Genomic DNA, 60,948 nt, shown 5'->3' with positions numbered 1-60,948 from the left:
TTTTTTTGTAGGACATAGTCTTGCGGGTCTCCTGGACACAAGGTTTCAGAGCTAGGTGCTTTCGGAGCCTGTTCCTCTGGTGGAATTTTTAAAAGTTGGGGCCTAAGTTTTTTGTGAGGTCTAAATCCTTAATTTCTTTAGGAGAATCTGGGAGTTGGGGGCTTCTTGTCTGTATCTGTGGGTCTTCTCCTGTTTGTCTGTATTTCAAATCTTCATGTCCTTTTTCTTGTAAGAACTCCAGATTTAAGACCAAGCCTATATCTAAGATGATCTCATCTCAAGATCATTTACTTAATCGCATCCACAAAAAAATACTTCTGTTTCTTAATTAGGTTATATTCACAGCTACCAGGGGCTAGGCTTTGGATGCTCCTGTTTGAGCACATAATTTCACACACTGCAGCTATGTTCTGGTTGATTTCCTCACACACATTTTGCTTATTAGTCTGTCTTCGGTTGTGCCGCATCTCCCGCTCAGCATATCCACTTAAGTTTGTAAAATTTCAATTGTTACATTTTCAGTTTTCAAAATAGTCAGTCTGTAGTTTCTTCTGTACTCTTATTTAAAAACTGTTCTTTATTTTTGTATTTAGAAAAATTTGGCTATTTATATGTTGTGGGTCCTTTTCTTTCATTTGCTTTTTCTCTTGGTTCATAGTGCTTTGTCCCCCCTCCCATTTTTAATTTACATTTATTGGGGCATCATTGTTTGATAATATTATGTAAACTTCAGTTAAACAACTTTATGACACATCATCTCTATATTCCATTGTGTGCTCATCACCCAAACTTTAGTCTACTTTTCTCATCGTATATTTGACCCCCTTCACTCTCTTCGTCATCCCCCAACCCTAGCCCTGCTGGCAACTACCATACGGTTGTCTGTGTCTGTGAGTTTTTTTGTTTTGTTTGTTCATTTGTTTCTTTTTACTTTATATGTCACGTATAGGTAAAATTATATGCTCTCATAGTGTAAGAGTGAGAATGGCAAGAAGTGAGATTAGAGAGCTAAGGGCTGGAACTTATCATGTAAGCCTGATGGCATAATACAGAAGCCAAACTTTATCCTAAGAGAAACACAGTTATTGAAGAGCTTCAAGCAGAAACGTATCTTGATTAAATTTGTTTTAGCAATATTGTTTTGTATGAACAATAATTTAGATGGAGCCAAGACTGGATACAGGAGAAAAAATAGTGGACTACTGAAGGAATACAGGTCAAAAATAAAATGACGATAGTGGATGCATTTGGTATTTTGTAGATAAATCTGTAGAACTTCATGACTCTCTGGGTGTTGAAAGTGAAAGGCAGGCTAGAGTTAAGGACAAAGGCCAGGTTTCTGGCCAGGGCAGCTGGAAGGGTGGCATTATTACTCACTTATATGGGGTACAACAAAGAGGAGTAGATTTGGAAGATGCATTTCATTTCATACATGTTGCATGTGAGACACTTTAGACACTTGTGATACTCATGAGAATGTCTCCTATGCAAACTTTTTGGCCTCAGGAAAGTGCAAAACATGAGTCAGGTTTCCCTATAAACTACTACTAAAATGACCAATTTCCCTTAAAGAGAAGTGGGGAGATCCTACACAACACTTGAGAATGGAAACCAATTCTTGCATCTCTCTTTTACATCCTTGCCTTTGGTTCTGGATGAGATACCTTCTCAGCGTTTGCTTTACAAAATGTGATTATCACATAGATAATTTAATACAGCTTATAGAGAGTTCAATTCAGCTTCTCCTGATCCAACAAACATGGTATGGTTGGCCAACTCTAGGATAGCCCCCAGTGGTTTCCACCCCAGAGTATCCACACCTTCACGTTATCTCCTCCCTGAGCATGGGTTGAGCTTTTCAACTTATTTGCAAGGAGTAGAATATGGCAGACGTGTTGTCGTGGCACTTCTGTTTTTTAATATTTTTATTGTTGTTCAAGTACTCACCAGTTAATGAGTGGATAAAAAAACACTATGGAACATTCACACAATGGAGTACTATGCAGCAGAAAGAAAGAAGGAGCTCCTACCCTTCACAACAGCATGGATGGAACTGGAGAACATTATGCTAAGTGATGGCACTTCTGAATTAGGTTATGAAAGGACTATGGCTTGTTTTGGGTGCTGCATTTCACACTCTCTCTGGAATGTCTTTCTATGTGAAAAGCCTGTTGTCATGTCATACGGTAGCCCTGTGGAAACACACATGCAGCAAAGAACTACTGCCTCCCAAGAACCATGTAGCAGAGCTTGAAAGTGAATCCCCTTCTTGGTGAGCCTTGAAGCAGCCATGGCTGACATGTTGACTGTCGTCCAAAGAGAGATCACAGACCAGGACCTGCCAGCTAAGCTTCTCCCAGATTCACAGCCCACAAAGACTGTGAGATAATGTCTGCTATTCTCAGCCACTAACTTTTGGGGAAATTTGTTATGCAGCCATAGCTGACTAATATTCCTGACTTGCTGGCAAGGCAATTAGTCTGAGTAATGAAATGAGTGTTTGAGATATTGCAATGGGAACATAGTGATAGAGATCGTATGCTATTTTATTTACTAAAGAGCTAAAATAGTACATTTACAAAAACCTTCTGTGATAAAGAAATAACATCATGACTCTTTTGAATGTGATCATCAACTGAACCATGAGAGATACTGCTCCTGCTGAGCTCCTCCGCAGTTAGGAAAATCAGAGGCTAAGAGATTGCCGAAGCCAGGATATGAATAATTGGGTAGTTGCCTCTGGAGTGACAGAATAAATGAATAAGGGATTGAAATGAAACTTAACTGTACTCCATCATTTCTGTAGCCAGGACCCTCAGTCTAAAGGAAATAGGGTTATGACCATGATCTAGTAGGTCAGGCTCCAAAGGTCCCTTTAGCTTGTCTCTTGCTTTGATTCGGAGACAAGAAACTTGTTTGCCAACGGGAAGATGCAAAAATTAAGCCCCAGACCCATCCTTTGATCATGAGCTATTAGCGCCACAGGCTCTCTTGGTTTCTTGTGTCTGAAAAATGTTCAGGAATTAGTGTCACCGCTTTGAGTGACATGACTGCCACCATGAGTATGGGTGAATGATATATTGCTTCCTGAGATGGGAAGTGCCTAGCCAACACCCTCCTCTCTGGTTGTGTGAGACAGGGACCAAAACAGGGGAGAGATGAGAGGGGGACAAAGATGTCAATCTGGAAGGTGATCATCAGGCCTTCATATTATAGGTGGTTTTGGATATCCAGAGATGAAACACGTGCTTTCAGCAGAGGCAGTAGCAGGTCACAGCCCAAGGGCCTGGCTTGTTTTATCAATCTGGCAGTTCAGAGTCAGCGCAAAGGACATCCCCAACACCTGAGGAAAAAATTGGGAAAATATGAGATCTTTACAGGAGTGGTCATCCATCCCCTTCACAACCTCTGTGATCAGCCCCAAAGTAAAAGTAAGTATTTATCACACTGAGATCACCTGTCCTGCCATCACATTCAATTTCTGCTCAGATGTTTTCTCCTTTAGCTTTAAAATGGCAGTGGGGAGACAAGTGGAGTGATGATGGCAAGACAGCGGAGTACAAAGTATTGATACATCTCTTGTCTCCTTAAGAAGTCCTTGAGAAGGCTTAAGCAGCCCTGCTGCTGAAACAGGCACATTCCGCACAAGTCAACACTTTAGGCAGTGAGTCATCTCTGCCCATGCTCCAGGCCTCCTTGGTTTCCAAGCAGACAAAAAACACTTTTTTTCCTGAGCTCCTTGATTAAGTACTGGCTAATCTGTGCTATACCCCAAACACTTGGGTATGAAAATGGTAGAAATATCACGTTATGAAAAAGAACACAAAACTACCCACAATTGATTCCTGATATGTCAAACTAAGCAGAGAAGCAAGAAACTTGATTATAATTTTCATCACCAACTCCTGCTTAGCATACAAAGCCAGTTTTCCCAGTGCAATTTTTTGTGCATCACAAGCTTTTCTCTTGAGGTTAAAGTGACCAGATAGAACTTACGGCATATTTTCTCTGTGCCTTCAACTGGTAATGACATTGTTTACTACTTGACTGGGGACCTCACATTATTGAGCACATATTATGTAACTGGTACTCCTCTAAAACCTCCTATGACTTAAATAATTTAACTCTTAAACTGGTCCCGTGGTTAAGCTCTTACCTGGATCACACATACGCAGATAGTGACAATGCCAATATACAGGAAGTTGGAGTGGAACCACACTGTTGCTTTCTTATAGCAACCCTAGAACAAATTATACATGTAAATGATACAACTCTATTATCAACTCTATCAAGAGGCTTATTGGGGAAGGTACTTTGTATTAAGCTCCAGGGAAGTTGCTGGTTGGTAGGTGTCCTATTCTTTCTTCAGACACCTACAAACTTCCAGAGATTTCCAAACAACTGCAAGAGTGGGTAACATGGGGTAACAGGACCTTAAGGGATTGGTCCAGTAGGACCTTAAGGACTTGGTCGAGTTCGAAGATGACTTTGACTTCTCTGGGCCTAGTCTGGGAGTCCACATTCTGTGGGCAGGTTGTTTCCCCAGTTCCACCAACTCTCTCTCCCCCAAATCCTCACTCCTTCACTTGGCATTTATTTCATTAAGGGGCTGGATCCTGCCAACTCCAAGGAAGGAGGACGGAGAAACAGGTTGTGGGAGAAGCTTTTCAACCTCAGTCCCATAGATTTCACTTTCAACCACAAAGACCTGCTTCCTGTTCAAGAAAAATCTAGACGTAACCCTTTGCCACTATCACATAAACTTTCCCCCTCACATGTAATAGTTTAGGGCAGCCATGGTCTTAATGATATCTCTAGTCTAAATGACTTTGTTGTTTGTGCTTTTTTTCTCCTGATTTGTCTAGTTACCCAGGTTGTCTCCCTGGTCTCTATTTTGTCCAAGGTCCCCTGTTTCTGGCTGGGAGGACTGGGTCCTATATGACTGGAGCATGTAAGGTCATTAAACATCCAATTACAGAGGCCAATAACAGAAAAGTTGCCAAAAAATTACCTCAACTTGTGGATCCAGAGGGCAAGAAGCTGGTGGGTCTTTGGGCCAATTTTGGGTGCCATTTATACCACAACAGTGCAGCTGAAAGCCAAACCCCCCCCCAAAATGTGGTTATTAGAAAGTCAACAGAATGAAAACTATGCATCTTGGAGGAAAGGGGGGGCCCTCCCACCTACTATATAGCAGAAAGTCCAGAATTGGGCTAACAACTATAGCTCCTGAGAACAAAGTGCTTTCAAATCCGTTATGCTGTTTCACTCACACAGACTCCCTAAAGTAGATGAGGTATGTTTAGTTTATTCCCACTTTTCAGATCAGAAGAATTTGACCTGAATTTCTTCTGATCTGTAAAGAGGACTTTATCATGGAGGGATCAGGCTGACCACACCTAGACCCACTACCCAGTCTTAAGATCACAGCAGGGAGGGCAATCAGACATCTGCCTGCCTGCATGGCTTAGGAGGAAATATCAGCAATTTCCTACTGTATCTCATCACAAATGGAACGTGCATCAAGCGTCCAGATTCACAAGTATGGAGATAAAGACTGGCTGGGAGTAAAATGCCTTGAGGAAGCAATCAGCTAGACCCAGAATGTGGGGAATTCTATAGAACATTCAACCTAATGTCTTTTCACAAGTACATAGCATGAACAAAGATGGATACTATTACAAATTTTAAAACATTTAGAGAGACATACCATCCAAATATAACAAGTGGACCCTGTTTGGACCTTGATTTGTAGAAGCCAATCAAAAGCAATGTTTTAAAGTAATTTTTTTAACTGATTATACTAGTATTCTTTATTGATGTTCAAATACAGTTGTTTTAAAGTAATTTCATTGTAGACCATTTATTTGTGATATTAAGGAATTATTTTAAAATTTTAGGTATATTAAAAAGAAGTTGTTTTACATGAAGTCTAAACAACACTCTTCTAAAGAACACATGGTCAAAAAAGGTCTCAGGAGAAATTTAAAAGTATTTTGAATAAATGAAAATGAAAACACAACTTTAAAAAATTTGTGGGTCTTGAAAAATAATTAAATAAAAAATTTGTAGGATGCAGCAAAAGCAGTGCTTAGAAAGAAATTTATCACACCAAAAGAAAATATTAGAAAAGAAGAAACATCTAAAATCAATAATCTAAGTCCACTTTAGGAAACTGGAAAAAGAAGAGCACATTAAATCTAAAGTAAGTAGGAGAAAAGAAATAACAAAAATAACAGCAGTAATCCATGATATTAAGAACAAGAGATCGATAAAGTAAACAAAACCAAAAGGTGGTTCTCTGAAAAAAAATCAATAAATTGATCAGTTTCTAGCCAGGCTAAGTAAGAAAAAAAAAAGAGAAGACACAAATGACTATATCAGAATGAAAGAGAGGACAACACAGCCAATCAAATGAAAAGGATGATAAAGAAATACTATGAGCAGCCCTATGCTCAAAAATTTGATAACCTACATGAAATGGGCCAATTCCTTGTAAAACACAATCTGCCAAATTCATACAAGAAGAAATAGATTATTTGAATAGGGTTACATCTATTAAAGAAATAGAACCAATAATATATAACTTTCCAAACCAGAAATAACCAGGCCCAGACAGATTCTCTGGCAAATTTTACCAAACATTTTATGAAGAAATTATACCAACTGTCTACAATCTCTTTCGGAGGATAAAAGCAGAGAAAATACATCTTTACTCATTTTATGAGGTCATCATTACCCTAATACCAAAATCAGACAAAGACATTACAAGAAAATAAATCTAAAGACCAATGTCTCTTGTATACGTAGATGTAAAAACTCAACAAAATATTAATAAATTGAATTTTTAAAAAGTATGAAAGCCTGGTTCAGCATTTAAAAATAAATAACCTCTAGAGATCATCTGTACAACATTTTACCTATAGTCAAAAAGAATGAATTGTTAAAAAAAAAGTTAAAGTAGGCCTCATGTTAAGTGTTCTCATTACAATAAAGTTGAACCAAGACTGGTTCAACATTGGAAAATCAATTAATATAATTTGTTTCATCAAAAGACTAAAGTAGAAAAATCACACAATTATATCAATAGATGCAGAAAAAGCATTTGACAAAACCCAACATCCATTCATGATTTGAGAAAAAAAATCTTTACAGTTGGAATAGAAGGGAATTTTCTTTAAAAAAAAAAAACCAATCTACAAAAGCCAATAGTTAGCATCATTTTTAATGGTGAAAACTTGAAGCTTCGCATTAAGATCAGGTACAAGGCACTTCTTTTAAACACCACCCTGAAGTCCCTGTTAATGCAACAAGGCAAGAAAAAGAAAAGTATGCATATTGGAAGGAAAACATAAAACTGGTTTTGTTCACAGGTGATATGATCATCTATGAATAAAATTCAAAAGAATCAACATAAAACTCCTGGAACTAATAAGACATTGTAGCAAGGTCATAGGATACAAGGTTAATATGTAAAATTCTATTGCTTTCCTATATGCTGACAATGAATTAGTAGAATTTGACCTTAAAAACACAATAGATTGGTTCCCCCCCCACTGAAATAAAATGCTTAGGTATGAATCTAACAAAATATGTACAAGATCTATATGAAGAAAACTACAACACTCTGATAAACAAAATAAAAAAAACTAAGTAAATGGAAAGATATCCCATGTTCATGGATAGGAAGATGTCAGTATTGTCAAGATGTCAGTTCTTCACAACTTGATCTATAGATTCAATGCAATCCCAATTTAAAATCCCAGTAAGTTTTTTATGGATGTTGACCAACTGATTCTAAAGTTTATAGAGAGAGACACAAGACCTAGGAGAATCAACACAATATTAAAGGAAAAGAACAAAGCTGGAGAACTAATGTTACCCAACCCTAAGATCTACTCTAAAGCTACAGTAATTATGACAGTATGGTATGGGCAAAGAAATAAACAACTAGATCGATGGAATAGAACAGAGAGCCCAGAAATAGGCCTGCATATGTATAGTCAACCAATCTTTGACAGAGTATCAAGGGCAATACAATGGAGAAAGATAGTATCGTCAACAAATGGTGCCGGCACAACCAATCATAAGTTAAAAAGAAGAAGAATCTAAACAGAGACCTTCCACACCTCTCCGGAATTAACTCAAGATGAATTGTAGACCTAAATGTGAAACACAAACTATAAAACTCCTAGAAGATAATACAGGAGAAAACCTAGATGACCTCGGTTATGGAGATAGATTTTTAGAAGCAACACCAAAGATGCAGTTCATGAAAGAAAGAAATGATAAGCTGAACTTCATTAAAATTAATAACTTCTGTTCTGCAAAAGCCAGTATCAAGAGGATTAGAAAACAAGCCACCAACTGGGAGAAAGTATCATCAAAAGACACATCTGAAAAATGACTGTTACCCAAATACACACACACACACACACACACACACACAAAACAAAACTCTGAGAACTCAACAGTAAGAACACATACTGGTTATATAGTGAGCCAGAGACCTAAACAGACACCCCACCAAGATGACCCACAGATGGCACATAAGTATATGAGAAGATTTTCAATATCATATGTCACCTGGGATTTGCAAATTAAAACCATGCAATATCACTACTCTCCTGTGAGAGTAGTCCAAATCTGGACCCCTGACATAAGTGCTGGCGAGGATATGAAGCAAGAGGAACTTTAATACATTGTTGGTAAGAATGCACAATGGTACAGACACTNAAGACGCAGTTCATGAAAGAAAGAAATGATAAGCTGAACTTCATTAAAATTAATAACTTTTGTTCTGCAAAAGCCAGTATCAAGAGGATTAGAAAACAAGCCACCAACTGGGAGAAAGTATTATCAAAAGACACATCTGAAAAATGACTGTTACCCAAATATACACACACACACACACACACACACACACACAAAACAAAACTCTGAGAACTCAACAGTAAGAACACATACTGGTTATATAGTGAGCCAGAGACCTGAACAGACACCCCACCAAGATGACCCACAGATGGCACATAAGTATATGAGAAGATTTTCAATATCATATGTCACCTGGGATTTGCAAATTAAAACCATGCAATATCACTACTCTCCTGTGAGAGTAGTCCAAATCTGGACCCCTGACATAAGTGCTGGCGAGGATATGAAGCAAGAGGAACTTTAATACATTGTTGGTAAGAATGCACAATGGTACAGACACTTTGGGGGACTTTTATAAACTAAACATACTCTTACCATGTGACCTAGCAATCATGCTCCTTGGTATTTATCCAAAGGAGTTGAACACTTACACCCACACAAAAAATTGCTCATGATTGTGTATAGCAGCTTTATTCATATTTGCCAAAACTTGAAAGCAACAAACAGGTGAATGGATAAATAAACTGTGGTATATCTAGACAATGGAATATTACTCAGAGCTGAAAAGAAAAACTATCAAGCCATGTGCAGACATGGAGGAAACTTAAATGCATATTGTTACCAAGTGAAAGAAGCCAGTTTAAAAAGGCTACATGCTGTATGGTTCCAACTATATGACATTCTGAAAAAGGCAAAACTATGGAGACAGTGAAAAGATCACTGGTTGACAAGGATGGGAATAAACAGGCAGAGCACAGAGGGTTTTTAGGGCAATGAAACTACTTTGTATAATTTATAATGATGGAAACATGTCATTATATATTTGTCCAAACCCATAGAATGTACAACACTGAGAGTAAAGTCTAATGTAAACTACAGACTTCGGGTGATAATTATCTGTAAATGTAGATTGATCCTTGGTAAAAAAAAAAAGGGGGGGAATTATTTTGATGAATGATATTGATAAGGGGGGACACTGCACATGTGTAGGGGCAGGGGGTTTATGGGAAGTCTCTACCTCTCTCTGTTCTGTTATAAACCTAAAACTGCTCCAAAATATTGTCTTCTTAAAAGAGAGGTTATTATATTTAGTGGATGAGATGACATAACATCTAGTATTTACGTAATTTCATTCTAGGAAAAAAAAAACTAACACAGGGGCTTTGCTGACACATTGGCAAAATATTGACTGTTGAAGCCAAGTGATAGGTACCCAGGGATCCATTTCACTGTTACTCTCTTTATGGTTAGGTATGCCAGACAACTCTGTAGCAAAAAGTCTTCGAAACTGAATTGGAAAATAAAGAGAGAATCAGGGGTTCCGAGGGGTTGGGTGACTGTCCCGAGGCCACCCAGTTCCGGTCTGGCTCTACTTCCAGTGCCGTGTTTTCTCCACACCAAGCAGGCATGGCAGAGCCCTGGGTGGCTCCACATGGCACCGTGTGCTACGTGGACTCTATCAGTGCTAGGCTGGTCCCCTGACCCTTCTTTATCCCCAAACACAACAAGACAGGGATGCAGAGTCATGTGTATGTCTGTGGGTGGGAAGGGGACATGAGGAAGGGGGGTCTGGGGAGCTAGGTAGCAAGCAGGATTTGGGCTACTCAGGAATTCGAGAGATTTCTTGTATTCCATAATTTCTGTTTTCAGAACAATTTTGGAAAATACACAACGATTCCAGTATGACCCGTTTAGGTCTTCCTTAGTAGGGCTTCAACAATGAGCCTGTCTAATCTGGTGAAGGATGGCAGAGAACATAGACAACGTGGTACCAATCACCCCAGTTCCTGTCTCTCCCATTTGTGACAGCCGGGCATATTCTGGACCTGGGGCCTGGAGACTTTAGATTCTGAAACTTTCAGGAAAGGAAGTCCCTTGGAGCCGCCAGGGACAGAGGTTGGAAAATTAAGCGAGGGTCGAGCTAGGGAGGATCCCACCTGTACTCACAAATTTCTGGATGGAGTCCCATGCCTCCCTGGTGCTGTTGTCCGAGTGATATCGCTGGATGCTGTCGCTCAGGCCCTCAGTCACAGAGCGGTCCAGCTGCCCAGGGCCCAGGCCAGCAGAGGAGACATTGGAGAAAGCAGGTGAGTTCAAGGAACAAGGAATTTCTAGTATAGGCGAGTGATCCCATTTACTACTCCCTCCCAAATGGTCTCATCAGAGCTAAGGAAGGGAATGTCCATTCTGGACATTTTCCTTTATAGGTAGAAGTGCTAAGGGTGAGATGACATTGGGGGGGGAAGCCCACACTGGTCTCTCGTGCTTCCAGAACTCGGGTTTCACAAAGGAGAAAAAGGGACACTCAAAGCCTGGGCTCCTTCAGGCACCAGGACAGGTATTCTGTATTGCCAGACACATGGAGAAAAGTGAATAGGAAAAAAGCGAAATAAACCTGCTTTTACTGTTCTTCCCACTTATTCTTCAGAGTCACACAAATGCAACATCCTTCATAAAGTTTTGCCTCCCTAATTATGATTGATCTCTTTCCTCTATCCTTCCACTTGGCTTCTACCTCTAATCGTAAGACTTACTTTATGCCCACTTTTCCACAGCCCACTCCCCGTTCTCCGCAGTGTGACAATGACTTGTGTCCTGTAGCACTTACGTTCTGTTCGTACATGAAGAGCAGGATGGCCAAGGTCACCTCAGCAAGGAGGATGATCAGCAGCAGGACAAAGAACTGGGGGCAAAGCAGAGGCATGCTCACAGCAGGGATCCCAGGCCCTCCCCCATTCCCACTGCATCCTGGGAGCATCCAGTTGCATCTCTGCACAAGCGCAGCAGTGCCTGCTGCTGCCTGCGTGGGCCTTCATACGCCTTCTCTTGTTTTATGAGGAATAAGTATTATCTTCCTACAGCTGGACCCCAAGGCTGTAGTGGGTAGATCAGCTGTCTTCTAACTTCGGTTTTCCTCCCCACCTGTCTACTGGGCCCCATGTGCATAATGTATATGTAATTCCATTGCTGGATCAGTGAAGCAATTTGGGCATCAGCCCACCAAAACAATTGAGCACAAGACCAGTGCCTTTCGAGTTTGGGGCCTGGTCCTTTCTGCACGAGCAGGGTAATTTGGGCAGATGGGGAGAATATGCATTAGAACCCCGAATGATGGTTCTAGTTCGAATTTCTCCCCATCAATGCTTCGTCTCTTTATGTTAATCACACCCAACAGAAAACACATTTTCATTCATTCCCTCTCCTTTACCTTTTTGCCCTAATCTGAATTAAAACCTTTTCCCCATGCCTGCTATCTTCCACCTTTTGCCATTAGTCTGGGAGCTAGCTGAGAAGAGGGGCTTTCTCATTCTGTCTCAACTCTCAGTCTAAGAGTTGACCCGTAAGGGGAAGAACATTAACCAAATGACTTAAGGAAGAACTAAGGCCATTGGTAACCCATACCAAGCTCTGTTCTGGGCACACGAGAGACAAGGGGCTCTTCTTTCATAGAGCTTAGAGGCAACACCTGAGCACACAGGTGCTGCTCAGGAGAGGCAGCAGAGCCAGACGGCTGAAATCTCTGACTATAGCCTAGGGCCTCTCCCAAATCAGGTCAGTCCTGCAGTGGTGTATCTCATGCAGATATGAGATAGGGAAGCAATCCCTCCCACTTTAGGAGGGATACAGCGCTCAGAAGAATCTAGAGACTAGATTTTCCATTAGTTAATGACTCTGAGTCAGATTCTGAAAATGTCGATGGATGCGAGGAGGATTTAGGCAGATGCCAATCCTAGGTTCTTCTGATTTCCCTGTGCCCACAGGTGAGCTGCCAAAACACGTCTTGCCTGGGCCTTCAGCCTTTATGCCCCGCCCCGCCCACCCCTGCCCCAGGGAACCACATCTGCGAGAGACTCACCGACATAAGCAGGCACTTGTTCTCCTTGATGGAGCCCATGCAGCCCAGGAAAGCAACCACCATGATAATGGAGCCCACAGTGACAAGCACATTGCCCAGCGTGAGGGAGGGCAGGTTGTGGAAGAGTACCCCAAATTTGTTCTGGACCAGGAAGTATATCCCAAAGCTCAGAATGCAGCAGCCGCAGAACTGAAAGGAAGAATTGCACACCATTGCGAGGTAGAGCATGGTCCTTCCACACCTCCTATCCTTGCTTCCTTGGGATTAGAATCACTTTTCCCCATTGGCTCTCTCAGGACTCCACGGAACACCCTCTCTACCCAGCTTTCCCCATGCACCTAGAAAAGGGGTGACCCCAGCGTCCTCCTGTGACGTCCCTCCTGCCTCATCCTACCCATGTCAGATACGTGGGAAAGCCCCGGCTGTGAGGAACACCATATCTCCATGCTTCAGACCCTACACCTTGACCTCAACTGCCTCCACATGGTCTTCCTTTTGGAAGCCACAACTGCAGTTGAGGGTGGGGGGCACGCCCTGTTTCAGAAGTTCACGTTGCTCGGCAGGAAACTGGAGGAGCCAACTTCTAAGAATGTTTGCATAGAAACACAAGTACCAACTCATCCTATATCTGAAATTCAACTGGTAAATTAGGTACGGTGAAACGTCCTCAGAAAAGGTGGCTTATCTTTCAACCAATCCTATCTTTCAAAAAACAGGACATACTTCAGCAATTTCAAACTACTCATGCTCATACTCTCCCAAGACATCCACGGGGCACATAAAAGCTAGAAAAAAAAGAGCTGCTCAACAGAGTTTCGAGTCTCAGGTTTCTTACCCATAGATGTCAGCAGTGAGCTGTAATTGCCTGGAGTCCCCAGAGAGAGAAAATACCAAGCAGGATCCCCATAAATAACTGCACTGGTACCTTTCAATTTTGCCAGGTTATACTGTGGCAGGATGTGAAGAGGGAAGGCAAGCATTATTCCCTTCTTCTTCGGCTGGGTAGACGGCCCGCGACGCAGGCGTGCACGAATTCACTTCACACAACGCTCTTAGTGAGGGGAGAGAAGTAGAGCTTACCTGGGGAGAGCTGAGCTCAGAAGAGACTCACTTACCCAAAAGATCAAGTTGAAGAAAAACAGGACATACTTCAGCAATTTCAAACTACTCATGCTCATTCTTGGGTATTCTTGCACTAAAAAGTGGAAGGAATGAAGAGGATGTAAGTGACCTGGTTCTGCAAGGTGGCTCAGAGGGCGCACATGTTCAGGGTTCAGGGTTCTCTAGCATTACCTTGGCTTTGAGCTGTAACTCCTCTCCGGGAAGTTTCCCCAAATTCCCTACTCTTTTAGTCTCTGAAGTGAGGTACCAGTGGGCTCATCTTGGATGCCAGCCAAGGATGCTTAACATTGAATTAAGCACTCTAGCAGGAAGGACTAGAGCCCTTCTTAGGGGAGGGTGAGTCACAGTGGCACACACCAAGCCAGTGCTCAGGGACTAGGGCCCGGGCACCTACTCCAGAAGGCAGCCCCGGCGTCAGGGGCCGGCTGGTCAGTCAGCTGTGGACATGGCCAGTGCCTTGACCCTTGACCCTTAAGTGCCCTGAGGTGCACCAACATACTACATGTGGTCTGCAAACCTCTTCCCACGGAATGCGGGGACATACTTATGCCTCAGGTGTTCTTTCACTGAACAGACATGTACAGAGTCTTTTGTGCTCGGGGCGATGGGAGAGGCGGCCATGACTAAGCTGCCTGCAGAAGAAAATACCAGTCTCACAGCAGAGTGACCATAGCTGACAGCTAGCCAAGGGAGAAAGAAAGGAGAGAGCAAGGAGAACTCGAATTTTTTAAAGAATGGATTCTGTTCTTGATGAGGACATCAGGCTCCGAAGTCTGGTCCTCAGTTCTAGAGATCCAGATACCCAATTTTTAATTTCTCCCAGAGGTACTGGGGTTCACAGAGTGACTCCTATTTTAAAACTGCACATGAGACTGTAAAACAGAAATTCCGTTATTTGGGTTTCTTTCCCCATTACAACTATGCCTTTTCTGGTGCACAGCTTGCTTGGACAATCCACGGTGGTCTCTTTGTGGTGTCAAGCGCCCACAACTCAGCCCCGAGGCGTGGCTCGTCCAGGCCGCGGGTGAGTCTGAGGAGCCGCCTCTGTTCCACAGCCGACCCCTCTCCTCCATCGAGCCGGCCAAATACATCTATTTCCTTCTGTTTTCCTTTCCCTTTACTTTGTCCTTATTTTTCTTTCCTCTTTGCCTTGACCCTCAAAATTATTCTTAATCCCTCATCATTACTTTAACCAAGTTAAAATGCAGTTAATTAGATTATGAGTGTATTTGGATATGTAGTTGCCCCCTGACCCTCAGGGGCTGTGTTCTAAGAACCCCAGTGGATGCCTGAAACCCCGGCTAATACCAAGCCCTATATGTGCTGTGTTTTTTCTATATCCATAGATCTATGATGAAGTTTAACTAGTGTGCTGAAATTAGGCACACTAAGAGACTAACAACAATAACATACTGAAACAGAACAATTATAACAATACACTGTAATAAAAGTAGTGTTAAAATGTTGTACTGTATTCACCCTGTATTCACCCTGTATTCTCTCTGTTGTACTGTATTCACCCTTCTCCTCCCCGCGATGCTATGAGATGACACGGTGCACATGCGATGGAACATAGAGAGGCGGCTGACATAGGTCTTGTGATGTAGTGTCACAGTCACTTAGACACAAGCCACATGGTGCTGTGGCAGTTGATCGACTAAGAGACCAACAGGCAGGCAGCATATACGGTGCGAATACCCTGGGCAAAGGGACAAGTCCCATCTCAGGCAAGAGTTCATCACCACCAGAAGGGCATGCATTTTATTTTATTTTTTTGGACTACTTTTTAAAAGGATTTTATTTATTTATTTTTAGAGCGAGGGGAGGGGAGGGAGAAAGAGAAGGAGAGAAACATCAACGTGTATTTGCCTCTCATATGGCCCCCACTGGGGACCTGGCCTGCAACCCAGGCATGTGCCCTGACTGAGAATCCAACCGGCAACCCTTTGGTTCACAGTCTGGCTCTCAATATACTGAGCCACACCAGCCAGGGCAAATGGTGCACCTTTGGGAACTTATGAATTGTTTATTTCTGGAATTTTCCATTTCATATTTCCAGGCCATGGTTGACCATGAGAAACTGAAACCAGGAAAAGTGCAAGTCTCTTAGCTAACACAACCAAAAAGTGTATAAAGTACAAAATGATGGCTTGCAGGTCACAGAACATCAGACAACTCTCAAAACTCAATGACAAAGAAGCAAACAATCCCATTTAAAAATAGGCAAAAGATCTGAGCAAATGCTTCACCGGAGAAGATACACCAGTGGCAAGTAAGCAAGCGGAAAAAAATACTTTACTTCGGTAGTCATTGAGGAAATGTCCATTAAAACCACAACGAGATGCCATTGCCCACCTCTTAGCATGACTAAAGTAAAAGACTAACCACGCCAAATGTTGACGAGGGTGTGCAAGTCTCGTACACTGTTGGGGAGCATGGGCAAGGGTTTATTCTCTTCGACAAACAGTTTGCCAGCTTTGTAAAAAGTGAAACAACACTTGAGACATGATCCAGCCGTCATACTCCGAGGCATTTACCCAAGAAAAATAAAAAGACTCGTAAAGAAATGTTTATGGCAGCTTTATTGGTAATGGCGGAGACCTGGAAGGAACCCAAAGGCCCATTAGGTGAGTGGATAAATAAATAAACGGTGATATAACTGTATAATGGTATGCCACTTGGGAATTAAAAAAATGGACTGTTGACACATGCTACAGCACAGGTGAGTCTCAGGATTAATTATGATGAGTGAAAGAAGCTAGACAACACATACGTACTCTATGATTCTAATTACATAACATTCTAGAAGGTGAAAACTAACCTTTAGCAGTGGAAAGCCGACGAATCCCTGCTGGGGGATGGGCCTGAAGAAGGGGGAGGGAGGAGGGGCAGGAGAACAGGGTCGCAAAAGACCACTACTATCCTTTGGGGATTGACGACTGTTCTCTTGACTGTAGGGCTGTGTTAGGCATGAGCACCCATGTCAAAAGGCCCTTCCAGGTTTGCTCCTGTCCATCTCTCCAAACTCACAGCAGCAGTCTCCGTCTTACACCTTGAGATCTAACATGCCACATTGCATACTTGTCACGATGCCTCCTTCCTTACATATGCTGGTGTGCTTTCCTGGAATTTTCCTCTTTCTCTCCCCTTAATTTGGTTAGCTATGTGATCTCATCACTTTTCCAGGAAGCCTTCTCTGATTTTGTCTAATCTTTGTGCCTGTAACACTGTACATCTGCATCTTTGCCCTAAGCTCTGTGCTGTGTAATTATCTCTTCCATCACTGGAATGTGAGCTCTGAGGGTAGAAGCTAGTTTATTGACCTTTAAACCCTCAAGGCCTAACACAGTACCTGATTACTCTTTAAAAAAAGATTGTTGAATGAAAAATGGCTGGAATTTTGGTCATTGACTCTAAATAATCTGGTGTGTGAAGAGACCATGCCATTGCAGAGCCAGGAGCCTCCAGCTTGAGGTCTGTTCTGCCAATACACTAACCTTCTGGACTCGGGCAAAGAACTTACACAGAAGGAATGGGGCCATGTGCCTCCTGGAGTCACCTCCTCCCCAACAACCCAGGATCCTGGGACACGTGCTTCACGTCCCCATAACCTCCTTGTCCACAGAGTCCCAAATAAGGAGGTGCTCACAAACCTGGGAATATTCGCACTGATTCTTTCCTTCACAGACAGGAAGAAGAACCTCTTCCTTCTCCTTCTCTGATTTTCCACTTACTCAGACTCCCTCCAAATTGAAGGAGAAAAGCTGCCCATTTGGTGAAGGTCATCACTACTATTACCATATGCAATGATGTCCCCAGTTTTCATGTAAATCCAAAGAGAATGCCCGCCTTTTCCCCCTTCCCCTTCTTCACCGTGACTGGCCAGTTATGGAGCTCCCATAGCTTTGCCCCTGCAAACCCCTTCCAGGTCTCCTGGAAGCCCTGACACTGCCTGGAAGCTCCGACGCCCTCCACAGTGAAAGTCGGCACGCCCAGTCCCATGACTCACGGCTCTGTAAAGAAATCCCCTGACATCAGCTTCCAGGGAAAATCTTTGCTTGAAATGCAGTCAGCGGTGGCCGCCTCCCACAGCTCATGTGGAGGCCACAGATGAAGCTACCCTTTAGTTTCCTCCAAACGAACAGCTTGGGCAGGTAAAGTGTCTTGTGGATTTCTAGTTCAATCCCTCACTTTTCTTTGACTAATACTTGCAGCTGCATCTGATCTAGGCTTGAATTTAATCCAGTTTAGCACTGGCTAAGGTTGGACAGAAGCTTCAAGAAACTTCCAGTCCTTGATCTCCAGCCTTATCTGATGTAAACTTAGAGACCAGACTAGACTCACAGCAAGACAGCAGGTCGTTTACACAGACTGTTATATTTATGAGATGTTAATACAAATAAACAAACAATAGGGAGTTAGAGGAATCCGTGGTCAAACAATTTTGGAAGTAAGTGGGGTTACATAAAAATAAACCATAAGCCCTGGCTGGTGTAGCTCAGTGGATTGAGTGCGGCCTGCGAACCACACGATCACGGTTCGATGCCCAGTCAGGGCCCATGCCTGGGTTGCAGGCCAGTTCCCAGCAGGGGACTCACGAGAGGCAACCATACATTGATATTTCTCTCCTTTTCTCCTTCCCTTCCCCTCTGAAGATAAATAAATAAAATCTTTTTTAAAAAGTAAAAAAATAAACCATAAAACAATACACAGTTTTTTAAATGACTGACTTCTGAGAAATTTGTGACATGTGGGTCTCTAAGAGAAGGTCTTCTTATATGGTTACATAAACCTACTCTTGTATTGAAGATTACAGCTCAGAGACATCCTGTTCCATGGAACGCAGTCTGATAAGCGCAAGTCATGGAATGAATCAGATCTGGGTTCGAACTTGGGCAGTGCTGCGTACCAGAAGTACAGCCTTGGTTAGCTGTGTAACCTCTCTAACTTGCGCAGCTTCCTTATCTTTAAAATGGTGACATGCATGTGTAGCTCACAGGGTGTTCTGAGGGCTAAATGAGGTAGTATTTCCTGAGTGGCTCAGCACCAGAGTGCTTAGTTCAGTAAACAGTGACTACAAGATCAAGTTCAGAGCTTCCTTACCTGTTCATGTCTAAGGGCGATAGGGCTTCTTGCTAGATTTTCAGGAAGAAAATATGTCAGGGGTGTATTTTCTAATCCTTTGCTTGTTTCATTTTCTTGTGAACTCCCTTAAAAAAGTTTTGTGTGTCCTTTTACACAAAAATCCACACAATTAAGTAAGAAGAAGAAAGCAAAAAATCTGAAACGCCCCCTCCCAGCGATAACCATGGATATTTTGGGTGAATATCTTTTCAGACAGTTCTCTACATACATTTCTCTCGCTATACAGATCTATTTCCCAATGTATATAGAGACCATGGTGTTCAGCCACGTAATCACTGGCTTCCTGTCCCTGCCTACACAGAGCCTGTGAAAGTCTTTGATTCGTCAGGGAAGGAGAGTAAGGGCTTAAGACAAGCTTTTTCCGAAATAGGAAGAAAAATCTGTTCTTCATGAGAGCCCCCAAATTAAGACCCTTTAGTCAGAATAAATTTAGATAGACGGTAGAGTTCACTGAGCCCTGAAAAACGCTGAGTCCTTCACAAACATGTCTTATTTATAACCCTCGTTCACGTCAACGGCGCAGCTCAGGTGTCAATAGGCCCGCTGTGCAAACAGGAAATCCAAGGCTCGGTCTGGCAGAAAATCAAGCAGCCGATGGCCGGCAAAGGCAGGGCACCGGCCACGGTGGTTCAGCCCCAGAGCCCACGCTCCCGTCACTGCCCCAGCTTCCGGTTTTGTGCCTCCCACTTCCCCACTCAGCTCACTGGCTATGAAATGCTGAGCCCCCGGGAGGAGCCCCTGTGAGCAGGGCCTGAAGGGTCGGGGAGGGCAGGGGTAACCCATGTGCGTCTCTTCCAGGGGGTCATAAGCATTTGTAGGAAAAGAGGTGATGGGACAAAAATGGGACAAAACCATTCACTTGTATGTGTTTTCTCTCCTCTCTCTATCGCCCCGTCAAAGGAATGAGAGCTTATGCCTCCCTGACATTGTGGCCTGGTGGAATTTTCTCCCTTCAACGGGAGAAATATCTTGCTCTCAGGGGAGGGGTCTTGGCGATTTGTAGAGGAAAGAATGAAAGAAGAAGCAAAGAGAAGAGGCAACAATGAAGATAGACAAATCCAGATGACTTTGGAGGTTCACGTCCTAACATTTGGAAGCTTAGCAAGATAACAGCTCAGCAGAAAATGATCAATGCCTCTAGTGACTGAGCTGAGCCAGGGGCCTTCAAACGAGGCCAGTCTGCTGTTACAGAGCCCATAGAATCCACAACAAGGCCGCTCTAAATCAGGAACGGTTACTGCTGTCACACAGTCAGCTGACGCGAGGCTCTCTTTCCTCACCCTAAAATACGGAGACCTTCGTGGTGGAAGGTTCCTGTCCGAGGGGCCTGTCCACTGTGCCCACAGGCTGTGCCTGGTGCGGACAAGGCTCTCTCTGGGATAAGAAAAGCCACTCTTGTGGGGTTTCCATAAAAAGTTTCACTAACCAGAACCCAGACATGAGGGAACATCAGGCAAACCCAAATAGAAGATACCGTGCTTCTACTCTGCAAGGATGTCAATGTCATGAAATACCAAGAAAGACTCAGGAACTGTTGCAGATAAAAGGAAATGAAAGAGACGTGGCAGTCAAAAACAACATGTGATCAGCGATGTCCTTTTTCTATAAAGAATATTAATGGGGCAGTTGGGGAAATCTGAATAAAATCTGTAGATGGTCAATAGTACTGTATCAGTCTGTTGATTTCTTGGTTTTGACCCCTGTAAATCGGTTGTGTGAGAGAATGTTTTTGTTCATGGAAAAAGCACACCCAGTCCCTTAGAGGGAAGGAGGCTGTCTACCGGGAAAGCCCGAAACAGGTGAAGAAAGTGTGGTAAAATGTGAATATTTGGGAAATCTGGGTCCAGGGAGTTCAGAAATTCTTGGTACTATTTTTACAATTTTTCTGTTAAGTGTAAATTTTTGTCAAAATAAAAAGTTTCGGAGTTGAATATGAATAAAGGACCTAAGGGATTCTGATCGCAAAATCATGACACCTAAGTCTGTGAGAGCATACAGGGCTGAGATTTTATCATAGAACCTTCTTTTAGAAGAACAAACTGTTGGATAATTATTATTAGTTTTTAATCCTACCGAGGACTACTGAGGACAGGCTTATTGTTTTCATTTTTGAGAGAGAGAGAAGGGAAGGGAGCAAGAGAGGCAGAGAAACATTGATGTGAGAGAGAAGTATCCATTGGTTGCCTTTGGATCCCTCTAGGGGACCAAAGTATCCTTTGGTCCCTCTAGGGACCAAACCTGCAACCCAGGCAGGGACCCTGACTGGGAATCGAACACACGACCCTTTGCTCTACCGGACGATGCCCAACCAACTGAGCCACACAGTCCAAGGCACCATGGGACAATTCTTTAATGCTTCTATTTACTCCTGATACAGAATGAATGGTAAGCCAATGAGCCCACATTTACTGGAACAATTTTCAAAAGATATGAGGTGTCAAAATCCTTTCTCCCCATTATTCCTCAGGTAGTTCTGAGAGAGGGAATATCAAACAAAAGTTTGACAAGTTAAATATATATTAAATATATAATATTAAATGCATTAAGCAAATGGATTTCAGATCAATTTGGCTTGTAATTGATTATATTTTAATTTTGCTTAGGTTAAGATGCACAGGAAATTTCTTTGTGTGAACAAGGAACGTGGTCTCATGATGCTCTTTAATAGAAAGTCCATGCAAAGGGGGAGGATAGTGTAGTGTGGAGGAAAAGGCATTCCACAGAAAATCAGGACATATTCTAAATAGCTTAAGAAATTTTATGACTTTGGACACGTCACCTTAACTGAAAAGTCGACTGGAATATTATAATAGCTAATAGGTATTGGGCTCTCACTATGAGTTGCTTTATTTGAACCGAAACAATCTCCAAGTTCTCTTTAAGGAGCAACTCGAGTGCCTGGAATAGGACACTCTTATTTTAAATGATTCTAGAAATGTATCCCTGTGGCCTCTTTCCTTTACCACAATTCTTGAACAATTGTGTGTGATACATCAATGCTACTGCTTGGTTAGGAAGTCCGTGACGTGCTTGAGAAACGGGGAAGGCAGAGCAGCCTCGCTTCTGTGTCTTGACACGGGCATGCGTGGCCTCCGCTCTGAGTGCCCACCCTCCGGCTTTGGAAACACATCATCTCCCCCTTTCCCACAGCCCACCCACGCTGATCACCCGGGCTCTGGCCACCATCCTCGGCTCCTGTGACCCAGCAGCCACCCCAGAGTCCCACTCTGCATATAGCTGACTAGTTTCCACAGGTGACTTTGCTTCAGCGCTCTGCACCTGCAGTGGCGGCTGGGTCCTGGAGCTCCCTGAGAGCAAGTGCCCAGTCTCTAGGCCCAGAGCGGTGTGCATACATCCAATGCTCACATGGTACAGGAAGTGCTGTGGACTGACTAATATAGGAACATAAACCAAACCACTGTAACAGAATCAACACAGCATTTCCTGAAGCTGCAGCATTCTCGCAGAAGCTGAGAGAGAGGGAGAGGGAGAGAAAGGCCGTAACCTAGCACAAAGCCCCACCCTTCACTCTGCTAGAGCCCACAATCTAGGTCAAGGAGGAAAATAACTGCCTCTTTGCCCCTCATTTCAGTCCACGTTCCCTCAGTTCCGCTGTGTGGATGTCTCAGGTGTGGCCCCACCCAAGGCTAGGCCAAGGACCCACCAGCTTAGTGAGCTTGCTTTCAACTTTGAGGAGCTGGGACTTTAGAACCAAGTAAGAAAGGGAGTTTCACTTCCTGTGGTCCTGCAACCGTGGCTGGTTCTATCTGAGTCTTGCTTGCTCTCCTTTCTAACACACCCAGGGGCTCACATGTCTCTGAGTTTGCGTATACTGTCTTCTGTCTGGAATGCCATTACTACAGTCCCCACAGCAAACTCATACTTCTTTGAAAATGAACTCAAGCAGTCACCCCCTCTCCCAGGGAGACTCCTGAACTCCAAATTTTGTACACACTCTCCCACGCACTGTAGAAGACGTTGGGTTGTGTTTGTGTCTGTCCTCCACGCTAGACGCTATGCACGCCCTGAATTGGGTGACCACATCAGTTCTCCTTGGTCCCCAGCACTGAGCACAATGCGAAGCCACTGGGAGTGAGTCTGGAGCCTTCTGAGCATCAAGAGGTCAAACTGAGGACACAGAAGCTCAAGACCATAGAGTGTGATCTACCCAGGTGGCAACTCTCATCACATCCCCACGTGGAGTCCCTTCGGTGGTGGTCGTTGTGAAGAGATGGGGTTTGAATCATTCCTTGTCGGGGGGGGGTAGGAAGGTCCTTTCATTGGAAGCCTAGATATTCTTAACCGCCCACACAGGAAACACCACAGGAAATCAAGTTTTAGCGCAGCCTTTGCTCCAGTTCAACCACAATTTCAAAACAGTGCACATTCTGGTGGAAATTGAGAAAGCGAAACTTCTTCATCAGCCAGCAGCTAAGATTCTGCTTTTGCTCAACGTTTTTCTGAAGCTTGCCTACATGTCTAACATCACTGAGCTCATGGGAGTTCCTGAAGGTCAGGACGGTCTGCTGGACAAATGACCTCCTATCTTGCCACCCTGCCCCCTCCCCACTAGTATCTTCCAAAGCACGATGTCTGGCCCCAGAAGGTGTTTAACTCCTGATTTTTAAACGACTTGATTTTTTTAAAGTCTCATCTTTATGGTTAAATTCAAGGTTCAGTAGCTCCTGAAGAGCTTTGGGAATCTAGAGCCCTCAGCCGAATTCCCATCCTTCACTCTTAGGTAGTTGGTTGTGGTCCTAGGGGACTTTCCTGTCCTCTCCAGGAGAAATTCTCACAGGTCCTGGAAGGAGAAAGCTCTGATCTAGAGTCCCCGTCATGACCCTGGCCAGTATGACAGTCACAGAAAGCCAAGACCAAAGCATGGGTGTGACTTTCTGAGTCCTTGAGTCCCAGTCTTTAGTTATGGGGCATGAATTAGGAATCATTGCCATATTTTATTTCGTTGGTTGGTGCAAGTCATATTCATTCATATTCATGGTTTGTACACCAACGATTAGCTTATTTGGTGGAACTCTCCGGATCCCAATGCCCTTCCTGCCATGTGAAAACAACCCATCTAAGTAACCCTTAGAAATGTCTACCTTTCAGCATGTGAAACACAGGCGCTGAACACATCCTGTGTTCCTAGCTGCGCTGGGTGTTGTGATTTGTAGCAGTCCTTTTTTCTAGTGGGTTAAAGGAAGTCACTAACTTTTGAAATTTTCTCACACGCAGAAGACCTACTCTCCCAGCTGACTTTCTGAATGGCTCTGGCTATTTAGAAATGGTTCTCTCTTCACCGGAAAATCACAAGACCAATCTTTTAAAGACCAGAGCACGTACAAACATCTCCCCGACTTCATCTCTCACAGAAGGCTCCAGGCATCAGAAATGAGCACACTCGGAAATTCAATTTCAGAAGCGGTTTAAGCACAGAATGCCCTGACCCAAAGTGGTATCAGATAATGAGGACCCGGTTAATTAAAAGTCTTACTGGCCAGATCGCCTCTTGAGGGTTACTAGGACCTTTTTCCTTCTTGCACAATATTTGTGAAACGGAAGCAGGCGACTTTAGGGTGACTACAGAAGTGTGTGGAGACTTCTGAGTAGATGCCTTCTCCCACGTTGTGTGGTTTGGGTCTCCTCTCTCAACCCAATCTTACCTTTTGCAGGTGCTTTTCCTCAGTCCTTCAGGCAGAATTGATGCTTATCCTAGAAGGTGGTTGCGGCAGGGTTGGCAACAAGGACGTCTGAGACTATGTGTGTAAAGGGAGAAGTGAGGGGGAATAAATGTCATCACGCTGTGATGACAGGAAGCCCAGAGGAGGAGGAGAGGGCGGAAGCGAGGCTGGGCCCGCCCTCTTCGCACTCAGAGGTGCAATTCTTCCCCTGTGGCTTTTTAGAAGCTTGTTCCCACAACCGACCCAAATACCTACGTTGGATTCTATGAAACACAGGAAAACTCAAAGACCAGGTGGGTCCAGGCACTGATCTGTGAGCACCGTGGGCTCTTGGATGGTCTGGGCATGTTTTCTTGGTCCAAAAAAGGATAGAGCTTCTCAATTCAGGTGGTGCATCAGAATTGCCTATGGATCTGTTCGGGGATGAATTGGTCTGGCCTCACCACCCCAGTTTGCCGTTCAGGTAAACTGAGACTGGTGTACAATGTCAGAATCAGTATTTTAAAAAGTTTTCTAGGACTGAGACTTAGGAATGTCTATTAAGCTGCCCTGCCTCCTGCCCACCCTTCCTCTGGCCGCCTTCCAGAAGATCTCTGGTCTCCACACTGATTGGGCCACCATCCCCAGCCTTCTGTGGCTTGGAAGTTGGACTGTCCCTATGCCGGGGTATTGTTGGAGGTAAACCCTCAGGCCCAATTCCAAGGATCCTGGTAGAAACGATTGGGTTAATAGAGGAGACCCCAGATTTAGAGCCCAAAGATCTGGGTTGCAGCCCCAGCCTTATCTCTGTTAGCCATACGGTTCCAAGCAGGTCGCCCCCTCAAAGCTTCCACGTCTTAGTAGTAATGTAAAAGATAACAAAAAGGAAGCCGCTTTGAAATGGAGCCAGAGCTGCCATCCCAGAGGAACTGCCTAGCACATCTTATTCCTCAAACCTTTGGAATGTTAAAACTGGGCGATACAATCTTTGGACTGGGCCTAAAGCAATATTGCATTCCAGACAACTGTCTGCTGCGACAGCCAGAAAAACAACATGACCAGCCACTGAAATTGAAAAAACGTTCCTTAGAAATTGCATCACGGTGTCGGCTTATCTGCAGCTATGGAAATTCCTTCCTCCTTTCATGTGAAAGCTCCCCTTGCCTTTCTCATAAATGCCTCCTGCCTTCACCTCCTAATGAGAACAGTCTGGATTTCTGCCTGAATCAGTGCTTCACAGATAGCTGTTCTTTCGGATCTCAAATAAACACTTGCTGCCTCTCACTTTGGCCTTTTATTTTTAGGTTAACAGTCACATCTAATTATAATCCTACTAAACAGTTACTGTTATAGCCCCCTTTACAGGTGACAAAACAGAGGCTCACAGAAGTTAGCTGATTTGTCGAAGATTATACAACTAAGAAGCGACAGAGCCAGAATGCAAATTCAAGGTCACAGAGAATGCTGTTCCTGAAACACTACAGTGAGTCGATTTGGAAAAATACGTTGCCAGTTTTCACTCTGCTGTATCAACTGGAATTTTTTTAGACTGAGTCAAGGGACTAGGTAGCGACCACAACCCTCGTGTATCTATAGCCAGCCGTGAACTTGGAATCAATTGCTGAGCCACAATGGTTTCATCTGACCAGTGAAGAGATGGGCACTGTCCCTGCTCTGTGTCTTTTCCTTCATCCTGAGGCATTCAGATTCTGGAATGACCTCTGACCACAGCTGGCCCGTGGGGAAAGCCGAGTTATCAAAGAGGCAATGGTTCTTTTCTGCAGACCCTGTCAGTCCTTGATGTTCCCTAAATATGCAGACCTCCTCAAACTTATTTGACCATAGAACAATGTGTGTGCATGTGAGTGCACATGTCGCTTTCCCACAGAACCATTTTTTACTGTAACTACACCTCAGCAAATGCTTAGAGACTCTCCTTTGCTCCTCCTACGTCGCACTGGTGGCCCTGGCTGTGGAGGACATGAGGAAGGCTTCCTGCTTGGCTCCTGCTTTCTGCCACCTCCTTCACCCCCATGCCTCTGATTACCATAGCTCTGTGCACAAGATCCACAAATCCCTGCGCGCACATAGCTCTGTGCACAAGATCCACAGATCCCTGCGCGCACCCCTGCGCCCAGTTGAGCCCTACACGGGCACCCGAAGCCCCGTGTGCCAATGAGCTCAGCGAGCTCAGCCTCCTCCCACTGGAGCCGGCTTTCCCTGCCCTGCCCTGCCCCACCCCCGCTGAAGGGAAAGCCCTAACTCACCTCCCAGGGACCCATGTCCGAAACCTGGCACTCTCCAAGGCTACTCACTCGCGCACACCGCCGCATACTAGTCTTTAAAACTGATTAAGGAAGACGAGTTAGGTGACACAAGCAAACCTTATCCAGCCCTTCGTGAAGTAAACAGTCCCCGCATAGAGGCTGCCATGTGGGGTCTCTTTCAGAAGGGCGCTAATCTCACTCTGGAGGGCTCCACCCTCACGACCCACTCATCGCCCCAAGACCAGCACATTGGGGATTGCGTGTCAATGTGCAAATTTGGGGAACACACACATGGTCTACAGCACAAACCCATAAAAAAGCTGAATTATAGAATCTTTGAGCTAGAAATGTGCTGGAAATAATGGCAGGTAGGCAACCAGAAGGCAACCACAGAGATACTTCAAGGAAGTCGTGACGTGTCTTTGTGTCTTGGTCTCTTCATCTGTGCTCTGAGGCTAATTTCCACTTCATAGCAAAATAGGGACCAAATGAGAAACTATGAAAGGCTTTCTAAGGCTTAAAGTATAAAATGAATTTTGGTTATTATCCTCGGTGTGTCCCCAGATATCACCAAGCTAGTCTTCCAGATTTTTCAGATTTGGAGTCTGAGACCTCACGCCTTTAAGAGACTTGCCTCAGGCCTGTCGGTTGGACAGGACACAACCCTTGGCTCACTCAGCAGTCAGGGAGATGGTCAGACGCCGGGGGAGACACACGGAGCAGTCCTTTTGTGCTGAAGGCTCTAGATTTCTGCATGCAAAGTGACTCTTACTAAAGTCCCTTTCTCGTTGAGCTCAGGTATGTGTGGATCTGTGAGAAACCACTAGGATCAATGACGCCGTCTCCCTGACTAGATGGGCTTTTTCATTCATCCTCTTGCCTGAGCTCAGAAAGGGCAGGGTGACCAGTCTCTCCGCACACACGGCTGCTCTCTGTGATGACATAAGTGCCTGTGGTCTCCTCTCCTCCGCCCCACCATGCAGCCTTGTCTGCACACCTCTATCCTCTCCTGTCCATCAGCAGAAGACTGCATGGCCCTGGGACACAATCAGGAACTCGTAGGTCCTTGTGCAGCCTTCCCCTTGCTTCTCTGCAGAAGGGATCTGACCAAGTCTGGATGGCAAGGGGCTCCTTTCCTTGGCCACCCGTTTCTGAGCCTCAAAGAAAAAATATGTCACAGGTGGCCATGCTAACTGGGGGTATCCAGGGCCTAACTAGGACAGGATCCTTCCTAAGCCCAGGGAAGCCACTGGCTAGTGTGACTTTGACACTCAGCTTGTAGAAGTCAGTGACGGACATTCAGGGGCTTGCAAAATGCAGTGCGGGTAAGAGCGACATCCACGATCACCCGCAGAAGGTGGTCATGCCAGAAGGTACGGCCTTCCCCAAATATTCCCCTCCTTCTTTCTCCTCTTAGGGCGCGTCAACTGTCCCTGACATTAGAGGACACGGATTTATCCAGATGTGACCTCTGTGTGTTTGTATATTTTTCCAGGAAGGAAAATAAGGGAGGCTATAATGAAAGGTCAGCTTAAAATAAATGCATGTCTATTTGGGCCTACAGGGCAGCAAAAGTCTTTATTCAAATAAAACTTTAAATAGAACGGCGATAAAGGCGGTAGGTGAAAGCAGAACTGGTGGGCCCCCGAGGCTGCTGCCTTCTTCCCCCTTTGCCGGCTTCTCAGACTTCTCTGCCCAACTCTAAGAATAGGCAAAGCACGGGTCCCAGCGGCCGAGCCCTGGGTCCTTTGTCACTGTGGGGGTTTATCTCCAGTCGTGGGACCAGGGCCGTGGCTTCTCCAGTCCTGCAGCCTCACTCACTTGGAAAGAGACGCCTCAAGCTCTGTGTCTTGTGGTCACGTCTCAGTGGAAGCAAGGAGGTGGCTCTGCACCCAACGGCTCTTATTCCCGCCTGGGAGGCGGAAGTGGAGGCTTCCTGCCGGCGGGACGTGGGGCAGTGTTTGTTCGGTGGCAGTGCTGCTGGCCACCAGCATCCTGACACTCTGCCACCCGGCTGGAGTCAGCGAGCTTGTGGGAGGTGCCGTGGGGCTCTTGGGGCTGGCAGGGGGTGTCGGCAGCTCTGGCATGAGCTACGGTACACACAGCACACTCCCCGCCGGGCCCCGTGTGACAGAACAGTGGTCCTACAGGTAACCCTGGCATATACAGGGGAGCTCCTGGTGTCCCTGGGCAAGGAGGAAAGCCACCGAGTGGGCAGATGGTGTGGCACAGGGAGGCAGGCCTGGACTCAGGAACGGAAGTGCTGGATTCTAGTCTTTGTTTTGTAATTAACTCGGGAAAGTCCACTCAGTACCCCAGGGGAGCACTTCCCTATCCGTGAAAGCAGAGAGACCAGCTAACTCAGACATTCTCTCTGGGCCTTAAAACTTCTGACTATTTATTACTTGATGATTTAAAAAGAGAACTCTGACGACATGGGCCAGGCTGCACTGTCCCCTGTTCTCACTTAGGGGTAGCAAGATGGGTGGGCCGGCCTTCCCTGCCCCCAGATGAGAAAGGCGAAGCTCAGAGAGCTAGGGTAACTTGCCCAAGGCATGCTGCCGGAAGGCCACCGCGCCTGCATCTTAAACGTGCCCGTGGCGCCGGAGCCTGCTGTGTATCCAGCTATCCGACCTCCCCCAGAGCTACTCAGACAGGGACACTCACCACAGAGGAGGCATCAGTGGATAACTGAGAGCTCTTACTCTCTTCGGTGCACCCTAAGATGACCTCCCCATATTTTTCTAGTTTACAAGAGGGGCAAGAACAGGGTAATTGTTTCTTCCTAAGGCAAAGCCTGAGAGTGTTGGCAGGCTCCCGAGGTTTTGAGTAACCCCCGTGAGTGGTGAGCATAATCTCTTTGCTTACCTCAGAGAAGAGAAGAAAGCCCCAACAGAAATGTTTAGGCAAGAGACCCTCCTATCCTTGGCCCTGGGGCGGGGGGGTGGGGGTGGGGGGTGGGTAGGGATCTGCAGGAGCCAGGCGAGGAGGCAGGCCGTGTCTCCCTCTGTAGTGCTGACCTCAGCTCCTCTTGGCTGAAGTCAACTCAGCTCTTCCAAGATGCCAGAGAGCAAGCACGTGTCCACCACGCCCTCAGAGCTAACTATGGAGAGCACGTGTCAGCAAGGCGGGGCCCGGGGCCCGGCAAGATCCTGGCAGAGAGCCTGGCAAAGGCGCTGGCACTCCGTAAAAGTGAAGCCCCAGCTGACGCCGTCACAGCTGGGGGACAGAGCAGTGCAGACACTGGTGTGGGCCTCGCCTTGTTTCCCCAGATCTTCCTTTCCCGCCTCCAAGTCTCCAAGTGCAAAGGATTAGAAAATGCCAAATCAGCCCTGGCCGGTGTGGCTCAGGCGACGGAGCGCCGGCCTGAGAACCGAAAGGCCGCTGGTTATTTTCCCAGTCAGGGCACAGGCCTGGGTTGCGGGCCAGGTCCCCAGTTGGGGGCGCACAAGAGGCAACTACACACTGACGTTTCTTTCCCTCTTTCTCCTTCCCATCTCCTCTGTCTAAAATAAATAAATAAATAAATAAATAAATAAAATCTTTTTTAAAAAAAGAAAATGCAAAATCTAGTCCTGAGAAAGGAACCGAAGCTCTAGGTCCTTGAGGTATAATTAGCATCTTATTATTACTATCATTCTGTTGAAGTTAGTTTATTTTTTTTTAGAGTACTGTCAGGCTCTCAGCAAAATGGAATGGAAAGTACAGAGATTTTCCGTGTGCCCACTGCCCCCACGCTTGCACAGCCTCCCCCGCTCTCGACATCCTGCACCAGCGTGGCATGCTGGTCACAGCCCATGAAGCCACACAGGTACGTCACCACCCAAAGTCCAGAGCTTACCTTAGGCTTTGTTCTTGGGGTCGCACGTCCCAAGGGTTTCAACAAATGTGCAATGACGTGTATCCACCGTTACAGCATCATACACTGTAGTTTCACTGCCCTAAGAGTCCTCTGTGCTCTACCTGTTCATCCTCCCCTGAACCCTGACCTCTGGCAACCTCTGACCTTTTCACTGCCTTCATAGTCTTGCCTTTACCAGGATGTCATATAATTGGGATCACATGATATAAAGCCTTTTCAGGTTGGCTTCTTTCACTTAATAATATACATTTAAACTTCCTCTATAACTTTTCATGGCTTATAGCTCATTTCTTTTCAGTGCTGAATAGTATTTCTTTGTCTGGATGAACCAGTTTATGTTTCCCTTCTTTTACTGGAAGGTCACCATGCATAAAGCTGTTATAAGCAATTTTTGCACAGATATACGCATATGTTTTTAGCTTATTTGGATAAAAACCAGAGGGTGCGGTTGCTGAGTCATGCAGTCAAAGTATGTTTGGCTTTGTAAGAAATTTACAAACTGTCTTCCAAAGTGGCTGCATTGGTTCTCGTTCCCGTCAGCAAAGAATGGGAGTCCCCATCCCTCCACCTATTTGCTGTTGTCCGGGTTCTGGATTTCGGTCGTTCTAATAAGTGCGTAGTGGTTGTCTTACTACTTTAAATTTTGAATCACACGTGTCATTTGCATGTGTAGTTTTACATTAGTCATTTGACTTATGTTTGTCTTCCCCCTCTAGACTGTGAGTCCAGTGAGAGCAAAGTCTGCCTCCATTTTTGCTTATTTTACCACTTTGATGTGGTACGGTGCCCTGGACATGGGAGACCTCCGGTGACTATTGGAATGAGTGACTAGCCAGCCTCATCAGCTCTTCTGGACGTGAGCTTTGTTTAGCACGAGGGCCCAGGTCTACTGAATGTGGCAGGGCAGAACCTGACCGACTTAGACCATTTCTGGGCCGTCAGTTCACCCGAAGCTGCCAGAACTCAACAGTGTCCTCAGCTGTGCTCCAGGGCATTTGTCGTCTGGCTTTGGTAGCTCTTGGTTTAGGTAGTTGCCTTTTTAAAAAAATCCTCAACCGAGGATATAGTCACTGATTTTAGAGAGAGAGAGGAAGGGAGAGATGGAGAGAGAGAAAGAATGAAACATCGATGTGAGAGAGAAAAACATCGGTCTGTTGCCTCCTATAAACACCCCCACTGGGGACTGAACCCACAATCTATGTGCTCTGACTGGGTATCGAACCTGCAACCTTTTGGTGTATGGGACAATGCTCCAAACAACTGAGCCACCTGTCCAGGCAAATAGGGCTCTTCCTTTTTGCTCTATCTGAGAAAACCTGGCCTCTTCCTTAAGCAGTTCTTCAGGGCTTCGTGAATGTCTCTGTTTCTCAGGCTGTAGATGATGGGATTGAACATGGGCGTCAGGATGGTGTAGAGCAGAGAGGATCCTTTGCGCAAGAGTTGGGGTGAATTGGCTGAGGGCACAAGGTATGTGGCGATCAGTGTCCCGTAAAACACCGTGACCGAGGTGAGGTGGGAGGAGCAGGTGGAGAAGGCCTTCTGCCGGCCTGTGCCAGATGGAATTCTTAGGACAGCAGCAAGAATGCAGGAGTAGGAAGCTGCGATGAGGAGAAATGGGACCAGAGTCACTGCAGAAGAGGTGGCATAGGCAATGGTCTCGGTCAGTGAGGTGTCCGTGCAGGAGAGACGAACGAGAGGAGTAAAGTCACAAAAGAAGTGATCGATTTCATTGGGTCCGCAGAAGGGTAGTCGAGACAGCAGGACCATGGTGATGGCTGTCAGGAGGAAGCAGCAGAACCAAGAGCTGGCAGCCAGCCGAACGCAGAGGGGGCCGGTCATGAGGACAGGATAGTGGAGAGGCTGACAGATAGCCAGGTAGCGGTCGTAGGACATCACAGCAAGCAAGAGACACTCTGTGGCAGCCAGGGACCCGAAGAAATAGAATTGTGCCAGGCACCCAGCCACAGAGATGGCGTTCTGTTCAGCTATGATAATCAGCAACATCTTGGGGACAATGTCGGTGGTATACCAGATCTCCAGAAAGGACAAGTTCACCAGGAAGAAGTACATGGGGGTGTGGAGGTGGTGGTTGAACAAAACTAGCAGAATGATGAGGATGTTTCCAGAAATGATTAAGACGAAGAAAACTAAGAACATCATAAAGAGGAAAATATTTAGCTGCCGGATGGAAGAAAATCCTCTGAGCACAAACTCCACCACGGCTGTTTGATTGCCCCAGGGCGGGGCCACCATTTCTTGGCTTCCTTTCTGAGGAACATAACACCCAGCAATAAAGCAGGCGAAGTTCAGGCAACTCTAGCTTACACCCAGAGCGTGGCCTGACAGTCGGCAATATTCACACCCCACTCAGGTGTTTGGAAGCTCCTTTTCCCTGGGTGCAGAAGTGACATCTTTTTTTTCAAGGTCTGAGATGGGAAACAAAAGAATTTGGACTCAGAACTTGTGACCACTTCAAATTCCTCACCCTCTTCTCCCATCAGGTTTTGTCTTCACCGGGAACGAGGTCAGCCAGAAGTGGGCTGAAACAGGAAGAGGAAGATGAAGAGGAGAAAGGAGGGAGAAAAAAGGAAGACTGAGAAGCGCCAGCTCCACCCCTTCCCGAACGTACTGTGGTAGCCCGGAAGTCATGGAAGAAGGGGAAGGAAATCTAGCAGGAAGGTGGGCCTAGTCCAGAGGGTTTGTGAACTGTTAGAAGGACCCCCCTCCACTTCAGGCACTGTTTACATTTAGGGAAACGGTCCCTGTCATATTTATTAGGTATTCCTCTTCGTTCAGCTTCTTAGTGACTTGAGAGGTAAGTTTACTACTTCTGTTTTCGATTCCACCATCTCAGCAAGAGAAAATCGCGTGAGTATGAGATTTGAGTTTCTCCGACTCTTCAAGGGTGGCCCACGCTGGTGTCGCCCAAGGGCAGGAGGGCTTTCTCTCACAATTGTAAATAGGTAAAATCAGACTGTTTAAAAAGATTTTATCCAGAACACTAGTAAATGGGAAAAGGAGATTCAGAACCAGGTGGCCTAAGGCATTGCATACAACTGACCAATTAAGCATAAGGGTTCTTTTCAGAGAGATAAGGAAGGCCAAGTCCCCTCTTCAGCTCCATCTTGGTTCAAGCCATTTACACCTCCACTGAGCTCAGGGCAGATGGAGAAACTTCCCCCTAAAACGCTGCTATTGAGTCAGAGGCTCTGACTCTGCTGCTCTGGCCCCCTTTGTACTGGATCTGCGCCTCCTTACCCACGGAGGGACCGGATGGATGCAGGTAAGTGGGTGGGGATGGGACAACCCACCTGAAGGCGAAGAAGGCACCATGGGCTGTGACGATGAGGCAGTTACCAGGAGCAGCCTATAACCCCCGCAAAGCCAGGGGCTCTGCTTCGTGAGCCAGACTCTGAACAAGGTGTTGAACTTCTCTGAGACAGAGTTGCTCGTCTATCTTAGGATACGGGGTGGGTGAAGAACTTCACATGTGACTGGTGAGTGCGACAAGCCCACAGACCCAAAAACTGGAAAACCACTGCTGTGCCTGCTGCCAACGTCACTTAAGTTTGCCGAGGACTGATCGCCCTCACTTTGAATGGGAGGCACTGGCAAATAATCCCAGGTTCTTTTGCCGCATCCTACTGTGTTTGTGCGTGTGACTGTGTGAGTAATTCAGCTCTTCCTGCTTCCCCTCATCATACTAACATAACAGCCTTTGGCAATACATTGATCCCCTTTCAAAATTGGTCCCGTGACCTGGGTACCACTGTGGGGAGTCCTAGTTTCACCTTTCCAAGTGGCCCACAGGACTAGCCTGGAATCTGTGCTGACCGACCGTCCAGGTGCCCAAGGACACCCAGACCCTGCGCTCACCGAGTGGGGAAGGCACAGGGAGAGGCCTCTTCATCCCCACAAAGCACAGCTGAGAATCTGAGCTCTCGGACAGAGAACTTCAGTCCCCATTCCTGGCTGCTTCTGCTTCTTTGCTGCTGCTGGGACAGGGGCAGAGGGGAGGACTCCCCCCCCCCCCCGATCCTTCCTGAGTTCTATGGCTGGCCCAATCATAAAACGCACAAGACCAGATTGACTACCGGGGGGAAAACAATGTAATACATGTGCATGGGATATCATAAACAGTGTGCTCTTCCAAAGTGATGAAGCAACCAGCCTTTCCTATTGTTTAGACAAAGAAACGAGAAATGTGTGAAGAAATCACAGGATAAAGACCCTTAGGTTCAGGCGCTCATTACTAGGAATCTCCACAAAGTCTGGGCTTATGCAGTGACTTAGTAAAGGAGTAACCAGGTTTGTGCCTGCGAGCTTTTAGGCTCTGGGTTGCTTTTTAAAATTTTTTATTATTTTATTACAGTTGTCCCAATTTTTCCCCCTTTACCCTTTTCCACCCAGCCCACCCCCCCACTCCTGCAGTCAGTCCCCACACCATTATCCGTGGCCATGGGTCATTCATACACGTTCTCTGACTAGTCCCTTCCCCTTCTTCAATCATTATCCCCCTTCCCCGCCCTTCTGGTCACTGTCAGTCTGTTTCATGTTTCCATTAGGTTCTCTAACTCTAGCCGTAGGGGGTCTGTCTCTTAAGGCCCCCACAGCGAGGAGGGCACCTGTCACAGGGAGATGGATTCCCCGGAGAACATTGACAGAGGGCCAGTGTGCCTTTCTTGTGCCGGCTGCTTATCAAGTAATTTTGATTCAAAATAATCAATATGCTGTTGTGGGTTATTTGGGGGCTGCCTGCCCAGCACCCCAACACTGCTTACGATGACTGCTTATGATGATTACTTGATCCCAGACACTAGTCTAGCTGCTGAAAAGGCGTAACTCACTTAAGCATCACCACAGTGCTCTGTCCTCACTTTCTGGGGGGAGTCGCACAGAGGTCCATTCACTCACCTGTGCTCATCAGCTGGGAAGTGGCAGAGGCAAGATTCAGGCTCACCCTGGACCCGTTGCTCCTTACCACGAACGCTGCTGCTCCGCCGTGAGTACTTCAGCTAGTTTACATTATCTCACGGTGGTGGGAAGAGGGCAGGAAGGCCCCACAGGGCAGCCTCTTGTCCAGGTTTTAACTTCAGGGCAAGGGAGGCTTGCTTCCCTGGTTGTTGAGAGAGCCACCCCAAAAGACTCCCCACCTCCGACAGCCTTCTCTACCCTCCTGCAGACTGGCTTTCCCATTGCTATTTCTGTGTCCTTTCTTTAGTATCTTAAAAAAACAAAAACAAAAACAAACCAGGTCAGCCTATTACCTTGAAGGAAGAGAAGAATCCTTTTTGAGACCGTGCACAGAGAGATGCTGCCTCGGTCCAGCAGGCCCTTGCATTTCCACCAAGGGCTGTGCAGAAATGTGGGACAGATAGATGTGGAAAGCAGGCGAAAGGCAGGAGGGAACAGACCAGACAGGCGGAGACACCCACCTGGGAGCACAGCCTGGATTCAAACCCCTGCTCACCCACAAAGACGTGGGAGCAAAGGCATTCATTTCACCACCTAAAGGGAAGCACTGCCCTGCGGCCTCTAAGTCCAAATAAGAGAGTCTTTCACCAGCAACAGGGAGGCCAAGAACCCTCCCCTGCCGGCCCTGGCATGCAGCCACTGCCCTTCCTCTGCCTCCTCAGTGGAAAGGAGGAATTGCAAAAAACCAACCAAGCAAGCACACAAAAAAACCAGTGTGGAAAAAGCTAGAAGTGTGTGCTTTGCTCACCCGCTCCTATATTAACATTGCTCATCTAGGCTGCAGGAGTCTAGAGCCATAAGCCCAGACAGGGCAGGTATCTGCCATTTGCGTGGGCACGGGCTGAGTACTCAGGCAGAGCTCTTTCCTCCACTCTTCGTCCCCTTTTTTCTTCCGCTCCCATCTTTCCTCCCAGGTACAGACAGACAGGCTCTTAGGAAGGTGTCTGCCCCCCTTCCCTGCACATGTCCAGCAGGAATAGCATCTAAATACAATTGAAGGAGACGGAAGCACTGGACTGGATCATTTTTAACATCCTTTTTAAACTTGATTTTTTTTCTAATTGAGAAACATTCCACTTCCCCAGAACACGAACATGGAGCAAGGATGCAAGGAAGCGAAGGGGTTTATCACAAAGCAAAGTGAAAACACAAATACTCAGTGAGTAAGCACAGGTTGTCTTGCTTGTGCTAAAAACAACAACAACAAAAACAAACCAAAAAAGCAAAGGAAGAACATGAAGAGACTTAGGTGCTATCTGAACGAATCCATTCTCTGGGCTGAATTAAATGCCCGGTGAATGAGCCAATCGATGTGGCCAACGTTCGGCTTATGGGCCAGGACTGTTGACTCTTGCCAGCTGCTGGCCGAATCAGGTGAACAGTTGATCAACCCAGTAGGCACGTCTCAATAGTTAGGCTTTGTCACGAAACTAATAGTTGATTGCGTGTGCTAGGAAACGGCCCCCCTGGCCTCACGTAGCAAAGGGCAGACTTGAAACAGGAAAAGCAGAACAGACAAGAACAAAGGAGCTTCACCTGTCTCAGTGCCTCACTGCGGGGCAGGCTCCTTCAGGGAGCCAGGCTGCAGACACTGTGGCATCTCTCCCCGATTCAGAGGATGGGCTAGCCCCTGCAATCCCGCTTTTGTCCACAGATGCACCGCCCTGCGGGCTCAACCCAAACTAAGTTAAGGCTGTCTTAACGCATGAACCTAGGAGGCCGGTTGTGTTTTGATCCCAAGGTTCAGCCTCCTTCCTCTTTGTAAACGTGTGCCCCTCTGTGGCCAGAGCCATAGCATCCCCTGAGGCTAGGAGTTAAGGGCCATTTCCCAAATGGCCCTGGTGGCGAATTGCTGTTTATCTTGCAAATGATTGAAACCAAGTTACCTTCAACCTTAGAGGAAACCTCTTTTTCCTCCATGCTATGTGTTAAGCTCTGCTTTCATTGTGACTCTGTATTTGTAGAACCTTTGGAAAGAATTTTAATTTAGTGATTGAAAATGCACAATTATTTTATGTGTCAGGGTGGATTGAGTAATACTTCGAAGGAAGTAGTCAATGTGTTCCTATCCACAGGAAGTGAAATCACCGTGCGTGTCCTCATGGTTGTAGGTTTGGGAGGGGGCAGGAACAAGTGTCTGTGATAGTGAACACTGATTGTTAAAGCCAGTAGTTGGGATGCTAAAGAGCCCATGAACTCCTGGATTGTTGTCATTGATTAGAAATAGCAACTGAGGCTGGTCCTGCTCTTGGAATTGTCAGTTTGTGAGGGACAACATAATGGAACTGAAGTTCTCATTAACTGGCAGGCGCTCGTGAACTGGAGAAATATTCACTTAAAGTAACACATTAATATAGCTGTCCAATACGTGTATGAAGTGACACAGTGATACAATGTTGGTGAATGGGAACTACCCCGTACGTTCTTTAAAATGGAACTGTTTTCTGTAAGATCGAGAGGTCGGCCTTCCTGAGGCCTTGGTACTCACCAATATTGAATTCACCAACAAATAGTCACGTATGCGAGGCTCCACGTAGAATGTTTGGATTGAAATCTACTAAGTGGTCTCTGTGCCAGGCGTAGGCTCTGAGCCCCTGCTCTCTGCAACCCTCACATCTTTTTTTTGAGATTTTATTTATTTATCTTTAGAGGGGAAGGGAAGGAGAGAGGGAGAGAAACATCAGTGTATGGTTGCCTCTTGTGCATTCCCTACTGGGAACTGACCTGCAACCCAGGCATGTGCCCTGGTTGGGAATCGAACCGTGACCCTCTGGTTCACAGGCCCGTGTTCAAGCCACTGAGCCACACCAGCCAGGGCAAAACCCTCACAATTCCCGTGCACATTTCCACCTTACAAATGAACATGTCCAGGCTTGGAGAGATAAAGTGACTTGTTTAAAATCACCCGGGCAGGAGCATGGGAGGGAGCTGAGATCGGACCAGAAGTTCCATGGGGACAGAGCCTGTCTGTCTCAGAGCCTGGCCCATAGTAAGATTTTTTAAGTAAATGCTTATTAAAAATAAAAAGGAATGAATAAATATTTGCGCAAAATGTCTGATTTCAGATCAATGTGCTCTGCATTTCAGCAAATGGCTTTCCTCCAATGCCTTTCCTCCAATTCATAAAACAGTACTGTTACCGGCTAAGGAAATGGAAGGGCTCTAGAACCCGGGTAGAAGCTGAATATATGGTAGAAGTGGCTACTGATGTTCACGTTTTTAATGGCAAGTTATTCCTGAAAAAGGAAAAGACCACTAATAAAAACAACAAAGATCATTTTATTTAGAGCAAGACCATCCGAGAGAAACCTACTTCAGTGTCTGAGTCCATTAGTTATTTTGCAGCAGGGCTGCTCTGCAGCTTCTAAGAGGCTGTAAAACCACTGTTACTCTTTAAAAAAAGGAAGATATTTATTTATTTTGAAAACCAAGCCACTCACTGATACAGATTTACTCAAGAATATAAGCCTCAAATATGTTCTATAGCTGGCACAGGGTCAGCTGAATACCAGTATTTCAACTCTCAACCTGTAGAGCACAGCCCAGGGAACGATTGTGACTCTGATTCTCTAACTTCAGAAAAGACTTAGTTTACAATGTCTACAGACTGTAAGTCTTAAAAAAGGTTTAAAAAATCTAAAAAGAAAATAAATGGGGTTAAAGTAAAAACATTTTTGAGCCTCATGTGTTAACTTCAGTTATTCAACATGACTGGGAATGTGATTTTGTGGGTACCGTAGTTCCCCCTTATCCGAGACCCCCAGTGGATGGATACCTGTGACCACACAGAGTACGGAACCCTCCTGTACCTGCCTATATAAAGTTTAATGCAGGCACAGTGAGAGATTAACAACAATAACCAGTAGCAAAATAGAATGACTGCAACAATATGCTGTAATAAAAGTTTTGTACCTGTGGTCTCTCTTTCTCCTGCTCACCACATTAGCACTAGGGGAAGTCTCAGCGTGCTGTCCACTCATCGTGTGTGCCAGCCAGACAGAGGCTGAGGCTGGAGCTGGTGAGAGATCGAGCTGGAGAAGAGGGGCGCCCAAGCCTGCTCTCCACCTGCCCAAGCCCACCCTGCTGAGCACAAGCTCATTTCTCTGCCCTCTGCCTCCCTTTATTTCTCTTACCTCCCATTCCTCTCTCTCCCTAACCCCCCCCATCTCCCATTTATTATATCTCGTTTCAAGCTAATCTTTCTGAGTCTCTCTCAATCTCTGCTCTCTCTTTCTCTTCCTTTCCTCTCTCCCTCTTTCTGACATTTACTATCCCTCCAAGGATGTCTTCCTCCACCGCCCATCACTGAACCTGCACATACAGACAATTTATTATTTATACTGTATCTTACTGTACCATTTATATGTTTGGGCACAAATAATTACCATTGTGTTACAACTATCTAAAGTATACAGTACATAAACATGCTCTACAAGTTTGTAGCTCAGGAGCAATAGGCTAGAACCATCACTTCGGTGTGTAGTAGGCTCTGCCATTTGGGTTTGTATAAATGAAATCTATGATGTTGACACCGTGATCAAATCACCTAACAATGCACTTCTTAGAATGTATTCCCTTTGTTAAGCAATATATGGCCATAACCAGTTAATTGACTATCCACTTTCTTTTTTAAATATTTTATTGATTATGCCATTACAGTTGCCCCATTCCCCTCCTTCATTTCCCTCCACCCTGCACACCGCCTTCCCCCACAATCCCCCCCTTTAGTTCATGTCCATGTGTCACAGTTCTTTAGCTTCTACATTTCCCATACTATTCTTGCCCTCCCCCTGTCCATTTTCTATCTACCGTCTATGCTACTTATTCTCTGTATCTTCTCCCCCCTTCTCCTCCTCCCACTCCCCTGTTGCTAACCCTCCATGTGATCTCCATTTCTATGGCTCCATACCTGATCTAGCTGTCTGCTTAGTTTGCTTGTGTTTTAGGTGTGGTTGTTAATAACTGAGTTTGCTGTCCTTTTACTGTTCATACTTTTATCTTCTTTTTCTTAGATAAGTCCCTTTAACATTTCATATAATAAGAGCTTGGTGATGATGAACACCTTGAACTTGACCTTATCTGAGAAGCACTTTATCTGCCCTTCCATTCTAAATGAAAGCTTTGCTGGATAGAGCAATCTTGGATGTGGGTCCTTGCCTTTCATGACTTCAAATACTTCTTTCCAGCCCCTTCATGCCTGTAAGATCTCTTTTGAGAAACCAGCTGACAGTCTGATGGGAATTCCTTTGTAGGTGACTGTCCCCTTATCTCTTGCTGCTTCTAGAATTCTCTCCTTCATTTTAATCTTAGCTAATGTAATTATAATGTGCCTTGGTGTGTTCCTCCTTCGGTCCACCTTCTTTGGGACTCTGAGCCTCCTGGATTTCCTAGAAGTCTATTTCCTTTGCCAGATTGGGGAAGTTCTCCTTTATTATTTGTTCAAATAAGTTTTCCACGTGTTGCTCTTCCTCTTCCCCATCTGGTACCCCTATAATTTGCATGTTGGAATGTTTAAAGCTGTCCTGGAGGTTCCTAAGCTTCTCCTCATTTTTTTTGAATTCTTGTTGCTTCCTTCTTTTCTGTTTGGTTGTTTCTTTCTTCCTTCTGGTCCACTCCATTGATTTTAGTCCCAGTTTTCATTTCATCATGATTAGTTCCCTGTGCATTTTGCTTTATTTCACTTAGTGTAGCCTTCATTTGCTCATCTAATTTGCAACTAAAACCAACCAGTTCTGTGAGCATCCTGATCACCAGTGTTTTGACTTGTGCATCTGATAGGTTGGCTATCTCTTGGTCACTTAAAAGTATTGGCTCTGGGGCTTTGAGCTGTTCTTCTGCTTGAGCCATAATGCTTTGGTCTGTTCACGCCTGTTACATATGAGGGGTGGAACGTAGGTGTTCCCCAGGGTGGGGCAACCCACGTGACTGGGTTGTGACGTTGTATATGAGGGCAGGGTCAGAGGGAGCAATGGTGCTTTTTCCTTTCTCTCTCAGATTTCAGTCCCCTCTGCCACTTCCCATAAGCAAATTGGGCCCTTCTGGTGCTGGTTCCCAGGTGGGTGGGCTTGTGTACATTCTAGGACCCTGTGGATCTCCCTGACAAACACTCCTGTGAGGCTGGGAGCCTCTCTTGGCATCTTAACCCCGGAAAGTTTTTCAAATTGGTGCTTTTAGGCTTTATTTCCCATTACTGGGGCCTGGGGTTGCATGGTCTGTCTCACTGGCTGTTTTTAAACCTGCCTGGTTTATCTGCTCACAAATGTGTGACTGCAGTCAGCCAGCAACCTTGTGAGCCTTACTGGATTTTCATCCCTGCACGCCTACCTGGGTCACCAACCACTGCCTTTTCCTGCTGGGACCCCTCTCTGCCTCTCTTACCGGTCTGCATGAATGGTTCATTGTTGTCGGACTTCGGTACAGTTCAATTTTCAGTCTGTTTTGATTGTGTTTTTGTTTCTAAATCTTTGTTGTCCTTAAATCTGGTTGTGCGAGGAGGTACAGTATTTCCACCTACGCCTCCATCTTGGCCAGAAGTCTGACTATCCACTTTCTAAAGATCTGGTCATCAGTTTTCTTTTCCAGCAGTTGTAGAAACATTTGCCAAAGGGAGCCTATAAAATGCTCTCCCCCTATTTGGTGGCCAGAGGCAGAAGCAGGTCCTCACACTCTTGCCACTTCCCAGTCCTGCTTGAGTTCCTGGTAGAACCATGCGTCCCTAGTGCTCATAGCTGCCTTAGTGACCTTGATCTCTGTGGGTAAAGCCCAGCAGGGCCTTCCACCCCCAAGGCCACAACAAGATAGCAAATACTTCACCAGATGAGCAAATCAAATTTTGTTTTATTTTGCTTTTTTTAAAGTTCACTTATCTTGAGATAATTATAGATTCATATGAATTTGTAAGAAATAATATAGAGAGATTCCATGTACCCTTTCTCCAGTTTCCTTCAAGGAACACATCTTATAAAACTATAGCAAAATATCAGAACTGTGATACTACTATTGATAAGATAAAGGATATTTATATCACCAAAGGATTCTTTTGAATTGATTTTGAGAGAGAGAGAGAGATTGGTTTGTTGTTGCATTTATTTATGCTTTCATTGGCTGATTCTTGTATGTGCCCTGACTGTGGATTGAACCTGCAACCTTGGTTTATCAGGATGATGCTCTAACCAACTGAGCTAACTGGCTAGGAACCACAAGAATTCTTAATGTTGCCTTTTTGTAGCTTTACCCACATCTCTTTTACTTTCACCCTGGCAATCACTAACATGTTCTATAATTCTACAATTGTATCTTTATTCTTATAATTTAAAGAATATGATATAAATGGCATCATACAATACCTAATCTTTTTAGATTTGTTTCACTAGTTTTCTGGAAATTTACCCAGAGAATAAAGTTATTTATTATAAATAACATTTTAAGTAAAAATAATATCCAATTAGATAAGCATGATTTTGTCAGTTATGGAACAGAACTTGGCAAAGTGTTACTCATCTTCTTCAAAAGGTATATTCAAAAAGTTTATAGTAATAATAAATACATGTACCATTATGAAAAAGAGCAATATACAAAATTGAATTGCATATGCAGAATGGTCTCAAACATGTAAAAAATATATGGACATAAAGTGACTAGAGAGAAATTAAACTAGATATTTATAGTGGTTTGGAGGTAATACACTTGTGGATAAAATCCTTCTTTTTTACTCTTACAATCAGAACAGAAACTTTACCTTAAAAGTTTTTCTAAAAATAGAATTCAATACTGCATTCACAGCGTAACTAGGACAGGCACAAAGACCAAAGATTCTGCTCTTCTGGATCCAAAGAGCATTCAAGGCCAGGGGAGTTCAGTACCCTGGACAGCTCACCAAAGCATGGCGGCCAGCATGTGGAATCCTTTCATCCTAAGAATGTAAGATTTGCGTAGTTGGCTATACCTGACTAAAGCAACTTTATTATTAGTGCATTATTGCCTCCTTTTGCCAGTGTTTCCCCTTGGAGATATAGAATAAATATCATCTATTCAAGCTTTTCTTTAAACAGGGCCAATTCTGTCAATTAAAGGTCAGCAGCAAGGAGATTAAACCAAAGGAGGATATTGGTAAACAACAACCAGCATCTTGAAAAGTAAAGCAATTGTTGCAGGAATTTTTTTCACTTGCCTTAACTGAAACACAATTTTCAGGTTTGTTGTTTTGATTAGAGACCATTCTAGATGTCATTGGCTTGTCTAACCCCTGGATATGTAAGGTCTTAGAATGGTATTCACACTTCAGTAGCAACCTTCCTAAAGAGCTATTTTTTTCTCCCTCCCTTCCTTCCTTTTTCCTTTTCCTTTTTCTTTTTATAGGTACTTTCTTCTCTCTGAGGTCACTGTTAAAAAAAAACTACTGATGAAGCTAAATTTTTTTATGGATTTGTACTGTAACTACCCTAATGGTGATGCTATGGTATCATCATACTAAAAGGGGCCAAGGTAAACAAGAATGGCATTTTGTGTTTACTAGTTTTAAAGATTAAAAATCTTTTAGAGCCAGAGGGCCATTTAAATAGTTTCTCCTTATAAAATAAGTTGGCTAATCATAGTCAACAAGAGAGAAATCTTCAGTCTCCAAGGCTGTGTGTATATTAGCCAACACAGCCCCCAAAGCATGTTGCAAGGAGGAAAGAAAATTTATGCTAAGTTTTGTGGATCAAAAAGAAACAAATGAGCCTGGGGCTTTGTGCTGTCTCTGATCCACAGTATCATCTCTGGGTTGTTTACTTCTAGACTTCTCAGTATTTTAGAACAATAAATCTGGAACTTTTAAAAGGCACTTTAGAGAGTTTCTCCAACTTAAAGTTAAATACATTCTTCTAAGAATGTAGGATGGCCACTATTGTAGGACTGGGTTCACTAAGTACTCAGTATTTATTTATTATGTGCCTTCTATGTGCTAGACACTGTGTGACATGCTACAGATTCAAAGAAGGTTGCTCTGAGTTTTCTCAGTGCATCTGCCTTGTCACTCTGACTTTTGGAAGCCGTGGTGTAATAGGTATTTTTATGTCTTATCATTCTTTGTTAGGGTTGCAGAGCAACAGCAGGGTACTGTGAGCTGGGGAAAAATTTAAAGAGAGGAGGATACCCTTTAAGAATCCTTGGATTCTTTGGTCTAATAAAAGGAGTTGACTGAACAGTGGTTAGGAGTATAGGTTCCAGAATCAGAATATGAGGTTCAGATTCTGGCTCTACCACATATGAATTGTAAGACCTTGAATCAGTAAGTTGACCTTCCAAACCTCAGTTTGTTCATCTGTAGAAGGGGAATGAGAGTAGTACCCACCTCAGAGAGCCATTGTGTGGATTAGTGTCCTAATGAACCTAAAGCACTCAGAAGCGTCTCTGGCATGAGTTAAGTGCTCAAACTCTGAGGTATTATTATTATTATTATTAGAACAGAAGCATGAAAATATGGTCCCTGCCAACATCATTAGGGAAGAGATGAATCATGGATTGTTCTGGAAGATGGAACAGATGGCGTGGATCAGGAAAGTCTTCAATGGAACAGCTGTGCTTCAACAGCACGATTCTGATGTTGGGCCAATGTGTAGTCAGTTTCTCCCAGAATGACTGTCAACATGAGACATCTAAACAAATTCTGCTTAGCCACATTCCATTCTAGCCACCAACAGGCCTATCGGCCTCAGGAGTGATGCGTGTCCTGGAGAGTCCATCCTTGAGAGTCATGATGCAGCAACCTCATTAGTACCGGGGCAACCCACCACAGGGCTTGCCACCATGTATCTAAGTTTATATTCCTTGGGGGTGTGTCCCCTTGAAATGGGAGGAATACACAGTCTCTTCAAAGAAGGAAGGTCCCTCACAGGACCTGTTCCATCATCCACACTCCTCCAGGGACCCATATTCTTCTAGTACAAAGAACCTACCCATAGAGGATTACATCCAGTACCTCCAGCCATGTGCAGGGGGGAGTTGGTTCCTACATCTTAATTATACAATGGGACCATTTTCTCATTAAAACCATGGAAGTCTAAACAAATCTCCATTCCCTTGGTGTTAAACACTCTTAACTTTTAATGAAGTCCCTCCGGCTTTAAGGCCAATTTAAACAAAGAGAAAAGTATGAAACTTTAAAACAATAATTCATGAAACTCATTATAATTAATTATCTAATCCCTCTGCCTTCTACTGGCATTTTCTAAGATAATCAAATTTTAAGAGCAGTCAACTCTGTTCTCTTCTTCAACCAAGCTATATTCACCAACCTTCCTTCTCTTGTTTACAAGCACAAGGTAGGAAGGCCCTGAATATTTACCTGAGTTGTACCTTTATGGGGAAGAAGTAGGTAATCGTAGGGTTTCTCCATCAGGTCAACCATGCTAGTCTCTGAGAAGCCTTCTCAGCAATTCTTTGGGTCTTTGTCCAAAGGTCACAAGAATTCTGCAGTACCTTGAGGCATTAGAACAATCCCTTGAACAACAATACACAAAAGCAGAAATGGAGGGGCCAAGGATTCTCCACATCCTTCATCAGGAGGGAAGCTCTTCCCAGAATTCCTCAGGAGACCCCGCCTTACGTCTCAGCCAGGGTGGGGTCTGTCTCACACGGACCCAAGCTTTGGCACTGGACTCACCAACATCATTTTAACTTTTACGAGAACTTCAGTGTCAAAACCCCCTAGCACCCCAATCTCTTTTTTAAAATATTTTATTTATTTATTTTTAAAGAGAGGGGGAGGGAGGGAGAAAAAGAGAGAGAAACATCAATGTGTGGTTGCCTCTCACATGGCCCCCATTGGGGACCTGGCCCGCAACCCAGGCATGTGCCCTGACTGGGAATTGAACTGGCAACCCTTTGGTTCACAGCCTGCACTCAATCCACTGAGCTACACCAGCCAGGGCCCAATTTCTTGACTTCCTCTTTCTTTCGGCCCCTGCATTGCTAACCACATCTTACACGTTATATCTCCTCCAGCTCCGGGATGATGAATGATGGTGACTAAAGCCTCGTGAGCACCCAGCTCTCTCGTCTGATAAGGGCATCCCAGCACTTTGCCTCTGCCTCTTCCTGTCCTCAAAGTTGAGTAGCGCCCTCCAACTTTTGCATTCACCTCTCTCCAACCTAGACAACCCCTGTATCACAATTAACTCTCTCTCTTCAGCATCCTCAATTCTCTTTCCTCACAGTCCTCCTTTGACCTCTGTCTGAGAAGGATTGATCCAACCACCTGGCCCTTCTACATAAGGTGGCTCTGAGGTTTAAAACTACTCAGTCCAAAAGTACTGCATGCAAGCAAGTGAAAGTCATCTGCTATTATCAGGTCTTTCTTTCTAGAAAATATGCCTGAAATATACTTCAGGTGCCTGAATCCCATCAACGGTCTCCTAGGGAAGACTGATCCAGAGTGGGCATCTTGGGGACTTTTTTATTTCTGCTGGATTCTTCTGAATCTTCTGACTCAGAGAGACAGCGAGCGCGGTGGTTAGGGGACTGGACACTGGAGACGTATTTTCTGCATTAAAACCCTCCCTGTGTGACCAACCCCAGGAAAGTTGCTTAACTTTCAGAGCAGCAGTTCCTCATGTTTCATAGACAAGGGAGAGGAAATGATGATAATGACAGAGATGTTGCTAATGTCACAGGAGGCAATCCACGCAAAGACCTTAAGGTTGCCTGGCATACTGTAATTGCTTATTAAGTGGTAGTTATTATTGTTATCCATTCTCTATTCCCCAACACTTACTATGCCCCTACCGAGGGCAAAGCATGGCTAGACCCTGGTCACTATGAAAACGATTCCTGCTCTCAAGGTGCTTAGGAATTTCCAGGTTAGTATTTGTCAACTCTCGAATCATCTCGTGGAAGCCACTATCATACGATGTTATTTGAAGAGGGGTTCCCGGAGGGTCCATCTCAGGTGACACTTTCTCTGCAGAATCTGTCTCAAACGGGCCACCCAACATTCTGCTTCTTCCCTTCATGAGACTTAGGGGTCCGACTGTTTCCTTGGGGGCTCCTAACTTTAATCGCCTCTCTGCCCCCAGTGACCTACTGTTTTGAGGCAAGAGAAGGGCAAGAAACATCACAGTAGAATAGTTAAGACATGCTCTAGGTTCCACTTGACAAGCTTTTTAACCTCTTTCCTCATCTGTAAAATGGAGATGAAGCCGTTCCTACCTTAGAGGGCTGTCGTTAGCATTAAATGAGTAAATGTATAACAATAGTCTAGAACATTGTCTGGCATAGAGTAAGGGCTATGGACAAATTCGCTCTTATGATTACTATGAACTTTATTTTTTATCCTCAACCAAAGACATTTTTTCATTGCTTTTAGCAAGAGGGGCAGGGGGAGAGAATCACAGAGAGAGAGAGACATAAATGTGAGAGAGAAATATCTATCAGTTCCCTCCTCATATTTGCCCCAAACAGGGTATGTGTTACTGAAGCCACAACCTGGGCATGTGCCCTGACTGGGAATCAAACCTATGACCCTCCGATCTACAGGACGATGCCCCAAGCAGCTGAGCCACACCAGCTGGGGATGATTACTGTGAACTTTACAGGGGGTCAACAGAGCATGGAATCCACCTGACCAGCCTGGAGCATTCCTCCCTCCAACTGTGGTTAATGATTATGTTCTCCCAACCCACCCGTGGCTGGCTTTCCCTGACACCCTGGGCCTCTGAGACAGAAGAAGAGAAACAAAGGAATGAGGAGGCGGAAAGGCTAGAAAAATGGCCATATTGACTCCATGGGTTAGGAACGTTCGCTGCCCCCCTGGCCGCACCCATGGGCCTGGGGAAACCACTTCACTGGAGAACACCTGCCATGGTTCATTCGGCAGAGCTGCGTGCCCCGGTGCCCACTTCGGCATTCTCTTCCCTGCAGGCTCCTTCTCTCCTGCCTGTCTGCAGGAACAGGGCCCGTCTCTAGGCGTGTCGCAGAGAACCCAGCTCTAGTTTGGGGCTCAAGTCACTGATGCTTTTGGAATCAGGCACCGAAGGAGACCCGAGCATCTCTACAGATCTGCCACCAGAGGGCAGAGCATCACCATGAGAAATCTTGAGTCGCAATGCCCCGTTACAGGTTTTCCTAATTCAGTTTCGCTGCTTGGCCCAGGATCTTGGAGATCGATTTATCATTGCAGGCGCTCCACCTGCTCAGGCCCCTCTCCCCAGCTCAAGCCCGTGAGGCGTCCAGGTTCCTGTCCCAGCTGCCACTTGCCTGATAAGGAGAAAAGGGGCGAGGGAGGAGAGTGTGGGGGTGGGGCAGAGGGACAATGTTATCAGCCCAGCGTCTTAAAAGGCCCGGGAGTGTCGCTGCCTGGTCCTCCTGGATACTGAGCACCTTCGACTGAGGCAAAGGAAGGGAAATCAAGACCAGGGGCTAGTCCGGCCCCCTCTGCTGCGGCCACGTTTTCACCTTTTAGACCCTGAAAGCCTCGGCGCTGGCAGAGGGCTCTCACCTGGGCGGATTGAGTCGCAGCGCATTTGGGCAGTCTTTTAGTAGCTTGCAGAAAGCGGCATCATTCCTAAAACAGCATCCCTGTGTCCCCATCCTCCTGTTTTAGGTCATGTCGATCATGAAAACAAAGGGCGGAGTGGGTTTGGGGTGAAGATGGCCGGAGCCTCGGAACTGCGGGGGGCCCCTACAGGGGTTAGGAGGTGGGGCTGGTTCTCTGTGGCCCAGGGTTGTCCCACCCGTGAGACAGAACTTTCTGGCTCCTGCGCACACAGGTTGTATAAGACAGCGCCTCCCACCAGGGAGGCGTAGGACAAGGGTCTTGGGCCAGGAAACAGGGAGCCGGGTTCCAGCTTCAGTTTGGCCCCTGCCTTGCTGCTCTCTTCTGGAGAAATTGCTAAGCCCCTCTGGGCTTTCGTTTCTTTTATTTGAGAACATTTGCTCTTACAGTGCAGTACTGCTGGGGAGGGGAGTTTTTTTGTTTTTTGGTTTTTGTTTTTTAAATCTGGGATCTGGCTACTCCATTTCTAAATGCTTCCCGCTCAAGCCTTCAGGAGATATCTGAATGAAGAGTGAAGAACGCAGTCTCGATGAACAGAGGTTATCCGCCAAGGTCACGGAAGGGGTGTGAAGTGCCAGATTAGCGGCCCTCGCCGTCTGTGCACGCACGCACGCACGCACGCACGCACGCACACCTCCCACCCCCCGCGGTTGAACTAGTTTCTCCTGGCGCAGGAAAGGAGGGGAGTCTGGAATCCTGTTGCCTACCCTGCAATGCAACGCCTCTTGTTTCCCTCATCACCTTTCCCAACGTCTCCGGGGACAATCTCTGGCAGGCGAGAGCAGTGTCTTGGGCACATACACGCCCACCTCACCCCCAACACACTGTTGGGCCATGTCTTCCCCAATACCCTCTTGGGCAGATCATTTACCCAATCCGTGTTTACAGTAGTTTTCCAAGTGGAAGTCAGAAGGAAGTTGTCTCCTGCTCCCTCGCTGCTTCTCCTGGCTCCTCCCCCGGGGGGTCCCCCCACAGTGGGGTTCCGCACTCCCTCCATTCCCAGTTCCCAACCGCTCGTCTTCCCAGGAGTAGCCATTCTTTCCTGCCCTGATCCTGCTTTGAATTCTTTTTCTTTTTTTTAAAGATTATTTATTTATTTATTTATCTTTAGAGGGGGAGGGAAGGAGAGAAATATCAATGTATGGTTGCCTCTCGTGAGTCCCCTGCTGGGAACTGGCCTGCAACCCAGGCATGTGCCCTGACTGGGAATCGAACCGCGATCCTCTGGTTCGCAAGCCCACGCTCAATCCACTGAGCTACACCAGCCAGGGCCTGAATTCTTTTTCTTAAAGTGTGCGTCCCCCAACCCCAACCCCGACTGATCCTCAGGACTTCCTTGTCCAAGGAGGCCTCCCTGGGTTCGATGTCCCTGTTCTACACGCCCATGGGCCCTGTACACCCTCCACCAGATTGTCACCGTCTAACCCGTTTGTCTTCCCTTCTGGGCCATCTCTTGTCTTAGCATATCCAAAGCCAAGCACAGTGCTCTGGTCCTCGTCATACTGCGTCTCCTGCTGGGTGTCAGTATAGCTGTACATGATTTTCACCTAGACCCTGCTTTGAATGTCAAGCAGAAAGCCGGGGCCGTACGCTCATTACCCCTGCCACCCTGGCAAAACTGTGCTCTTGAGAAACCGAAGCCGTTAGTCTCCGCCCCAAAGCCTGGAGGTATTTGTAAACGGTGTCTGTGGAGCGCTGGAAGTTTTCCAAGAAGAGGGAAACCACATCCATCTCATGAAGTTGACAGTGTGCCCTTTCATATTCCAAACTGGCTGAAGATATGATTACCATCCCTGACAGATTAGGAAGCCAAGGCCCTGAAAGGGACTGACACAGGGTTCCAGAGACAAGAAGTAGAGAGACTGTGACTAGAAGTCAGGCGGCATTGGTCCCTGGAGTGGAAGCCAGGGAAAACGTACTTCTGTGCTCTCCCCCCAGATACCCCCTCCTTCAGACTACATGTCAGGGTGGTACCTTCAGAAGCCCCGGGAGGGGTCTCACGGCAGGTGATGCAGCAGACAGCTCTACAAGGCCCCCACCCCACCTCCGGGCTCAGGGAACACTGAGTGCCCTGCCCCCGCCCATCCCAGCAGCGCATCGATCCCACACTTGGAAAAAATCGATGTTGGCGAGGACAGAAGATTTGCTCAGACATGTTTGTCATTTGAGGTGCCTTCAGATGTACTCACACAGCCTCTGTTTTCCCATCGCAGCTGCTTACTCATCCCAGAGCACCTGCCGGGGCAGAGCTGAGTGTGGGGCCTCCAGACTGTGGAGGGTCAAGGTCAGGTAGGTTTTAGAGGCCCCCGCCAGCCCCCCACTGCACAGCTGAGGCCAAGAGGCGAGTGTCCTGCTCAAAGTTACACGGCTGGGGTGTGACAGGGCCAGGCTATGAACTCAGGTCTCTGGATGGCATTTCCACGCCCCCACACCTGAGTCACATTATGCACATGTGACCGATGTCAGGAGGCCTCCTTCCTTCCTTACAGACAACGTGTCAGCCTGCCTCTCACCTTGGCCCCCAGCACACCTTTCACAGGATCCAAAGCCGGCACAGAGGGAGTGTGGCACAGTGGTTACACACTCAAGCTTGGGATCCGAGGGGCCTGGGGTTGTACCCTGTGCCTACCAGATTATTTAGTTTCCATGTCTGTAAAAACCACATCGTGTACCCAGGACTATTGTACTGACGTGCACTAATACCTAAGACCATTAAAACGGCCCCACGAGAAAGGGTCTGTTGCCTGTGGTTACTTTAGGCACAGAGATTTGGAAGCTTGCCCAGAGTTCCACACCTCGGAGGCGGCCCCAGTGGGCCGTGAACTCTGCAGCACACACTTTCACCGTGTTGTCACACTGCTCACCCTCTCCCACACGCCTGTCTCTCCCAATCTGGCAAGCACAGCGTCTGCCTGCAGGTGGTGACACACCTAGGTCATGTCTACTCAACTGCAGGCCCGTGGGTTGGTCGTTTGGTCCCATGGTTGAGAAAGGGAAAGTCAGCCTGGCTTTCTTGGGGCGCCCCCAAGAGTGCACCCCCATAAATGCACCTTACCACAACATCCTTCTATCCCCAGAGCCTGGCTTGCTTTGGGCTAGTTTATTTCTGAAGCTGAAGGACACCGTGGCATTTGCGCATCTCCAGGAAAGACCTGGCAGACAGATGGCTGTCCGTGACCTCACGGGGTCCCCTCGTCATTGGGTTCCACAGTGAGGATGGCCCGGGCTGGCTGCTCCCAAACATCGCTGCACTCAGCATATTAAGGACTCCCCGTGTCCTCAGATACTCTCCTGTGACAAAATGCGAAGAGACACATTACATATTCATCACGATGCACCGAGCATGGGGCCAAGGGTAGCATTAAGCTGAACAAATGTGATTTCTGATTACACCTCTTCAACTCGAGGCACCAGACTCCCCGGGCAGCCAGCCCTCCATCCATCCCGTGCGGAGAGAAAGCCAGGAGACGTAGATTCCACAACATCCCTTTATGTGCTGCCAAGCCGTCTCCAGAATCTTGGCAAGACGTTCTTTCCTGTTTCTGTCTCTCTTTTTTTTTTAACTTAAAAAACTGAGGGCTAACGTCTTTGCACCCACATAACCACCAGTCAGATAAAGACACGGAGCATTTCTAGAAACCCAGGAATTTCTGTCATACTCCTCAGTCAATGCCCCCACACACAGACACAAGGAACCACTGTTTTGACAAGAAATCGTTTTGATCTTCAAGCCTAACTCAGATCCTTCCTTCCGTCATTCATGTTCACTTCCTCTCTTGTTTTCATGTAAAGACAAGGGCAAAGGAATTACATGTGGCCCCTTTGGCTCGAAGTTCATTAAAGGAGAAGCACAGAGCACAAAGGAGGGACACTGGCTTGGTCTGGAGCAGTCGAGAGGGACGTCGAAAAGGAAGGAAGACTTGGCGGATGGGTTTGGGGACACAGTGAGAGGATTGGACGTGACAGGGAGGGAGAAGATAGAATTGGGCGCGGTTGGTAGGTTTTGACCCGAGCTGCTCACTGAAGGGCGACACCGTCGGCTGGAACAGGGAGGATGGCAAAGGTCTGGGTGCAGGGTGAGACCGAGAACTCTATTTGGACTGGTCATCCCGAGAGACCTGGTAGGCATCCAGGTGCAGAGCCCAAGTCATCCAGAGTCCAGGGGGGAGGTTGGACCTGGAAAGAGAGCGGCATTTTGAAATCATCAGCCTATGGGTGGATTTCAGAGCCCAGGATGGCATGGAATCACACAGGGCAGACAGACAGAGGCCAGGACCCAAGACAGAGCCCTGTCGTTGTTCTTGGTGACGCCGACACTTGCCTTCAGTACTCTCTAACCAACATCAGAAAGGCAGAAATCAGCAGCGTCTAGTAGGTAGTTCAGTGTCAAGATTTAACGAATTTACTTTCAACTTGGAGAAATGGTTTTAAATGTTCTGAAGTCCCTCACAATAACACAAGGGGATTCTAACGGTTACTTTGGGTCATATCAGTCACCCCATTCAGGGTCCCAGTTGTCCCCAACCCAATGAACACAGACAGACCTTCCAGATAAGCTCACGACCCCTTTAAATTATTGCCAGGAAAGCCCAACTGAAACTGTATGTGTCCATACGTAAAGATATAAATGCAAACCCCGTCCTCAGGTTTCTCTGACTGGACTAGAAATGTGTTGACTGGCAACACTGGGTATCATGTGATGGCCGGAAACACTGTGTGACAATGACATGTCTTCAGATATTTCAGAAGATGCGAAAATGTGGAAGCACATCATCAATGCACTTTTTTAAGGGAGACAATCCTTTTGAAGTCTTGGGTTATTCAGCTACAAAAATGAGAATATTAGTTCCTTCCCCTCGGGGCCATTGTTCACGGTTAAGTGAGATCATGGGTGTGAAGGGCGTGTTGTGAGTGCTCAGCACACGGTGGTGGCGACGGTCGTCACTGCGAGTGCCCTGGGTACGACACGGACTCCAAGAGGGACAGACAGTTCAGCCCTCCGTGTGCGAGTGTGGCAGCCACACTGTTGTTCTGCTCTGTGACACCTCCTTTGGTTTCAATCATAACAGCCCACTGCGCAGAGTTCGGGGACACGTGTGGCCAGCTCACGTTTCTGTTTCTGTCTGATGGCACAGCCCCTGCCCCACACAAGGAATCTCTGCCCGAGAACATTGCCAAGTCAGGCCATCGGCCTGATCCCTCTCGGCTGGGCCTCCACGTGGCGGCAGCTGCGGTGAGGAAACCGAGAATCCCGACCTGCCCTGAGCTGGCTCCCACACGCAGGCAGAGACCGTGGGGGCTGACGTCATCTGGCCTTTTGAAGTAGTTCCAGCTGATGTGTTATATTATGTGGCAATAATGTTGCTTTGGAACTCAAAAATAACAATAATCAGCCCTGGCTGGTATGGCTCAGTGGGTTGAGTGCTGGCCTGTGAACCAAAGGGTCACTGGTTTGATTCCCAGTCAGGGCACATGCCTGGGTTGCAGGCCAGGTCCCCAGTGGGGGGTGCTTGAGAGGCAACCACACATTAATGTTTCCTTCTCTTTCTCTCTCCCTTCCCCACCCTCTCTTTAAAAACAAACAAATAAAATCTTTTTAAAAATGAAACAACCAGAGTGACACAAAACAGGGCATTTTTAATTTCCCTGCTCAGAGCAAGCCTCGAGCTCCCCACGCAGGTGGAAACATCACCTGAGAAATGGGATGGTTTGGTTTAACCGTGACGCAGCAAGAAGGCAGGCAGACAGGCCTGGCCGGGTGGGTCTGTTGGTTGGAGCATCGCCCCATGCACCAAAATGTTGCAGGTTCGATCTCCAGTCAGGGCATACACCTAGGCTGTGGGTTCAATCCTGGACAGGGCACGTACAGGAGGCAACCCATCCTTGCTTCACATCAATGTTTCTCTCTCCCTTCCTCTCTGTCTTAAGAAAGTATCTTTAGGTGAGGATTAAAAAAAATGTAAAGAAAAAGGCAGGCAGGTGTGCCAAGCCCAGGGCGACAGGAATGGCATTTTAACAGGAAGGTCTAACGAATGCTTTCCAGTCTTCGGAGCACTTCCGCCTAAATCACCTCGCTCCACCTTCAGATGACCTTGCCAGGTCGGTGGCATTCTGCTCACTTCAGACATGAGGGTTCCGATGCTCTGCTCAGAGAGAGTGGGAAGCTGGTCCCAAGCTGGAGGGGGGACTCCGACCTGCCTCCGTCCCCCACACTGTCCTCCGCAGGGACACCCCTCGATGACCCATCCGGGTGGGGCCGAGCCTGCTCCAGTCAAAGGAGTGTTCCACCGTCACAGCAGGGACCTGGTCCTCAGGGGCCCACGGCGACCATCGAAGCCCTGCTTTCAATGTTTTTAGTGACTTGTTCTATAAATAAAAACACTTATTCGAGACGCTTGGACGTTTTACTCTAGCTGGCGTCAGCTACCCGGATGCTTTCAAAATAGATACCTGTGTACGTGTCTCTATTTTCGTTGTTTCCTTCCAAATGCTTTGGTGTTTGCAGCTGGAATAATTCTCAGTCTCATTTTCACTTTGGCAGAAACGATAGATGCGGGAAAATTGTGACTGTCCAGAGTCTGACTCGAACTATTGAATAGCCGTGTCATACAGCGAGATTCTCTGAACTCTCTAGGGCTCCATGGTCCAACGGAACCTTTGGAAATGTTCCAGATCCGCGCTGTCTGTCCAGTATGGCTGCCAACCCTCACGGGGCTATTGATACATTGGAATGAGACTAAAGTGACTCAAAAACTGTTTGATTCTCATTAACTTAGCTTTAAGTAGCCACAGGTGCCTAGTGGCTGTTGAATTGGGTAAGCTATTCTAGGCCTGCGTCTGTACCTATGAAATGAAGTGTTCAAGTTAGAACCAGCCTTTCTAGGCCTCTTGCTGTAATGCTTAGCATCATGGCACATATTAGTCACTCAATAAATAAATATCTGTTCAATAGATATTCACAGAATACAAAATAGCCAATCAATAGAGAAATGAACAAATAAATTACTGAATCTTAAGGGAATACCATACATGGAATTAATTTAGGATGACTTCCTGGGAACTCCAGAGTTTGGGGGGCTGAAGAGAAACCCCAGCCTGCAGCGGGTGGGGGCCCCTAGGCAGCCGTTCCCACGGGAAGAGAACCAGGTACGTCCCGACCCCATTTGCCTTCCCACTTCCTCCATACCCGGAACAGCAGCTTCCTCCTGGGAAGTGTTTTCATAACCCACATCTCCCAGTAAGAAGGAGTCTGAATGCTAGAACTACGGGGCCGGGAAGAATGTCAGGAAAGAGGGGACAATTGTCAGGAAGACATAGGGACAGCTGCCAAGATGTCCATCCCAACCCCTGGGAACGACTGCCTACAGGCACAGCTCCAAATGAGCACTGCCCCCAAATGTGCCAGTTAGAAAAGGGGGTGGGATGCAAGTACCCATCCTGACTTGGACCCTCCCTCCCCATCTCTGTGTCCAGGGGTTGGCCTCTCCCTCCGGGTGAGCCTTCCTCTCTCCCACATGGAAGACGGCAGGTGCTTGGGAAGTCCCCAGGGCGGTATTCAGCCCAGACTCTGTGTTCCCAGCTGATCATTCCTTTCAGAGATAGATTTACTAATCAAACTGAAAAACAAAAATCCTCGCCGAACTTACTATCCTTGAAATACAGTGGTACGAAGGCTAAGTAGTACACGGAATAAATTTCCTGGGCCTTATATTTCTTCTATTTATACTGTATAGTATATCACCTGATTAGCCCTTTTCTGCTGTGGTCTTAGTAAAAAGTATACATTCCTGCCTCGCCCACCTTCGCGCAGCCTCCCTGGAGTCCGTACCTACTTGCGACTGGGCTCGGAGGTCAGTGGACTGGCAAGAAACGCCTGGGGGGTTTTCTAGCTCCGTTTGAGCTGTTACTAGCAAAGAGTCTTTTAAATCTCCCATGCCTCAAAGGAGAGATTTCTCCTCCCATCTCCTCTGAATGAATTGCCATTCCTTTAAAAATAATTTTATTCACAGTGGATTCCAGCAAATATAGAATTTACCATGCTGGCGCCTTGCTTGACAAGCAGGAAACATGCAAACTGGAACTTAGAGAGGCCATCTAGGAATTCTTCAGATGAGTGTATCCCAGGCTTCCCCAGCCTAAAAAACCCAGGGCCACAGGAGGGGACCTGACAGCACCCCTCCCATCCTCTGTGGACGGGAGACTGCCGTGAGAAAAGCCACACGACCTGGACATTGGCCTCTGGTTACTGGCACTTGTGCAGAACAGGCCTGTCACTGCTCAAAGAGTGGGAGGAGTTAGGGTGTGATTTTGATGGGTCTAACGGCCCTATCCTCATGAAGCGACATACACAAAGTTGTGTCATGGGCTTTAAAAACATTGACACATGGCCCTGGCTGGTGTAGCTCAGTGGATTGAGCACGGGCCTACGAACCACACGATCGCGGTTCGATTCCCAGTCAGGGCACATGCCTGGGTTGCAGGCCAGTTCCCAGCAGGGGACACATGAGAGGCAACTATACATTGATATTTCTCTCCCTCTCTCCTTCCCTTCCCCTCAAAAATAAATAAATAAAATCTTTAAAAAATAATAAAATAAAAATTTAAAAAAAACGTTGACACATGGCTAATAACACCAGTGCGAGACCTGTACCTCCCCATCACAACGAAGAGAATACAAAGATAATATTCTTCTCTGTTGCAAGGGCAAAAGGATGCTCAACATCACTAAGGTCTAGGGAAATGAAAGTCAGAATCGCAACGCGATGCCGCCTCCCACCCGTTCGGCGGGCTGCTATAGAAAAGAAAGTAACAAGCGCTGGTGCGGATGTGGAGAAGTTGGAATCCTTGGGCACAGCTGGTGGGGACATAAAGTGGTGCAGACGCCAAGCAAAACTGCATGGTGGCTCCTCCAACACTAAAAGCAGAGTCACCATATGATCCAGAAATTCTGCTTCTGGGCCTATGCCCGGAAGAATTGCGATCCAGTCCTGAAGAGGCACGGATACACCCCTGTTCACAGCCTTATTCACAATAGCTGGAACACGGAACCAACCCAAGCGTTCGCCAATGAATGAGTGAATAAACAAAATGCGGGAGATGTACACATGGCAATGGACTATTATCCAGCCTGCAAAAGAAAGGAAATTCTGATACAGGCTACGACGTGGACGAACCTTGAAGACATTATGCTAAATGGAATAAGCCAGTTAAAAAAGACACGAACTCTATGATTCCAGTTATGTGAGGTACTTGGAGTAATCACAATCAGAGAGACAACGAGCGGAATGCTGGTTCCCAGGGGCTGGGTCGGGGGAAGTGAATTTCTGTTTCACGGGCACAGGTTTCAGTTTTGCAAGATCGTGAGAGTTCTGGAGGTGATGGCGGTGATGGCTGCACAACACGGGGAGTGTCCCTGATGGCTCTGCGCTGGACGTGAAAGACAGCTACGGTAGTAAATTTTATGGTATGCACATTTACCACAATTAAACATTTTTTAAAGATTTTATTTATCTGTAGAGGGGAAGGGAAGGAGAGAGGGAGAGAAATATCAATGTATGGTTGCCTCTCCTGGGTCTCCTTCTGGGAACTGGCCTGCAACCCAGGCATGTGCCCTGACTGGGAATCGAACCGCCATCCTTTGGTTTGCAGGCCCGTGCTCAATCCACTGAGCTACAACAGCCAGGGCTAAACATTTTTAAATACCATCAATATCTCCAATGAGGAATACCCTTAATTGATCATTGTCTCTAGACTCTGATGACAGGCTAACAGATCACTGGTTTGGGCAGGAATCCTCCAGCTCCCAACCGCATCTCCGGAAAGCCACGCGCACTCGGCTAGTCAACTCTTCGCTCGGGAGGCAGGAGTGCTCTAGCCAGCGCATCCTGAGGTCACCCCGAGAATGTTCTCGGAAGCTTAGAAGTTCTACGACTGCCCCACTGAGAACCGTTATGGCCGAGGTGGGAGTTTCACTCGCTTCATTCTTTTCCTGCTAGTTTCATCATGGCCGTGCTCCATGGCGCTGAGTCCTTGATCATTCAGCTGGTGGCTCCGCTGGATGCCCCACTGCTTCTTGTGCGGAGTGTGGGGAGCTGCGGCCATCCCCGCAGAGGCCCCCGCAGGCCCACCTCCTAGCAGACACAGAGCAGCATCCTGGAAGCTGGCCTCTGGCCCCACGGGCTGCCAATCTAGCCTCTCCATGATGGGCTGTCTGACCCGGCCAGGAAAGGCCTTCAGAGAAGGTGAGGAGCCTTGAAGGAAAGGACAGAAGTTCACTGAGCAAGTCGGGGCGGTGTGTGGGGGTTGGGGGGGAATGAGACACTTTAGTCAGAGGGAGACATTGACACAAGGCGTTGAGTTGTGAAAGCGCTAAGAAGCTTTAAAGAGGTGATTTGCGGTGGTTGAACCCAGAAAGAGGGTCAGCGGGGGTGGGGTGGGGGGGGCTTCCTCCACAGCCCCAGGTGGGGGTAAAGGCTCTGGTTGCTGGAAGGGGAGAGGGATTTTGGTGAGCTTGGAACAGTAATCCACTCCAGATTTCTCCTCCTCCCAGATAGTCCCTGCTCCTGCCTGGGCTCAGGCTTTAGGCTAGATGCCTCCAGGCTCAAGACCCAATTTGTCTTCTCTGAAAGCCAGGTGTGGACTGAATTGGAACAGCACCACTTTAAACTTCTTGTTTACGTCTGCCCCTGGGGCAGGGACACCCCACCTGCAGGAGGGACATCGGAGCAGCAGAAAGGAGTTAGTTTGCCTGACCTGGCAAAAGCCAGACGGCCATCACCCACCTTCTGCCCCTGGGGAGGGGGGCGGAAGATTTCCACAGGCTTCTCCGGGATTTTCAGAAACCCCAGCTGCAGCTCTCCCGCTTCAAGGAAGCAAAGATGAACCTCAGTCAAGTTTCAAAGGAAAACATCTTCCCAAAGGCCTTGGAAACAATATAACTGTGCAAATGAAATGAATTTTTAACAACATGGTCCTTTCCCCAGATAATACTCAGATGAGCCTGAGAAGGGGGTCACCAAGAGGTCGACCCGGGTGCCCGAAATGATTTCTCACTCTGGCAAGCCTGGGCTTTATGTTTCATGAAAACAGCAGCAAAAAGGGTGTGGACAGGTGGGCATCATCCTTACCTTTTTTTGGATGAGGAATTGCCCACCTAGAAGGTGAGGGAGCTCAGTCCCAGGTCTGCGGACTCCCAAGGCTGTGTAACTTACCGCTCACCAGCACATGGTGCCGCGGGCCATTACCTCCTGGTTACTCTTCCCATTTGGCTTCTCTGACACTAAATTCCTCTGTTTTTTCTCATTACCGTTTAACCAATTACTGTCGGTTCTCTTTACTGTCTCGCTTTCATCTGCCTGTCCCTCAGCGGCCGCTAAATCCCAATGAGCTATTTCCGAAGCAGGTCTCCAACCTAGCCTCTCCTTTTTTCTTTATTTTACATTTTCCAGAAAAGCAAACACATCATTTTAAAAGGCAAATAGTGCTAAAATATTTATACCTGAATAGAACAGCCTCACGTGCCCCTGTCCCAGTACCGATCCTCCTCCCAGGGGCAGAGCCGCTGCGGAAGGGAAGCTGGCAGGTGGATGGCTGGGCAGGTTGTGCAGCTTCTGGGGTGGCATTTCCATATTGTGTCAGGCACACAACTGGCACCA

The 60,948-nt window shown here is 46.4% G+C and overlaps 2 protein-coding genes across 2 annotated transcripts; both read right to left on the bottom strand.

The window, feature by feature from the left end:
• Positions 1-2,528: 2,528 nt before the first annotated feature.
• CD53 (CD53 molecule) lies at positions 2,529-24,787 on the bottom strand. The gene is made up of 8 exons (XM_037038855.1): positions 24,661-24,787; positions 13,846-13,925; positions 12,731-12,919; positions 11,483-11,557; positions 10,822-10,917; positions 5,012-5,092; positions 4,157-4,240; positions 2,529-3,343 (listed from the first exon to the last, which is right to left on the bottom strand). The coding sequence occupies exons 2-8, from the start codon at positions 13,906-13,908 to the stop codon at positions 3,272-3,274; spliced, it is 660 nt and encodes a 219-aa protein (XP_036894750.1). The 5' UTR covers positions 13,909-13,925; positions 24,661-24,787; the 3' UTR covers positions 2,529-3,271.
• A 7,301-nt stretch (positions 24,788-32,088) lies between these two features.
• Positions 32,089-33,039, bottom strand: LOC118981919 (olfactory receptor 11A1-like). The gene has a single exon (XM_037038793.1). The coding sequence runs from the start codon at positions 33,037-33,039 to the stop codon at positions 32,089-32,091; it is 951 nt and encodes a 316-aa protein (XP_036894688.1).
• Positions 33,040-60,948: the final 27,909 nt, after the last annotated feature.

Source organism: Sturnira hondurensis, unplaced genomic scaffold (assembly GCF_014824575.4).
Source record: "Sturnira hondurensis isolate 20B ecotype Veracruz unplaced genomic scaffold, ASM1482457v3 Scaffold0024822, whole genome shotgun sequence".
NCBI lineage: Eukaryota > Metazoa > Chordata > Mammalia > Chiroptera > Phyllostomidae > Sturnira > Sturnira hondurensis.
The sequence above is the reverse complement of the archived record's forward strand: the minus strand, read 5'-3'. Positions and strand labels throughout refer to the sequence as shown.

What these genes read in the sequence shown, in the direction of transcription:
- CD53 (XM_037038855.1), bottom strand. Translation starts at nt 13,908, where the DNA reads ATGAGCATGAGTAGTTTGAAATTGCTGAAGTATGTCCTGTTTTTCTTC. An exon ending in TCTTCAACTTGATCTTTTGG is followed by an intron (nt 12,920 to 13,845) that starts GTAAGTGAGTCT and finishes TCTTCCTTTCAG; the next exon opens with TTCTGCGGCTGCTGCATTCT. An exon ending in GGGACTCCATCCAGAAATTT is followed by an intron (nt 5,093 to 10,821) that starts GTGAGTACAGGT and finishes TTTGGCTTTCAG; the next exon opens with CTGCACTGTTGTGGTATAAA.
- LOC118981919 (XM_037038793.1), bottom strand. Translation starts at nt 33,039, where the DNA reads ATGGTGGCCCCGCCCTGGGGCAATCAAACAGCCGTGGTGGAGTTTGTG.